The sequence below is a fragment of the Ictidomys tridecemlineatus genome, chromosome 7 (assembly GCF_052094955.1).
Source record: "Ictidomys tridecemlineatus isolate mIctTri1 chromosome 7, mIctTri1.hap1, whole genome shotgun sequence".
Taxonomy (NCBI): Eukaryota; Metazoa; Chordata; class Mammalia; order Rodentia; family Sciuridae; genus Ictidomys; species Ictidomys tridecemlineatus.
In genome coordinates, this window is record NC_135483.1 from 193,364,950 (window position 1) to 193,435,830 (window position 70,881).

The 70,881-nt window shown below is 52.4% G+C and overlaps 2 long non-coding RNA genes across 14 annotated transcripts; one reads left to right on the forward strand and one right to left on the reverse strand.

Annotated features, from left to right (window-relative positions):
* Positions 1–19,859: 19,859 nt before the first annotated feature.
* Positions 19,860–26,387, reverse strand: LOC120883723 (uncharacterized). 11 transcript variants are annotated; one of them, XR_013424417.1, is made up of 5 exons: positions 26,098–26,372; positions 25,218–25,498; positions 24,151–24,660; positions 23,334–23,664; positions 19,860–23,029 (listed from the first exon to the last, which is right to left on the reverse strand). It is a non-coding gene; the product is annotated as an uncharacterized LOC120883723 (long non-coding RNA). The 11 variants fall into 11 exon arrangements; XR_013424416.1 differs by lacking the exon at positions 19,860–23,029 and adding an exon at positions 25,754–25,991 and having other exon boundaries at positions 23,235–23,664; positions 26,098–26,387; XR_013424418.1 differs by lacking the exon at positions 19,860–23,029 and adding an exon at positions 25,754–25,895 and having other exon boundaries at positions 23,235–23,664; positions 26,098–26,384.
* A 1,933-nt stretch (positions 26,388–28,320) lies between these two features.
* LOC120892829 (uncharacterized) lies at positions 28,321–33,100 on the forward strand. 3 transcript variants are annotated; one of them, XR_013424427.1, is made up of 4 exons: positions 28,321–28,529; positions 29,289–29,407; positions 29,718–29,812; positions 30,244–33,100. It is a non-coding gene; the product is annotated as an uncharacterized LOC120892829 (long non-coding RNA). The 3 variants fall into 3 exon arrangements; XR_005737605.2 differs by having other exon boundaries at positions 28,321–29,407; XR_013424426.1 differs by lacking the exon at positions 29,718–29,812 and having other exon boundaries at positions 28,321–29,407.
* The last annotated feature ends 37,781 nt before the right edge of the window (positions 33,101–70,881 follow it).

The following is a 70,881-nucleotide window of genomic DNA, read 5'->3' on the forward strand; positions in this document are numbered from 1 at the left end:
ACATGGGGTACGCTGGCGTCATTCCTACTTGGTAATGGCTCTCAGCAGGGGGAGAGGGAGCGTGGGTGTGCAGAGAGAGCAGTGAGGACATGAGCTTCTGTCCTGGGACTCTTCTCTGACACTGCAGGGGTGGCCCTGTCACACTCCAGACTGTGGTCCCAGGAAACAGCCCTCTCCGGCCTGGTCCAGCACTGGGAAGTGCCCTGAGGAAGCGTCTTTCTGGAGCATGTGACTGTCTTTGCCTGGACACAGTCTGCAGGGCTTCTCCAGAAACCACTGGCTGATCCACAATTTGTTCAGACAAGGTTTAGCTGCCCATCAAAAGACTTCACAGGCTGGGGCTGGGGCTCAGTGGTGGAGCGCTCGCCTAGCACGTGGGAGGCACTGGGTTCAGTCCTCAGCACCACATAAAATAAACAAATAAAATAAAAGTAGTATGCCCATCTACAACTAAATACATAAAAATATATACCTTTTATTTTGTGTGTGTGTGTTTTTGAAATTGTTAGATAATGCACTTGTCCCTTTTTAGACTACATAAATACAAATGGCAAATAGATAAAAGCATCATATTCTGGCTCCAGATCTACCATCAAAGTCTGAAGGCAACTCAGGCCTCTAGTGGGGAACTGAGGAGCACGGGTGGCCTCGGTGTGCACTGAGGCAGTGGAGCTTGATCACCCAATTGAAACCACTCAGGTTGCCAGTGAGGGAGCCCGAGGGCCATGGTAAAGGTGGAAGGTGGTGATAAGGGATATTTTAATAAAGGTACCAAAGTCAACATTATAGAGAAGAGTGAGCAAGAACTATTTATGTTGAATTTTTACACTTCTATGGTTTGGAGTGGTGTGCATAAGGAACATGCTGAATAAGGGGGTATGGGGTCTCCAAAGGGTAACTGAGCTTGGGGCCCTCTCCAAAGGCAGTGGACCTTGAGGCTTCAGAGTTCCAGTGGACAGACCATTGGGCTGTTTGCATAGTGGCCAGGATCCCAGGACAGTCTGGGAGTCAAGGCACAACTGCTTGGTCCAAGGCCCAGAGAGGAAGTGCCCTGGTGAGCACTCTGCTCCTAACACAATCTGAGACCCAGCACCAGGCATGGGCCTGCTTCCCAAGGAGAAGCTACCGCAGGGCAGCGGCTGCTCCACCTGAATCCCTGAGGAGGGGGCGCTGGACTGGACGCCCCATTTCCAACTCAAGCCCAGTATTCACTTCTGCCTCTCCTGAGCCGTCCAGAACCCCTGAGTATGAGACGGGTGATCCCTTTGCTTGTTTCTGTCAAAACACGTGATGCCGATTGATCCTGAGCAGTCCTCAAGGGTGGGGCTGAGCTTACTGGTCACGGAGTCCCCAGGGCTCCACAGGGGACTCTGCCCACAGTGAAGGGTGACCAAATGACCTAGAGGCCCAGAGCCTTGCTTGGAGCTTCAGGGTGGAGGCAGAACCCTGGGGGCACTGTGTACAAGCATCCTGCTGTCCCCACAGACCCTGGTCTTCCCCGCAGCCACATGGCCCAGAAATCATGGATCCCACCAAAACCGCCATTCATCATATCGCTGGAAATAATCTGTCAGATAAAGTGCAGCACATTCTTAGGACTGTCATGTCGCCCGTGCCAGAACAAGAAATAGAGTGTGGTGGATAAAGGCACTCGTTGAATCATCCTTTGGTGGGTCCGACATCCTTTCAACTTTAAATTTCATGCAGGGCAATTTGCCTTGTGTCTGTGGGCTTTGGGGCTTATTTTGGCATTTTGTTTGGTGCAGCAGGCTTGTGGCAGAAACAGCCCCGGAGTCAGGACCCAGGGGAGGCCTGAGCCTGTATTGCATCAGCCTGGCCTGTATGGGTGGCTTGAGCCAGGTTGTCCTCCCAGCGTCCTGAAAATGCCTTCATTTCTGGAAGGTGAGGGGCAGCCCACTGACCAGCTGGCCAGAGGTCCCAGACCCCTTGGGGGTTTTCCGGAAATAAACTAGCCCTGGACGTTGTCCATGTGTCGGTGAGCCTGTTGCACTCCTGACCCTGTGCCTTCACTCACAGGGGAGCCTCCTCCTAGAAAGCATGACCCCTGTGTCTGCTTATCCACCCCCTCCCATCTGCTCCCCTAGGAAGCCAGCTCTGCCATGGAGCCCTCTCTCCTGGGCGGGAGGAGGAGTGACCCACAGAGCCCGGCTGTGGCCTGGGGTCTTCTATCATGCAGCTCAATCTTCAGCTTCTACCACACACGACTCTGTATGACAGTCAAACAGAAAACCGCCCCAGCCCACGCCACCAACAACGCCAGGGCCAGGGCGGCTGTATTCCAGGGTTCAGCAGCCCCTGCCTGTGTGATGTTCAGAAATGCAGACAGAACCACGTGGGTCCTGTCATTCACCAGGCGCTCTCCTCGCCAAACACTGACCAAAAGAAGCAGGGGTTAGCCAAGTCATCCCCTGGCTCTGGCCTCGGTGTTTGCTGTACCCACACCCTCCCTGTGCTCCAGCCGTGTGGACATGAGGGGCAACTCACCTGTGCTGTGTCACTAGGAACCGGACTCTCATGTCTTCAAACCCCTCTCTCCCTCCCTCCTTCTCCTTCCCTCTCTTCCTCCCTCCCTCCCTCCCTCCCTCCCTTTTTCCTTCCTCCCTCCCTCCCTCCCTTTTTCCTTCCTCCCTCCCTCCCTCCCTCCCTTTTTCCTTCCTCTCTCCTTCCCTTCCTTCCTTCCTTCCTCAACTTAGAATCACCCGTTGTGAGCCCATCTGGAGAAGGCCTTCCAGAGTCCCTGCCCATGGGTGGTGCAAGGCAGCACCTGATCAGACCGCAGCCACTTGAGGGCTCAGAGTGGCCCAGGTGGACGGGGCCTAGCACAGGGCTCCACACAAAAGAGCAACATGCTCTGAGGGCAGATGCTCCTCCGTAAAACCCAGGACCCCCAGGGAATTCGTGCTCGGCACCCGCAGGGTGTTCTCCAAAGACCCCCTCCCAGAGGAAAGCAGCTCACGGAGGGGACACTCGTGGCCATTCCAGGTGGAAGGTGAGGGACTGATCTGATGGGCAGGGCCAGAGGGGAATGGACAGGATAGCTTAGGCCACCCTTCTCCTCTCGCCCCCTCTCCAGGACACAGCTCGGCTCTCAGGGCTGCTGTCCCTGCAGAGGCATGTGCCACACAGGTCTGCTCCTGAGGTCCAGGGTCAGGAAGCCCGGGGGCTGCATGCCCAAGACCTGTGGAGAGCGGTGACTTGGACATGGTCTTTGACTGCCTCTGAGCTGTGGCTGCGCCTCGCTGTGGGAACTTTCTGGCAAAGGTGCAGGATGAGATTGCCCAGGAGCTAAGGCAATGCCCTGCCGAGGAAGTTCTGTGCAAAGGTGCAGACAGAACAACACTGTCTTGACCTTGAGCTCAGACACCAGCTGCCGGGGATAGAGGACTGAGCATGACAACATAAGCACAATCTCGTCCCAGCCTGCGACCTTCAAGCCTGCCTGCTTTGCAGAAACCTTCCCACAAATAACCCTGTGATGATAAAAAACCTGTATGATAAACACACTGGGCCAGACCTGGGTCCCTGCTCCTCCTTCAGAGGTTGGAGTCCCCCCTGGTCCCTGGTCCCTGCTTTTTCTTTGTAAATGGTTGTGTGTCTTTCTTAATCCTCCAGCAGCGCCATCAGCACCAGGGCTTGCACTTGATCTGCCCCAGCTCCTCCGTGGTCTCCTCCGGTGGTTCTGAACTCAGTGGAGTTCCTGGCTCCCCACCCTCCAAACACAACTAAGCACCTGCTTCCAGGGGCTGCTCTTCCCTGGTTGCCCCCCCCCAGGGCAGAGTGAGAGGGCACTTGTCAGCATGGACCTGGGAGGATCTGTGGGCTCCAGGCCCTGCTCTCCAGGTGAAGGACCTGACACAATGTGACTCACTTGTGCTCCTGCTGTGTCTCCCACAGCGGTCAATGTCCTGCCACAGGCCAGCGCAGCCGCACACTTGGAAGGGCCTGTGTCTGGTGCGGTGTGCTCTGTTTCACTGCTTGACATTCTTAATAATCCTTTGAAGACCCACATTTCCCCTCGTGATAGGCCCTGCAAACTGTGCAGCTGGTCCTGAGAGGAGAAGCAGGGCTAGAAGTCAGAGCCCTCAGCGGGTGACACTCATGTTCCACCCTCCCGCTCCGATGGCTGGATGTGGGGGCGGGACTGAGCCTACACATGAGTCATGGGTCTTGTCACTACTGTGGGACCCCCTCTCCACCAGCCAAGACCCCTAAATTCCCAGAGTGACTCAGTGATGTCAAAGCTGAGACCAGAGGCCTCAGGGTTCCTCTCCAGCCTGAACGCCCCAATGAATCATGTACCCAGACATCCCTCCTGCTGTGTCCTTTTACCTAAGCTAGAAGGCAACTCCTTCCTCAGGCAAAGTTCCAATCCTGGAGCACGTGGCTGTCCTCTCACCTGAGTTACAAACAGCTAGTGTCACCGTCACCCGAAAGTCAAGCTGGCTTCAGGGAGAGGGAGAAAGGTCACGGAGCTCAGAAACGCTTAGGAAAAGGCATCAGGCAAGCAGCACCGATAAGGGACAGCAATCCAGAGGTGTCTGCAAGCCCCAGACACAAGCCGGCAGCTCCCCACAGCGCCCTCCGATGCCTCTCAGGAAAACTACAGCAGGGTCTCTTAAGGGTGCGTCTGAGGAAGGGCCGGGGCTCCTCTCCAGCCTGGATAGGGCTCCTCAGCGGCAGCACTTAATCTGCAGCCAGGTGTGAGGAAGAGGGTGTGTTGGGAAGATCAGAGTTCGCTGTAGGATGTCTTGACTACTTCGTCTGTACCGATTCTCCAGATCCACGAGCTGTCGTTTCCTATAATAGACCTGCAAGCCTCTTATGTTATTGAGATGAGTCATGTGTCCTGCCACTACTGTGGGACCCCCTTCACCAGCCAAGATCCTAAATTCCCAGAGTGACTCGGAAAAGGAGAAGGCAAGCTGGTTGTCACAGGCCCAGGGGAGCAGGCTGACCTCTGTTCACCCCCGAGTCCTGCTGTGGGATTCTGGCTCAAGAGTGGGGTTGTCATCATGGCTCAGAAACCACAACTTTATAAAACCAGTTGTTTAGCCAATTGGAAATAAACCTATGAAAACAGGGAAAAGAGTGTATATTCACTAATTTCAGGATAAAACTTCCGGAAAAAAACAAATAAACAGTTCACTTGTTCCTATTGAGGTCGCTCCTGGGAGAGCAAGGGTTCCCTGCACTTTACACCAGGCCAGCTGCTCTCCAGACAGGGAAGCCACCGTGCTACAGGCACAGACGTGCAAGGGAAGTCCAGCCCTTCTGCGCAGCTGGCCCGCAGAGGTCAGGTGGAAAGTCAGCGATCCAGTCCCTGGACAGGTTAGGGTTCTCTCTCGGAAGAGGCTTAACCAGGTTCCTTGTTAGGGCTCAAAGGAAAAGGGAGATGTCCTCTGCTGTCTACGGACGCCTTTCCAATTCTGTTGCAGTGTTGGGATCTTATTTTCAGCTCCATTTGATCATCATTAATTCTCTCAGACAGTCAGCTACCCGAGGCCAGGTCCTCCAGGGCCTTGCAGAGGGTTCCGTTTTCTGATGACGGGTTTCCAAGGCAGCCTCCTGACATGGGAATTTCAGCCTCCTCCCTGGGACCCCAGGGCACCCACGCATGGCTGTCAGGGCTGACAGCTGGACTTCTTTGTCCATCTCTCCCTGGCTGGAGTGGGAGGAGTCCCCACTGCCCGATGGCACCCCACTAGTGGCCAGGGTGTTCCACATCCTGCAGCCTGTCTGGGCCCCTTAGCAGCCCTGCTTTCAGACTGAGACACACTGGACTGTGACAGCTGCCTGATGGCTAGATGGCATTGGGGTAGAAGGGTCAGGAAGGCGCAGTGCTGCCCAGAAGGTCTGCTCTTTATGGGGTGGCGGCCTGTCGATGTGTTCTTGAGTCGGTCACAGGGAGGAACACCTGAGATGATGGACTTATAGAGAGAAAGGGTGGCTTTAGTGCAGGATTTAGGTTTCGGTGCATCGTTGCTGCACGAGGTGGGGCACCACATCATGGCGGGGGGGGGCGCAGAGCAAAGCCACTTTTCTCAGGTCTGGGAAGCAAAAGAGCAAGAAAAGGAGGGACCAGCCTCAGACCAAACTGCAGCAGTCTGGATGGGCAAAATAACCAGGGGGTGACAAGCAACTTGTGAAGGTTGATACAGCGGGAGCCGCTTTATTGTCGGACAGTAGAGGTATATATACATTTAACTGATTATACACAGCTTGTTTCAATTAGCATCATCCAGATACAGCAATCCTCATCATCTTAATAATTGTACACACCTTAACTCAATTAACATCATCTTACTGGCTCGCTGGTGTTACTTCTCAACCACTCCTTCTGGCAAAGTGCCAGGCACCATCTTGACTTGTTTACGGACCCTAACATCTCCCCCTTTTGTTTAATTTAAATAACAAGTATGTGGCTTAGGGACCATGCCTATTTTAGGTTGTCCAATACTACATATGGTCCTTACTCATCATTGGATGGTCTGACCTCAAATCGTCAGCCTCCTCTCTTAGGTTGGTACCATTGTAATTGAATCTTACCCAACTTTGACTACTGGCCCAACACACTCAGCCATACTTGTGGATAATGACCATAGTGGTTTTTACACCAACAGCATAAATAGTCTGCTACAAGCAGAAGGGGAGGATACAAAATGCCACGACACCAAGCCATTTGATGGCTCCAAGTAAGAAGCCCTTGGAAAAATTGTACCACAGATGACACCATCAGCAAAGATACCCCGGTACTACCACAATTCGTTGCATCAACAGATAGTTCACAATGCATATAAGTAACACATAGTCAGGTAAATCACAGTACAGGTAAGTTCAAAGCTCAATAGATTAATTAAATCACAGTCCAGGTAAGTTCACAGTCCAGGTAATTAAATCACAGTCCAGGTAAGTTCACAGTCCAGGTAAGTTCTGCAGGCAGCTAGCTTGATCCGAAGTCTCCTCCAGGTCTCAGCAACACTGGAAATCCCTCCACCCTCATCCTCACCAGCACTGGGAAGAAGGCAGGACCCCCCCCCACCCCCCCCACCCCCCCACCCCCACCCCCACCCCCACATGGCTAAAGAAAATCCTGTAGCATTCCAGCAGGCACTAAGAAAACAACCTTCTGAACAATTCAGTACATTATCTCAAGGTTTTTTACATTTGAAATAGGCCTTAATGGTGCTGATTATTCATTAGCCTCCAGGTGTGGGAGAACCATTGTAGTTATTGACATTGGAAATGACTAAACTTCAGGGACACAGGGGGTGTCCTCCACCGGGGAGTGTCCCTGCTGCTGCTTCACACACCCTCCGGTAAGGAAAAGAGATCAATAGCAACCCTTTGTTGTAACTTTTTCCCTGATAGTCTTTCCTCCTCTGAACCGTCTTCCTCTTTCTGACCAGAGTTCCTGGGCTTTTATCAACTATGCCCTAACTGTTCTTGGTTCCACTGGGGTGCCTTCTTCCTTCAACAGTTTACTTAACACCCCTTCCATATTCTCCTAACAAAGACAATACAACACACCAAGACAAAAACATCCTGTATCAATCTTCTCCATTTTCTTAAAATGGCCCTCCTTCCTCTCGCCCTGTCTGCTTCTAGGGACAAGCAGATTTGCTCCCGTCCTATCTATCTTTAGGGACGGGCAGCTTTTCCTTTTCACTTACCCCCGAGCATCCCGGAGCTCCCCGTACGGGCTACCTACCATCTGCCGCAGTCTGGATGGACAAAATAACAGGGGGGGGGGGCCACACAAGCAACTTGTGAAGGTTGATACAATGGGAGCCGCTTTATTATCGGACAGTAGAGGTCTATATACACTTAACTGATTATACACAGCTTGTTTCAATTAACATCATCTTAGTGGCTCGCTGGCGTTACTTCTCAACCACTCCTTCTGGCAAGTACCAGGCGCCATCTTGACTTGTTTATGGACCCTAACACCAAACTTCCTTGCTCTAGGCCCCGCCTTTTAAAGGTTCCACCACCTCCCAGGGGACTCAGCCTTCAGCTGATGGGGCTTGGGGGACACTAATCTCAACCACAGCTCTTCTGAGCAACATATCCCAGAGCTCTGCACAGCACACTGCCTTCCGCGAGGAAATGACGATGTCGCCAGTAAATAAAGGCTCTCAGGGGATCATCAGGCTTCGCCTTTCCCGAGGGCTTATGTGACATTGCACAGGTACACATTTCTAAACAGGCAATCTCAGTGTCCAGAACGCACTGAAGTACCAAGTTCTGGAGTCCCAGCTCCATCTGACTGAGAAGGTGGCAAAAATCCTGGAGGCCCGAGTGGGAGACACCGTGGTGGGCCTCGCCAAACCAGCGAGTGGGAACCAGGCCTGATCAGTGTCAGGTCCCCCAGGCAGCTTAGAGCCTTGTCCGTTTGAGTCACATGTCCCTGTTGGGGCACCTCAGTAGGTCTGTGAAGTCCCTACGCACTTACACATTCCCCCTACACCATCTCTACCCCTGGCGGCCAGGAGGCGGCCAGGAGGCGGCCACGGAATGCAACAGCTGGTCACCGATGGAGCCCCAAATTTATTGCAAGATTTGTGAGAAACGGAAATGGATCAAGAACTTATGGGAAGAATCTCTGCCCCAGGTACATGGGAGAAAGAGAAGAGCAGGGCAGGCAGGTGTCCCCGGAGAAGTCCCTGATATTTGATCCGGGTGGAGGGTCCCACTGGGTCCAGGTGGCTTCGGGTGTCCTCCTGCCTGGAATCGTGAGGAGGCGGCCACAGCAGCTGGTCCTTGTGAGACCCCTTGTCATCTGTCTCTGGACACAGATAAGGGAAGGAGCAAGAGCCAACCGCCCCATGGCGCCCAGGTGGACCTAACTCTCGTGGCACCCTGCAAGAGTGAAAGGTGCTGATTTGACTTTTGGAAATGACACCCATCAAAGCACACATGAAACCAAAGGTGGCCAGGCCCTGCCTACCTGGCTCTGCAAGCGTCTCAGCTGTGCGCTGGCCAGGGGGCCACTCTGTCCCTGGGGGCTCTGCTTGTGCTAACCATCGTGGTGGGGAGCTGCTGGGCTGTGGGTGCTGCTGGTGGTGTGTGCCCTTCTGGCATGGAAGCCACTCTGTTTTGGTGTCCTGGGTCTGTCCTGGGGGCCCGCACACAGCAGCACAGCTTTGCCAGACAGACGGCCATCCTCCGGGCCACCCCCTCCAGCACTTGGTGGTGTCATAGTTCGGACAGGGGTGTGGGAGCTTGGTTCCAGGGCCAGGGCCTAGGAGGACTGGCTCTCGGCCTCCCACCCACTGCTGCTCGGCCAGCAGCCAGGCAGAGGGGCCACAGGGCTGGGAGCGGGGGTGCTGGCTGGCAGGCCACAAAGGTGAACGGCAGCCTGGCTCCTTGGCTGCCCTCCCCCCTGTTGGCTTTGCTCCTCAGGCGGCTGCTGCTGGCAGGCCGAGAGGGGCCAGGAGCAAGGGGCAGGCCTGCCGACACTCCTCCTTGGGCCCACAGCCAACCTGAAGGGGACAGAGGGGGATGGGCAAGGCTCCCCCTGTGGCTGTCCAGGTTTTCTGGTGGCACAGCAGGGGGTAGGTGGCCATGGCCTCATTGAACTGGCGTGTCAACACCAACATCCAGGTATCCTGCAGCCGGTAACCCAGGTCCAGCGTGGCCAGCAAGATGCAGGTGTCCAGGCGCTTGGGGAGCAACTCAGTGGGAGAACTTGGCCAGTGTCCCTCACCCTGGCTCAGCCTCCAGTGCCCCAAGATCTCCTCAAGCGTGGGCCAGTGTGCGGGCTTCATGGTCAGCTGCCGGAGACTAGACTTCAGCTGGCAGGTGGGAGGGGAGGTCACACCTGGCCTTCAGCACCTGCTCCTTGGCCTGCGCAAAGGACTGGTAAATGAGAGGCCCCCAGGAGCATGAGGAAGAGGAGGACACCCAGGGTCCGGACACGCAGACTCCAGAGGCCCACCGCAGGCCCCGTACTCCTCACCCTGTACAGCTCCAGGGCCCAGTAGGCGATGGTGGTGCAGAGCATGGCCAGCTTCTGGCCAGCCATCAGCCAGAGTCCCAGAGTTGGCACTGCCTGTGGCATCCAGCAGGACGTCGTGTGCCTTCAGGTCCCGGTGCACGATGCCCTGTGTGTGGCAGTAGCCCACGGCACTGGCCACCTGCCTGAACACCCTGCCGGCCTCCTCCTCCTGCAGGCCCACGGCCCTGAGATGTGCTCTGATTGACTGGAGTCACAAACGTGGTAGCACGTCCCGCACTTGACCACATCGGAACAAAATGCTGGGCCCCTGAGCCCCACGGACATGTTCCTGATGTCTTTGGGGCCGAGAGCAAGGGTGCCTGTCATCAGGTCCCCACAAGGTCCTGTCGCGTTGCTTTCCAGAACCCTGCCTGGAGCCCAGACGGCAGCGGTTGATGATGTCAAAGTGATGAAGGTGAACCTGTCGGCCAAGCAGCCCAAGCCCAGGTCTGAAGGTGCTTCGCTGCCTGACCCTGTGCCTCCTGAAGGCTCTCAAAACCATCCCCCGGCTTGAAGAGGGCGTGCTGTTCAGTTTAGGTTGTTGGCTCTCGGCATCAGCACCAGGGCTGAAATGCCGCGTTTTAGGAGCCCTGGAGGTATGGAGGGAGGGTCTCTGTAGAGCTAATGGGGGGGGGGGGATGAGGTCATTAGGGTGGGTCCCAGGCCAAAAAGACCAGTGTCCCTATAAGAGACAAAAGGCTTCCTTAGGAGGTGGGCGAAGGGCTGTGTGAGGGGGAGGTGGGAGAGGGGACCCCCACATTGATCCCTCTAGAGTCGGGGACACTGAAAAGCGTCCCCCTGAACTACTCGTGCCTGGTTCTCAGGCCGCAGGACGGAGTGGGCGCCTGCTCCACAGCACCATCAGGCACTTGCTCGGTTCATTTTTAATGACAATGTTTTTAATGAAAAATATCAATGTTTTCAGTGAAAGAACACGGTGTGTTTTGGGACACAATGCAGAAAGAGTTCCAAGAGTTAAGTGAGATTGAGTAAAAACCATCACCACGAAAACTTCTTATATCCCAACAATTCGCTTACGTGTGCGAGTGTAAAATTCTCAGTGCTGATAAGTATAAAATGAAATATAGAAATAGTTTTCATGCTGGATCCCAATTCATTCTGGCAGAATATTTATACGCAGACAATGAACTAGTTGAAAAACAACACAACACCCTCATTCCATTAAGATTTGAAATGTGGGTGCTGTTCCCTCTTGGGGCCTACTCCTTGTCTGTCAAGAGGTGTGACGTACCTGCCTTTCTGCCCCTTGCTTGCTGCCAGCGACAGTGATGATAATGTGACCTGAGGAAGGCCCCAGCATCTAGATTCTTGTGGCGGCGGCACATGGAGAACATGCTTCAGTTCCTGTTCGTGTACGCATTTGTTTTTGATCCAGAGACATCTAATCAATAAAATACTTTCAAGCATAAAATGCTTTACATCAGATGAAAACCTGTAGATGGAAATGTGAGTTCAAAGAGAAAAGGAGGAGGTAACATTCCAGCTGTTAATGAAGAGCTCGTTGGTGTGGTTTTGTTTCAATGGATGACAATGTGGATCAAATTGTTGTGACACTGAGCGTCCACTGGATGATGTAAAGGGATGCTGATATGCCGGGTACAGTGGCCCACACCTGTAATCTCAGCGGCTTGGGAGGCTGAGGCAGGAGCATCACGAGTTCAAAGCCAGCCTCAGCAATGGTGAGGCACTAAGCACCTCAGTGAGACCTTGTCTCTTAATAAAATGCAAAATAGGGCTGGGGATGTGGCTCAGTGGTTGAGTGCCCCTGAGTTCAATCCCCGGTACCAAAAAAAAAAAAAAAAAAAAGATGCTATTGCTATTTTTCTTTTAGAGTTGGTGGTGCAAAGCCACTGGGGGCCTGGGAGGGGGCGGGTTCCAAGACAGCAATAGCTGGGCTACATTAGCTACTGTGGGCTTCTTGGCCTCTGGCCTCCAACCAAGCTCCTGGTCTAGGGACCAGGGGCACTCAACAGAAAATGACTTTTATAAACTGACATATGTACTTCTGCACATTTTCAAATCACTGAAATTCTTTCCCTGTAAGTTGAAACTGATCCTTAAGTACAGCCCTTGGCTCAGGATGAAATACCATTGACCCATGATCCCTTGTCCCTGTCTTTCTTGTTGGCATGCACATGCAAATGGTCAGCCGTGAATTCACCACTCAGCGCAAGAGCTGGATCATCAGCTCTCCATTTCATCTAGCAGCAAGCTCCACCCACAGCCTGCCCTCTCCCAAGTTGCACCTGGAACTTCTTGACCATGTCTTTCCTGTGGGACCTTAGATAGTATATGCATCTGCTGGCTGGACCTCCAGTCCACTCCTTCCTACAGAGCCTGCTCTTGTGGACCCTACTGAATGGCTCATAGGTCTCATGACCCACCCTTCTGCACCATTTCTAGGACTAGACAGCATTCCTGACCAAAGCCCTACTCTGATCGCCTCTCCTGGGAATTTAGAATTTGTACCTTGAAGCTTTTTGTAATCTCTTCAGGGTCTTTGAACTTCAAGGTCATGAAAAGACACGTAAAAGTGGGACAGTAAGATGTCCTTTGGGAAAAGAGAAACAAAAAACATGGACACACAGAGAGAAACCAGGAAGAGGGAGCAGATGGTTCCCCAGACAGAGGTGGAGAAAAGCGTTCTCTGGGGCCCGGGGTCCTTCCTAAATCTGGTTCTAGGGCCTCTCAGGGCTGGGCTGTCTGCCCAGTGTTGAGTTCAGGAGATCTCCTGCTCTCTGCCTCAGCTGCCCTGAGAGGGTCGCTGGACCTGACCTCCAGGCCTTCAGAGAACACAGCTGGGCTTACACGGTGCCAGCCACACCCACTTCTGTACCCAAGTGCCGATTGTGGATCACTCCATGACCTTCCTGAAACCTCCGGTTGTCTTGAATTTTATGCATCTGATAAAATGACGATGAGAGGGACAGGGCAGAATGGTGAAACTAGATGCCAGCCTGCCCCTGACCAGATCTGAGCCCTTTCTGTTCTAAGGATTTATTAATTCTCTGCTTGATAAGGAAAATATAAGTTGAAAAAAGAAAGTAGTGACTCTGGACTCTCATCACTAAAACAAGATTATTATATTCAATCAGAAGGGCACTGTGTTAATCAGCTTTGTGTCACCGTCACCACAACTAAAATACCTGACAAGAGTAAGTTAGGGGGAAAGTTGTTCTGGGCCATGGCTCCAGAGGTTCCGTGGGAAAGTTGTTCTGGGCCATGGCTCCAGAGGTTCCGTCCACGGCCGACCAGCCTTACTGCTCCAGCTGAGGTGGGACAGACTTCATGGGGAAGGAGGTGGTGGAGGAAGGCTGTCAGCTCATGGCAGCTGGAGAGCAGAGGGAGAGAGGGGTCCGGGATGGATATAGGCCTGGCCACACCCCACCTGCCTACAGCTGCCACCCAGATGTCCATTCAAATATTAATCCATCAAACAGATTACCCATGGAGGAGGTCACACCTCTCACAGTCCCATCTTCTCACCTCTGAACATTGCCACATCACCTGATGCATGAGCTCTTTGGAGGACATTTTTGACCCCAAACTGAACAGGTTCTCTGGTAACCCATGCTGTGCTGCTATAGCAAATCATCACAGACTGGGCAACTTACAACAAAAAAAAGAAAGAAAGAAATTTATTCCCTGAGGTTCTGGAGGCTCGGAATTCCAAGACCAAGGGGCTGTATCTGGTGAAAACCTTTCTGCTAGGTCTGAAAATACGACAGCAAGCGAAGGCAAGAGCAGGGCAGCCAGGGAAGGCGGGGGCAAGAGCAGGCTGCTGCCACGACAGCCCGCCCTCTTAATAACCAACCCCGCCCCGTGACAGTCACTTGGTCCATTTCTGAGAGCCCTCCTTGCTGACCCAGCTCCTGCCCTCACTGCCACACAGGGGACTAAGACTCAGCACATGAATCCAGGGGACACATCTGAACCACAGCATCCTGTTCCTGCTCCCCACATTCATTTTCTTCTCACCTGCAGAGTACATTCCCTCATCAAGGTAAGCTCCAAAGTCTTACCTTGTCTTGGCACCAACCAGAAAGTCCAAAATCAGAGTGTTGCATGAAAGAGTCACTGCCGCAGCCTGGCTGGGCACACTTCACAAGCCACTTATCAAGCAGGAACGAACTTTATTTTTAGAACACACCCTTCAGGAATTCCCTCAGAGCCCAACTGCCACCACTGGCTTCCTGCAGCCCCTCAACCTCCACTCCTCCCGCTCTTGAGGCCGATTGGCTGGGTTGTGTGGCGGAGCGAAGAGAGTCCCCCAATGAGCAGCTCCGTGGTCTGAAAGGGCGGGGAAACAGCCCAATGAGCATCACTGCAGAGGAGCCAATCAGCTGGCAGCTGGAAGTTTGCTGGGGCCACGGTGAGCCAATCAGCAGGAAGTTTGCTGGGGCAGTTCGGCTGCGGCTCTCAACAATTCACGACAGGATCCGCTCAAGTGGATCCCCTACTTGGAGGAGCCTGGGAAAGCAAACTGTCAGCCACCTCCCAGGTACAATGGTGGGACTGGCTTGGGACAGACAGTTGTAGCCCAAAAGGGAGAAACGGGCACAAAGAACAGAGTCGGGGAAACAGCAGCAAGCCCTCGACCTGGCCAGCCCGGGGGTCTGGACGCCCTGCCCTGTAGCTTTGCTGGGAACGGTCCACCCGGCTCTCACGGCTCTCACGGGTGCGCCTACGGCTCTGGGCTCTCCATCCCACCGCCAGGCCCCTCCTGTGTCCCCACAGGTCTGCTGAGTGTTGCCCAGGTAGGGCTCTGCCCTGTGGCCAGCCTCTGCCGTGGCCCACAGACCCCTGGGACGTCCTGTGAAATCTGGGCCACTCCCTCGGCCCCCCTCCTACTCACCTGCAATCTGAGCAAGCAGCTGGTGCCAGTGAGGCCAGCGGCCAGCACCTCTGGAGAGCTGGGCTGTGCCCCTCCTGGGTGCCCAGGAGCGCTGTGCTGGAATTCAGGGAGCTGAAACCCCGGCTGTGCCCCGAGACCATTCTGCCCTCCCAGAGCCCAGAGCCTGGGTGGGTGGGGCAGCTGGCCTATCTCTAAAATGCCTCTGGGGACCCGGCCATTGTCCTGGTGACAGCCTCGGCTTTCCTCCATCTCTGCGGTTCTCTTTACCATGGGGCAGCCTGGCCATTCCTCCGCACACATTTTTGTTCTCACATGGCCGGCCTTCAAATTTCCCAGATTTGTCCACTCTGCCTGCTTTTTAGCTATAAGTTTGTTTTTAAATAATTGTCTTCTCTGGGGCTGGGGATGTGGCTCAAGCGGTAACGTGCTCGCATGGCATGCACAGGGCACTGGGTTCGATCCTCAGCACCACATAAAATAAAATAAAGATATTGTGTCTGCTGAGAACTAAAAAATAAATATTGAAAAATTCTCTCTCTCTCTCTTAAAAAAAAAATTTGTCTTCTCTAGCAGCTTGCTATCGGCCATTAAAAGGAGACACACGGTACCATTGGACATTTAAAGAGTCAGCTCTTCTCTCCTGAATCCTGCCTTCAGGAGACGCCCGGCTGGCACCCAGGATGGCCAGGTCTCATGCACTTTGTAACAAGCCTGGTTCTACTCCGTATCCCAATTCCCTGTGGCTCTGCCCGGGACCTTGCCACCATGCCTTGACTGCCCACATTTCTATCCACATTCTGGCCCCAACCTCTTCAGTTCTCTCTAGATCATTCTGGACTCTCCCCTGCTTCTGACCCTCACCTGACTGCTCTTGACGCTCCACGCCACCAGCACAAGCCTTTCTCACCTGCCCTGCCCTCCCCCAGCCTCCGCCGAGGCCCAGCTCCGCAGCGGTTTCCCCATTTTCAGGCACTGGCTCTAGTAACAGCCAGAGCTCAGCACCGACCTGTTTTACCGCGTGTTGGGGACACATGGTGTGTGGGCAGCTCTGAGTTAGTCCACCACGTACAGAGCAGTAGTTCTCGGCTGTCTGAGCCTCTGCTACTCCATCTTGTCAGCAGGGGTTGTCCGTAGGCTGCTCCATTCTGAGTTTCGTGCTGAGGTGAGAGGACTCTACACCTAGTTTGCACAATTAAACAGCCGCCATCTCCCTGGCACAGCTGTAAGGCGAAAACCGATAAACAAATGCGTTGTGCTAATAAGAATGCTCACCTGTGGACTTCCAGAGCTAACCAGCAGCTCACGGATGCATGGGCGTGTCATGCAATAACCAGCCAAGAGCTTATCACACACCAGACCACGTGGAGCACCCCTCCCTCGAGGGCCACAAAAGTAGGGCACCCCATGACTGGACGGGACAGCATCCTGACCAGTCACCTGGTCACTCATCATGAGCTTTGCCCAGGAAACCTGCCACAGCAGTGGACCTCGGAACCTCTGTCCTTGGGCTTTATCGGAGCGAGCTTTCTCCTGCCAGTGCCCGCCACACAAGGCCCACTCCAAGCTGACCCTGCCACACTGCCTTCAGTCAGGACCTGGGCCTAGAGTAAGCTCCCGCCTTGGACAGCTCTGTGCCCGAGCTGGTCCCTGGCTGGTCCTAACCCTACCTGCCCACCCACAGGGGCTCCCATTCCCACCTGCCTCTGCCTCCGCCCTCAGCTCAGCCCCCTGAGCCCCCAGGCTGCCTTACCCGTCCTTGGCCTTTCCGTAACCTACACACATAACTGTGTAAAGTGGTGCCGGGTGCCTTGGGGGTCATAGATATTAGATGTTAAGATTGGAACAGAGGAAGCTGTGATTGCCCACCTTGTGATGGGGGGTGACCCCCAAGTATTCAGAGAACTGCTGCCGGGTACAGTGGTGTGGCTGTGAGCTCACTGTTGTTCAATAAATTCTGACGCGGTGTAAAGACACAACGTGTTTGGTTCCTGTTAGGGACGCAGCTCACACAGTGTCTCCTTCTCCTCGACTTTCACGCCACAATCTGGGGACACCAGATGAGTAGGGATTTCTCCCCACCAGCAAGGAGGCCATCCATCTGCCTGGAGACCACCGTGGGTCCCCCAGCTGGGGCTCTGTCCCTAAGACGGCCCCTCACTTGGCAGCCAGGCCTCAGCCCAGGTGGTCTTCCTGTCTTCTCCACCTCGCGTTCCACAACCCTCCTCCCGAGTTGGGTGCACTTTCCTGAGTGGCTCAGAACTGTGGAAACACTGTGGTACATCCACACGGTGTTCCAGGAGAAGGCAGAGGTGAGGGAGGGAAGGTGTGGGCGTCCAGGCCTGGGCCACGTGGGCTCCAGGAGCTCTCAGGGCCCTGTCCTTTGGGGTTCACGGAGCCCCCCTGCACGGCACGGCACGCTGCTGATGGGCTGGGTGGGGAGACCGCAAGGCCTGTCTGCTCAGATTCCTCTGGGCCTCCCTCCGCAGCATTCCTCACCCTGCCCTCTGGAATGAGGATGCTCCTATGGCCTATTTGTTTATGGCAACCCCAAGACAGAGACAGGGGCAGATTAGAGATTCTATGAGCTGCCTTGGGGAAGGGAGATTTTAGGGTTTTTTGTTTTGTTCTGTCTCGTGGTATTTAGGATTAAACCCAGGCCTCGTGCTTGCTAGGTGAGTGTTCTACTACTGAGCTACACCACTGGCCCTTTATGAATTTTATTTTGAAACCGCGTCTTGCTAAGTTGCTGAGGCTGGCCTCAAGCTTGCCATCCTCCTGCCTCAGCCTCCCTAGTAACTGGGATTACAGGTGTGCACCACCAGGCTGCCTGAAAAATTCTTGCTTGGGGAGAAATCCCTGTCTTGGGAGGGAGTTTTGAGCCATGAAATGGGGATGAAGAACAAACAGATGTCTCATGATATCACAATCTGTTTTGTGTTGCTATAACAGAATACCAGAGACTAGGAACTTTGTAAAGAAAAACCCTTATTTCTTATAGTTCTCGAGGCTGAGCGGTCAAGAGCGTCTGGTGAGAGCCTGCGGGCTGCATCACCCTTGGCACGAGAAGGACATGCTCGTGTGTGCAGGAGAGAAGTGCAGGCTGGGTTCGCTCCATAATGACCCGTTCTCAGTGACCACAACACGAACTCTCTTGGGATCATGCTGCCCCTGTGACCCAGTCACCTCTTGGCCCTGCTTCTTTACATGGTGACAATGGCACTTAGATCCCACCATGAATTTCGAGGGCTAGTCTAACCCTAGTGGGGCTGAGTGACAAAGGCAAGACCCCATCAACCCCTGGTTGAGCAGCTGGGGCCACCACCCACCATGGGAGGCCCGGGAGCCAAGATCCTTTTTCCTGATGCGTGACCTTCTGATTACAGCCTGCAAGTCTGGCTAAGAAATTGTCAGCTTCCAGGGGAAAGGGAGACTCCAGGGCCCCTTGTTCTAAATATGGAGAAATTCAACCAAACACAGACCCCTCTGCACACAGGGAAGCCTGACCACCCTGGTCCCTCGCCCTGAAGCCGTCCATGCACCCGGGGAGGGACGCAGTGCTCTGCAAGCCCACAAGGAAGTCTCTCTCCACCCGGCAACAAAGTCTCAGCTCCTCCTGGGAGTGGCCGATCAGTGTGTGGAGTGACTGACCCGGAGCACAGGCCAGGGGCTGAGGGGGCTGGAAGGCCTGTGAAGGAAGGAGGGGTGATCACGGAGACGCCAGGCAGATGGATAAATGGGCCGGGTCTGGGTCTGGTTTTGGAAAACAGCAAGCAAGAGTGGTGTTCAGAAGTCACCCAAGATCCAGGAAGAGGTCCAACTGTTGGACTGTTGGTCTGTTTAAACCATCTCTGGGCTCACTCTGAAGCCAATGGGTCAGGACAGAACCCTGAATCTGCATTTTTAGCAAGGCTTCTGGGTGATTCTCACACCCGTACAGTCTAAGACCCCTGGTGTAGGGGCCGTGCAGTCCCTGAGCTCAGCTTTCCTGAAGTGCATTCTCCCCAGTCTGTTCAAAAGATCCGCCACAAGTGCACGGGGAGGCACACCTGCTGGAAGACAAGGAAGCATGACCCTGAGACAGGGGCCTGGGGAGTGGGGTGGGGCGACCCCTCTGGAGCCCATCGGCGGCCTCCTGCCCTCCCAGAGCCTTCTCTTGGAGGCCCAGGCTCAGCTCGCCCTCATTTTCTGCTCTGCTCTGGGAATTAGAAAACCCTTGACCTGCTCCTGAGAATATCACATGCAGTCATTGCTGACCGGGCTGTTCTGCTTCTCCTCAGCCTGTGTGGACAGGACAGCTCCCCTGTAACACCTGGGCACCTGCCGCCATGCCGTCAGGGGTGAAGGACCCAGAAGACCTGGGCTTAGACCAGCTTCAGCTCCAGGTGGCTTTTAGGTTCTGAGGAGCTTCCTTCACGTCCATAAGCTCCTTATTGGTTATTTTGAAACTTCAAAATGGGTTTAAATAAACTTATTACCAAGAGATTTGATGAGAATTACCCAAGAAATTCTGAGTGAAAAATACTTGAAAGCATTTCTCCCAACAAGTATCAGGCCTGGTCTCACGACTGTGAGGATGAGCCAAGGCCGTGATGAGTTTCTCTGGCTGCGTCTTTGGGTGCATCTCTGGCTCCAGGACCATATTACTCAATGGAAGGCACTGTAGGTGGAGCACCCTTATCCAAATGGCTGGGCCCCCAAATCTTGAATTTCCGATTTGGGAATAGGTACATATGCTTAATGAGATATCTTGGGCATGGGACCCAAGTCTGGGGACATTCATGTTTCATATACACCTTATACACAGAGGCTGAAGTTGATTTCATATAATGTTTTAAATAATTTCATGCGTGATACAAAGTTTCATGGTGTGGAAATTTCCACTTGTGGTATCATATGACGGCTCAAAAAGTGGTATCATAAGACTGCTCAAAAAGTTTTGGATTTTGAAGCGTTTTGGGTTTTAGATTTTTAGACTAGGAATGCTCCCAACTGGGGGTCAATTGTTACAAACATTTTGAAGTCCCATGATGCATATTGTCTAATTTAACTCCAACTAACTCTGCATGTGAACACTCTTTCCCACCACGCTGGCTGACATTGAGTATTACCTTGATTGTTATGTTTGCAAATTTGGTCCACAGTTCTTCCCTCGCCAGTGATGTTGACCGTGGAAAAGAACCTGTGTCCATAAGGCCTTGCACCTTCCAAAGGTTGCAGCATGCTCCATGATAAGACAGCCCTCTGGAGAGGGTGGACTGCGAAGCCCTCCAGCAACGCTGGCTGCTGCCACAGCTCCTGCTTCTTGTTTCTCATTTTCTGCTGTAGGGCCAATGTCCTCCCGATGGACTTCACTCATCAGCCTTTTGATTTTATATTAGCCAAGACACTTTAGGCTTGGGAGATGAGACAGTTTATATTGATACCAGGGTAAATGCATTCTTTATCTCATTTACAGTGTGAACGTCCCCCCCACACCCCTTCTCACAGTATCCCAGCACTGCGGCTACTGCAGGGGAGCTGCAGGCTTTTCAAGTGTTACAATACCAGATTATGGGGTGGGGGTGGGGGGGATGGCCTGGCCTCGGGCTCTGGTGTGGGGGTGATTTGTTTCCTGTGACTATTAGCTTATGTCTTTTTTCTGCTGTTGTTAACTTCATTTTGATGAAAGTTATTTCCCATTTCACAAAGGTTTTTAAATTTGAGGAACTATTCTAATTTTTAGCCTCCTGGACATGGTTTTTTTTTCCATATTTTTCTTCTAAACTACATATGTTTTCTTTCATCTTTTCATTATATTTTTGCATTGTTTATCTATTTTCATTCTCTCAAAAAGTGTTTACGGATGACCTACTAAATTCTGGACGTTTTAGGTCCTGCAGACACACTGGTGAGGCCAGGCCAGATTCCTACTGTCATGGTCAGATGGAGTTTGGGGTGTTGTTTTGCTGATTCTTCCTCAAAGACAAATTTACTTGTTGAATGTTTTCCAAAATGTAGCATTGGCCTGCACCCTCATTGTTTTCTTTCTACCCACTTCTATACTTGTTTTCTGGAAGCGGTCTCTTAGATCCTTTTCTGCACACAGTGTCCTGAATTTTTTCTTAGGTAACAATCAAGGAATTTAAGGTTATGAATTTGATTTAGAAAATAACGTCGTTTTCAAACCACAATATTCATTGTTCAAGGCTCTTCAGTTTCCCAATCACTGCCTATAAAATGGGCAAAGTGGATGGAAAAGAAAATGGGGAGGAACGCTGCCCTTGGAGGGCCTCAGCTCCTTCCAGGCCCCCTGGGAGTGCCAGGCGCCTGCCCTTGGGGTGCAGAGGCTCTGCCCTGCTCCAGGGAGCCAGGCTCAGTTCTGGAAGTTCTGGACGTTAGAGGTGGAGGTCCCAGAGGGTCATGGACTTTATTCTCTTTCTCAAGGAGATTTGCTATTGGTTGGGAAGGAGCCTTTCCCCTGTGGTGGTACCATTTCTCTTTGTAATGTGAAGGGTCCGCATTCAAGCCAGGTTGGTGTTTATTTTGATCCCTGGGGACCTACCGTAACAGGTGGCTTCCCCCTCCATCGTGTGTCGGTTGTTTTGTGAGTGGCATGCATGGAGTTTTTGTGACTTTAGTGTTTTATTATGTGCAGTAGCTGCTGGCAGGGTTTGGGACAGCCGTCTATCAATCTGCTGCACAACTCTGGTCTCGGTGCATTTTAACCCACAGGAGGCTGCCGGCCATGAGACCTAGAGGGCCCCCCCACCAGCCTTGTGGCCCAGCGCTGCTCACGATCTGACCAGTGGTCACTAACTTGTGGAGATAGCCCTGGACAGAGGAGTCTGATTGTCCAATCACAGATTTGCAATGAACAAAGAGAAGTCCTACAATAGAGAAATGCACTTCATGTAGTTTAACCTGGGCTTCTCCACACTTCTTAGCACATAAGCCCTCTAATGGCTTCACGATGACATTAGGTCTGCGAAACCCTGGGAAACGTGTCCCCTCCCCTACAGCTCATGGGAGAGCCTGGCTGCTCCCTAGTACGTGAACTGGAAGTCCCATCAAAGCTTCGTGCTGACCACTGAGGTTATTTAGGATCCTGACGGTCAGTTGCATTCTCTGGTTTCCCACATGAGTGTGTCTCTTTTCCTGGTGTGAGGTCAGCCAGTCTCTGCGTGTTGTCATTAGCCACCTGTCCTTCTTGAGTCTGCCCCCTGCTGCTCCTGGACACGTGTCCTGGGCACAGCCTGAGGCCAGTGCTTCTGCGGCCACTGTCATTTACCAGTGTGGGCCCTTTGCCTTGTCCCTTCTCAGCCCGGCACTGAGTCCGCTGAGCAGCAGAGGTGCTGGAGATGTTTTTCTGAGGAAGATGAATGGTTCGCCTTCCCTTTCGTCCTCTTCTGTCGCATCACATTTCCACCAGGTCACGAAGTACCCCAAAAGCCACAGGATGGGGGTCCAGAGCAAAGGAATGGCCCCAGAGAACGTTTTCCTGGGCTGGTGGCCAGGGACCCTGAATTTTTCCAGGTGTATCAAGGAAGCCAATCAAGGGCCTCGCCACCAGCTTCCCAGTGTGCTGGGGTCCGCGCAGACCACCCCCACCTCCTGCCGGAGCAGCTCAGGTGGGTGCTGGGCGGGTCCTGGGAATCGGCTTTTTTGGTGTGAGATTATGGGTGCCCCAGTCTGAGACTCCAGACTCGGTGTCGGGCATTAGATCCTCTCTTACTCCTTTTCCTTCCTCCCTTGGTCCCTCTTCCATTGAGTGTCCACAGCTATGACTCACTAACCCCTTCTCTCTGCCCCTGGGCAGGACACTGGTCACCTCCTCCCTCTGCTTTGAAGCACTGGGAACCAGTAAAACAAAGAAACTTGAAAGGACCTCTGGATGCTGCTGACAATAAAGACAACAGAGGGGACCGCCCTCCCCTCCGGCCCCATTCCTTACAGCCGCCCTGGCTCCTCCTGACCCCAGCCCCCAACACAGCCTCAGAGCAGAGCGCCAGGCTGCTCTCCTGCCTGGGGAAAGGTCCGCCAAGCAGAGATGCCTCCCGGAGTCTGCCCTGCACCACCTGCACCACCAGGCTGCCATTCAGTCACAAGGCAGGATCAAGACCAGAGTCAAAACACGCACCAGCCTGGATTCCAGCCTCCTAAGAGGAAATGCAGCAAGAATCACATCATTAGTTTATAAATGCAAAAATGTCTCCAGGAAAACCCATGAGCAGGACTCCTTTATGAGTAAGCTTATTGAGGGTTTTTGTTTATCTTTCTGAATGTGTTAATTTACTTATAAACACATAGAAGCAATAAGTATTTGTTGAGCACCTACTATATGCTGTATATAGTATAAGTGTGTAATGCCTACAGTAGTTGATCTTTATTAAGCACCTATTATGTGCCAGACACTGTGCAAAGCAGCTGACATGAGTTAACCTACTTAATCCTTACACTGACCAGGAAAAAAAGTCCAGAGGAGATATGAGCGTAGGAGGATCCTCATTCTGTAGTGGAGAAGGCTGAGGCTCACAGTACTTTAAAGTCACAGATGTATTAGCTTCTTAGTGGGGAAATAAAAGCCAGGCCTGTTGAAGTGCGGTTTCCATTCCCTCAACCCTGCACGTCCTCTTGCGCACCCGGCTGCCCAGCTAGTCCTTCCTCATGGAGAGCAGCAGAGCCACAGCTGAGCTGCTGGCTACCAGCTGAGGTCCAGGACTCTGTGCCCAGGGCTGAATGAGGCTGTATTTTCTGGACTCTGGAAGGGCTGCCGGCCACAGTGTCCTTCCTGCTGAAGCCAGAATCAGACAGGCAGTCAGTACAGGTGGGTAGATCCAGTCAGGCGGATCAGGGAGGCCAGTTTTGAGGGAGTCTGGGAAGTTGGAGACTGTCCCCTGTGGGACTGAAATGTGACTTCCTTCAGAGCCCTTCCTCCACCCTGACCAAGAACCTGTTGCCAAGGTGACTGTCCCAGGAATTGCCCCTCCCTACAGGGAGCCAGAGGTTGTAACCAAGGTGTCCTGGGCTGCCCCATCCCACCCTTCCCCCGTCAGCCCACCTGTGTCCCACCTTTGCCATCCCACCAGCAGTTCCTGGGCCTAGTCACCTACGCAGGAAGGAGAAAGGTAAGGGGAAGGGGGCAGGAGAACAAAGGAAGCCCAGGACAGGCAAAAAGGGCACAACACCTCGATTCTGGGGACACCAGGACACCAGCTGTGGCCCCTCCTCCCTCCTGGGAGAAGTCTATGTCACCCTTTTAAAATAAACCCTGCTTTACCTGCTGGCCTGGGCGTGCTTCTCTAAGGTCCAGACTTCAACATGGGGGAGCAGGACTCGTCACCGTAACTGATAGCCGGGTGTCTTTGCCCCCGAGTCAACAGTGGCTGCAGCCCGCGGAGGCCGGCAATTTGCCTTTTTGCACCTAAGTCCCCGATGTTGATTTTTTCTTCTCACTTCAAAGGGACTCCACAATAACCCTTGCTCCCAAGTCCAAGTGCCCCGGCCTGCTGCTGGACATGGAGCCCTGCCTCCTGGTTCCTGTCCCCTGGAGGTGGCGCAGCGAACAGGAGCCAGCACACGGAGGGCTTCTGACGCCACCTCGGGCCAGCAGCCCCAGGCTCCCCTTCTGGCCACGTGGGAGGATCCTCAGGCACCAGCCACTGGGCCAAGCATTTCTCACCGTTTGCCCCTGGGGGAGCAGAGCCCAGTGGGGGCATTTTACCTGAGGAAGAGGGTGACCCCACTCTGAGCCGCGTTGGTTCTTCCTATCCAAGTTTTGGGATCCCTCCTGTAGAACAGAGAGGAGCTGCCCCTACACACTGGGTGGTGTTAGGATGCAGGCCGCGTCCAGGGAACCTGGGGGAGGGCGGCCCCGAGGCAGGCCAGGCTCCTGGGGGCTTGGTCTCAACACCCTGGCGGGGAGCACAGGGCCCTGTAGTGCTCCTAACCCTGAAACTGAAGAAGGGTCTGGGAGCTGGGAGGGAGGTCCTGCTTCACTGTATGAGCTCCCGAAGCCAGATTTAAAGTTAGGCAGTCAGTGTAGTTAGGTAATCGGGTCTAATATCAAGTGAGATCTAAAATGGAGGCCATGCTGGGAATGAATTCCGGGAAAAGTTGAACAACTCTTGGAATGTTAATGAAGTCCTGGGAAAAGCCCTAGGCCAGAGCCCATCCCAAAGCAGTGTTAATGAACAGCCCCCAGCAAACTAGAAGATGCTGACTCAGAAGTCCTTCCTGCCCAGATTACTTCTTTGGTCCACCTGTGTCCCACCCCTCGGCCCTTCCCACCTACATTCCGTCACTGAAAGAACTATAAAAAGGGGAGACAACTTCCACGGATCCCACCTCTTGGGTCCCCTTCTTCCTCCCGGAGAAGTCTTTTCTGCTGTCCTTTAATAAACTTCTAATTTCCACTCTGACCTGGCCTTGGCATGCTTCTTTGGTGTTATTCTTCAACATTGGGGAAGCAAGGACTCGTCACTGGTCAACTACAAGCTCTTAGGGTCTTCCCCCAAACCCACAGAAGTTGGTGGCTGGGGATGGTGCAGCCCTTCGCCCTGGGGCCACATCCAGTGAGCAAAGCCCACAGGTGTCTCCTGGCAGGACTTCTCCACCTTCAACTGACACTGTCAATCACAAAGACAAAGTCACAGCAACTGGGGGTTTTCCAGGCTCCCGTCTGCAACGGCACCTTGTGGGGGAATGGGTGGTGTGGGAGTGTGTGCGTGTGCGCGTGTCTGTGTGCACATGGGGTGTGCACGGGTGTCTCTGCACTTGTGTGTGGGTCTGCATGTGGGTGTCTGTGTGGGGACATGGTCCCTGCCTGGGCATGCGTGGCACCTCCTAAACACCCCTCAGGAAGCACTACCCCAGGGACTCACCTGGGTCACTAAAGTGGCTCATCCCCCTGGAGCCACAGGCCAGCCTCTCTGGTGGCGGTTGACCTCACCTGATGCATTTGCACACCTGAAACCCAGGCAAGACTCCAGGTGCAGAAATGCCCTGTGGCGGTTTCATGGAGATCTGTAGCTTGGAGGGGTGTGCTGTTACTCCAAAGGGGCTTGGCCACTCCCGCCTCTCCCCCCTCCAAAGCACCAGCCTGCTCTGTGGGGAGAAGAGCTGGAGGCAGGTCACAGAATTTTTGATTAAGGATGGTGGCCTGTCCTTGTGCCAGGATGCCCGTGGAAATAACTAGATATTAACATGCAAATGGCTTCTTACTCACCTTTTCCCAGAACCCCCAAAATCCCTCCATTCCTTCAGAGCAGCTTAAACAGAAATGACACTTCAATCGGTTTGCAAAGAATTGACTTGCTCTTCCTGCTGGCTCTGCATTTCTACCCCCAGGACACCATGCTGCTCCACGTGACCCTAGCTGGCTTTGTTTACTTGTTTGGTGGGGAGGTCCTGCTTTGGACTGTCCCCCCTGCTGACCGTCCTAAATCACACTGCCTTTCCGACCTGTGGGAGAGGAAACTTCAAAGAGCTGGGGCTGAGCCCTACTTAGCATGTGTGAATGCCAAGCAACTAAGAAACTTGAAAGGAATCTTTGCAGCTCCCTTGAGAAATTGCCATTAATTTTGTAGCTTCTTGTAGTGCCAGAGAAGCCTTGGGAACTGTTTGCCGCTCTTCGCTTTTGTTGGGATTTTAGCAAGGATTGCAAATGGCACTAACAAGCCCTGCAATCCACAGCGTCTGGAAAATCGCCGGAGTGAATGTTTAATTTTGTTCTTCTAGCAGAAGCTTAGTTAAGAAACTTGGGCCCAGGAGTGGGAAAGCAACTCAGGAAAGATCGTTTCCTGAAAAAATACTGAGTTTGAACCCTTGCCGTTGCACGTGAGAGCGCCATTTCTTGTATTTACTAGGATGCAGGTCAGAAAATTTGAAGAGGCTTAAACTTTGCAGTCCTGGGTAAGAAATTGTTTCAGGGACAGACATGCTGCCTTGCACGGAAGGTTTTATTTGTGCAGAACTATTTTTAAACTCTGTCCCAATCTGAAAGTGGCTTTTGCCCTCACGGCTGGCCTCAGCCCTGAGGAGGCACAGCACAGAATGTCAGCCTTGCTGAGCTGAAGCCGAAGCCACGGCACAGCGGCTGGCAGCAGGACTCAGCAGTACATCTGGCACCAGGGACGCAAGGCCCGGTGACAGTGCTGTCCTCTGAAGTGCCTGTGGCTGAAATGCTGACACAGGAGCAGCTGCAGAGGATGGCACACTGGCTCTGCCTTTTGTGATAAGGCCTTGCCCTCCAGCACAGCCACACTGCTCCGCCCTGTTCCCCGGGGCTGGGAGCTGCGGGGACCGCCTGTGTTTGTTTACCTTTGGTGAGTTTGGGTGCAAATTCTCGTCTTGGTGTGAAGACAGTCTGGGATAGAGAGGCTTTGATTCTGCAGGAAAGTCAAAATTATCTTGGCAGAGTGCCTGAAGTGTGATGCAGGGAGGAAGTGGGCAGGAAGGGACCCCCAGGAAGAGAGCCCTGCAGCAGCTGGGCCGGGAGGAAGGATCTGTTCACACCAGGCCACCTCCTGGGCCTGGGGAGTCAGGGCCGCCCCTGGGGGAGAACAGAACTGCAGGCCTAGAACCCGGCCTCGTCCTCGTCCAGACCCAGCAGGCTCTCCTGCAGCAGAGCTCACTCAGGATTTTCTTCTTTTTGCTTTATCACATCACCACCCCCAAGTCTATGTGCAATTTTAAATATACAATTTTATTTTTAAAGCACTTTTATTTTTTCCAATAGTTCTTAGGAACCCTGTAGACAATCCTCCTCTCAAACAGTCCCAGTCATGAGTTTTTGTTATTTTAGTCTGTTGTGAGACTCAGCATTTTACTTATTATAAAATATACTAGAGTACAAAGCAGAAAAGAATCTCTTTTAATTCTATTCCTCTGAGATTAACACCATTAGTAATTGGTATAATATATGCCAAAATTCTTTCTGTGCATGTGAAATCTTTTCATGAAAATAATGTAGGCAAAGAGCTTTGGACTTGGCTTCAGATAGGTAACGATAACACTGGATCACACTGCGTTTTCTAATCTGCAGTTTATCTTCTTGTTAACGGTATCATAGCATTTCATTGAATGCGTGTCTCATAATTGATGTAACTAATTTGCAATGTACCTTTGGGTTGTTTCCAATTTTCTTCTTGCTTTTTCTTTTTTTCTTTTTTTTTTTTTTGTTATTAAAAACAATGATACAATGAGATTTTTCTAACCAATACCTTAGCGTATTTCTGCTTCTATTTTTGTAGTGTAAATCCTAAGGAGAAGAATTACTAGACCAAAGGATATGGGCATCTTTCCGTTCGGGTAGCTTTAAAGCCTTACTGCTCTATTGCTTTCCAAAAGGCCCCTATGCCAACCAGCACATCCAGCTCCGTTCCCCTGCTCCCTCTCCAGGGCTAAAGGTTCATTCTGGTTATCTCCTGAGGAGTGGTGATCTTCTGACTTGACGTTTTCTCCAAATTCCACTACTTCCACCTTGGTCACAAGTTACTTGGTAAGTAATTAAAGTGCAGAGGTGGATTTTTGAGGCGAGAGAAAATACTTGGGATTACACAGTAGAAAGGGGTTAGCACAGGAGCGGGAGAATTCTGCGAAGTCCTTCACGGAGAGAAGGCGCTGAAGTTGAGGAGGGAAATGAGAGCCGGAGAACAGGTGACACTGGGGACATCAGGGAGCCAGGGAAGCCCCCCCCCCTCGGGTGGCCAGGGCTGTAGGAGAGGAATCCCCTGCAGTGAGGAGGGAAGCGGTTCCACAGCTCCAGGCCTGCGGAGCCGGGCTTCAACTGACCTGGGGAGGGGTGGGAGGGGGCACGGCAGCCACCCCGCAGGGCAGGAGAGTGGCCGGCTCCCCTGCCCAGCCCGCACAGCGCAGCACCCTTCGCAGAGGCGGGGCTACTGGGCAGGTTTTTCTAGCTCAGCTATTTGTGTAAACTCCATCTCAAAGAGGACGACCTGGCAGGCCTGGGGACTCCTCGCTGGAGAATGTCACCCATCTGGCCTGCAACAAAGAGGGTCCATTTCAACCCCAGGGAGGGTCTTCTCCCTCCGGAACACTGTGTTTCTCAATCAAACAAACCAACACAAAGAAATGCACGAGCCTCAGCCACTCCATTTCTACACCCACATTTTTCAAGGAGGCATAGAAATTCCAGTTTAGGGGAAAGCAGAGCTCAGACAGTCTAAGGCTCACCACTGACCCCCCATCCGGCTTAACACTCATTTCTTTGAGCCGAGTGCCTACCATGCCCAACGCTGCCCCGTTCACTTGTCACAAGAGCCATAGAAGCAGCCCTGATAAATACCTCTGGGATCCAGCAGCAGGCTCAAGGGGTCGCATTTTTAGGGTAAGGCTTTAGCTACAGCACAACCCTCTGAAGCCTCCGCAGCTACTCACCCTAATACCTGTCAGCAGAGGTCACCCCAGGCTCCGCCCCACAGATCTCCCACAACCAGATCCTGAAGGTGCAGCAGCTCTGGGGCCGCGGAGTTCTCCTGCAAAGAGAAGGAGCGAGAAATCTTAAGTACAAAACAGTAAGTCTGCGCCCCCCCTTTTTTTTTCTTTTGGTACTAGGGATTGAACTCAGGGGCACTTGACAACTGAGCCACATCCCCAGTTCTATTTTCTATTTTATTTAGAGACAGGATCTCACTGAGTTGCTTAGCAACTCACCGTGGCTGAGGCTGGCTTTGAACTTGCCATCCTCCTGTCTCAGCCTCCCAAGCTGCTGGGATTGCAGGCCTTCTCCACTGTGCCTGGCTTACAAAGCAGTAGATCTCAGAACAGAACCGTCTCCTCGGGGAATAGGTGCATGACATCTCTTCTGCTCATATTTCATTGCAGGAGAGAGTCCTAGCCCCAGACCTCTGATGGTGGGACAGGACTGTGGCCACTGAGGAAGGGCAGCACCTCTCAGTTGTCCTGCTGTATCCATGGGGGTGAGTTCTGGAACCCCTTGGATACCAGAATCCACAGATGCTCAAGACATATATAAAATGGTGTCTAGTGTTTGCTTGTAACCTGTACTTAGCCTCTGGAATTCTCTAAACCATCTGTAGATTTCTTATAATGCATGCAATATAAATGCTATGCCATACTGTATTGTTTAGGAAATAAATAGCAAAGAAAACGCCTGTACATGTCCTTACAGATGCAGCACATTGTTGGTTGAATTCCCAGATGTGGGTGCACAGACACGGAGGACCGGCTATGAATGCTTTTAACAGGGGAGGGAAACCAGAGATGGAGAACCTTAAACAACCTGCCCTATGGTTAACTGTTGGGGGCGGTCACCCTGTCTACTGCACAGAACCCCCAGCAGCTTCTACACAGGGGATTGGGGCCCATCTGACTGGAGCTCTTGTTCCAGCTGCATCTTGTACTCCCGACCTGCGGCCACTTAGTGTCACCACTGTTGACCAGTGATGAGTCCTCGCTTCCCTGAATGCTGAAGTATGACACCAGAGAAGCCCGCGGAGGCCAGGGGAGAGTGGACGGTGGACGCTTTATTAAAGGACAGCAGAGAAGACTTCTCCCTGGAGGGAGAAGGGGACCGCAAGGCAGAATCCGTGGAAGGGGGAGGTCTTCCCTTTCTCACAGCTAAGGTCACTTTTACTCCTCCCACACTCCTGTCCTTTGTTGCCCTCTGTCCTGCAGCGATGGAATGCAGGTGGGAAGGCCCACAAGGTGGGGGCTAGGTGGGCTGGAGGAGTCCTCTGGGCAGGGAGGGCCTGGGGTGGCTTTGGATTAGCACTTCCCTCCCTGTTGGCTGGGAGCTGTTTCATTAAGAGTTCCTTAGGATGGTTCCAGCCCTGGGCACAGTAACATTTCAATTTCCCAAGTGCTGCTCTGCTTTCCTGGACTCCCTTCTCTATAATGGCCTCCATTGTATTCATCTTACTCGGTATTAGACCCGATTTATCTAGCCTCACTAACTACCTATCCTCAAATCTGGCTTCAGTAGCACTGTCAGGCTTCCACCACAAACCATGACCTCTGCCCTGTGCCTCAAAGAGCAGCATGAGACGCTGGCCGGGGGACACTGACTCAGGTTCAGTTCAAACTCAGCAGCTTTTTTGGATACATTAAGTGGAGGACTTTCATTTCCTGGCATGTGCAGCCAGATTGGTATCTCCTGCAGATCCTGGCCACCTGCCATCACCTGCTGCAAGGTACCAACATGCTGCCCAGCCAAGTGGCCAAGGTGAGAGGAAAGGGGCTCTGCCGGGGCAGGCCAGCCTTAGAGCCACTTCTTGAAGGGGCATGCGTGGGGAGGCTCTGCCCTCCACCCCCAGGTGCAGGCAGAGGCCAGCTCATTCCGGTTCCACCCTGCAGTGCTTATCCTTTCTCCATGGCCTATTAGTAAAAGCCCATTTCTAGGAGCTACAACAGAGAGGCCTATGCAAACCGATTTTCTAGGTAATGATAACCAGCCTCAGTGGTTTGCTCCGGTACAGACGTGGCTTTGTGATGGACAGAGTGCACTTCTCGCTCCTGAGTCAGGTTTGTGGGACATTTGACATGTACAAGCACAAGAAGTCTGGGGTGCTTTGGAGGGACCTGAAACTCTCACTCTTTATCTGACCCCCAAAAGGTAACGGGAGAAAAGGAACAAACAGACCAACAGGGTTACTTAACACATGAAGGGTAATTTAGATAACCCAGAATTTAAGAAAATAGAAAAGGCACACACCACTCTACCCTTTGGCTATCATAATTATTCTTGAGTTCTGCTCTAGACCCTCTCCGTAGCAGGTTAAACCGGAGTGATCATAAACCTTGACATCAGTTTTTTGACTGATACCAGCAGGTGTCTTCCGAAGGTCTGCTTTGATGACTGCGTTTTGCACTTACTGAGAGGATCACGCACATGGTCTGTAGCCTACTTAGCCAGTCCTCCGTGCTGAGTAGTGAGGTAGCTTTAATCTTTTTTTATTTTTGCAATGATGAAGAACGCTACCATGAACATGTTTAGAAGGAGGGAGAAGCAAAACACAGCAATACACACTCTATAAAAAATAGACCCCCCCCTCCCCCCGCTTTTTGAGGTACTGAGGAGGAAATCCAGGGACGTGCTCCACCACTGAGCTACACACACAGTCTTTTTAAATTTTATTTTGGGATAAGGTCTTAGAAACATTGCCTAGGCTGGCCTCCAACTTGTGATCTTGTAGCCTCAGACTCCTGAGTCGCTGAGACTGCAGGCATGCACCATGGGACTCGGCACAAAACACAGAAGAGATGGGGACGAAGCGCAGCAGAGTGCAAGGCAGGGCTTTGGGTGGTGAGATCATGGATACCAGTTGCTAGCCTTGGTGAATTGGGTTTTGTTTGTTTGTTTGTTGAACATGAACATACATTGCTTTTATAAAGCCCAAGGGAAAACCCATTAGCTTTGGAAACAGAAGAGGACATAAGCATGAAGCTCTCCAAGTGTTCACAGGAGGACACCAGTAATGGCTTTAGGAAGCTGCAGCCAGTGTTCCCACGTTCACGTGCACGGGGCCATTGAAGGATTCGCTGATGGCTGCCAGCATTTGACTTTATTTTGTCTGCAAAGCAGGAGAGTTCTTCTGTGTAGTTAATGTAGTCACATTAAACATTTATATAACATCCAGATTCAGATTCTCAGGCTGGGTTGTTGGCAGTTTTTTTTTTTTTTTTCCATGATGGGAAGTCTGGGTCCTGTGGATCCTCAGGTTCTTCTTGTAGGCGGGGAGTCAAGAAAGCAGCCTCCGGCAAGCCAGAGCTGGAGGGGCCTGCAGGCTCGAGGATGCCCTGTTTTCCTTTTCTCCCCTGCTCCCCACGCCCCGGTCCCCTTCTGCCCTCCCAGGGCATCTCCGGGGGGAGTGAAGTTCTCTTCTCCTTGGGACTGAAGCTAACAGCATCTGGAAGCTGCGGTTTCCCCAGGTTAACTTAAGAACCATCCTGGGATATTGTGATCACAATGTTTCCCATTAGCGCAACACTTTTCACCAGGCATTTCCAACACCTTTAGAGTGGTTAATTCACAGGAAATGAATTCAAAGATTTAAGAAACCATTTCCCCCAACAGTTGTGCTTTTGAATTACCATCTTTCTGAGCCTCTAGTGCGCCCTTCATGAAAATTAGCTCCGTGAAATTAAACTACCTTTTGTGTTCCTCCTTCTTAGGGTTGTCAGGTAAAATATACAGCTTCCTGTCACATGTGAGTCTCAGAACCCAGCAAATAAATTTTTTCAATATAGGTGTCTCAAATATTCCGCCTCCAGTTAGACCCACCAGTCTCCAGGAAGGGATCTCTGATGTGTGCATTTGCTGGAGTGCTTTAGATAAGGTCAGATTTGGCAGTTGGAACAAAATAGTCCATTTGATGTTTTTTCTTTAAAGATGGAGATTTTCACTGTGAAAAAAAGAAAGAAAGAAAGAAAGAAAGAAAAAAAAATTTAATGAATTTGGTTTAAAGATCCAATTGGATTTCATTAGTGGTTCATGGAACTGGCAGCACCCTGTCTCTGAAGCGGAAGGGCCTTCTGTTGAGCTGGCTGAGCAGGTGGTTTTGTAAGGCAGATTCAGCAGGAGCAAGAAGATAGTGTGGGACTAAGAAGGACTTGGTTAAGAGCAGCGGCCTCTGTGTCTTGCTGTCTAGGGGCTCAAGGAACCTCCCTTATCACACCAACTAAAAGTGGGCGGGCGAATTCGCCTGCCATCTCTCTCTCTCCTTGTTTCTTGGAAAGTCGGATATGTGACTAAATTTTGGTGTGCTGACCAGGAGCTTTAGCACAAGTGACTCCATTTTGGTTTGGTTTCTTGGGGGCCTGCTGAAGCAAAGACCTCAGTCTAAAATAACGGCCTCCCATAACTTTGCTTATGGCTGCTTGGGATCCCACAGAAGGAAGTCTTACTGGATCCCAGATGCGCTGTTATTCCATGCATGGTCCCTCTCCAGGGCGGGTGGGAGGGGCCGTAGAGCGTGGCTTCTTCCCCTTTCCCCCAGTTCTTAAAGCAGGAGTCTGGAGCAAGAGCAGAGCTAGGGAAAGAAGAGAAAGAAAGATGAGGAAAGAGCTGCAGGCTGTGACCTCCCGCTCCCCAGGCCTGCGTGAGTCACGTCCCGGTGTCTCTTTGAGAGTTAAAGGAGGCATGGAGGCCTCATGCCCAGGGCTCGAGGTGCACAGTGCTTTCTGACTGGTGAAGTGGCTGAGTTTCCCATTCATGGGTCTGAGGCCTGGGTCCACAGCAGTGACAGCAGTGGGTGGGGGGAGACTAGAAGGCCCCTCTGTTATCAGGTTGTGGCTCTAGGGTTGACATGTTGTATCCAATTGCCTCCATTCAAATCCCACGTCTACTACCAGCTTGCTGTGCAATCCTGGTGGTCAGCTTTGCATCTCTGGGCCCAAAAGACCTGACAAGAGCAACCCAGAGGAGGAAAAGTTTGTTTGGGCTGTTTCAGAGGTTTAGGCACAAGGTAGGAGTTTAGGGACATCAAGATGGCGGATGAAGGGTGTAAGAAAAATGCCGGCTGGAGCACAAGACGGAGGAGTTGTCCTGTCCCTGTTTGTGATAAGGCTGGTCACGTGACAACTCCTGCCACAGGAGCACTATTCTCATCAGGTGTCGTGAAGTAACCAACAGGTGTGCGTCCACAGAACAGGGTTCTAATTAGAATAAGGTGTAGTCCGCGCTTGTATAATCATGTCAAAATGGATTCCACTGTCACGTATAACTCAAAAGAACCCTTACAACTTTTTGAAAAGTAACCAGTGGGAGCAGTTAGGGCAAGGTCTTCAATTAGGTCCTCTGTGGGGGGAGCTCCCCCAGATCAGCCTGTAGGACAGAACCCCAGCATGGGGCCTGGAGCCTCTCTCTTCACTCAACTCCCTCCACTTTATGGAGCCTCATTTCCTCCTTCAATAAAGCTATGCTTTGCCTGTCACATCTGCGTCTTGCTCAATTCTTTGTTGGGAACGTCAAGAACCTGGGCCCCCACGGGACACCCAACTCCATTGTTCTGGGCCCAGGTGGAGGCAGGAGTCATGGTGGAAGGGCTTGGTGAAGAAGCGCTTCTCTGTTCACGGAGAGCAGGAAGCGGAGAGAGATTGAGGGAGGAGCCAGGGTGACGAGATACAGTCCCCAGGAGCATGCTCCCAGGGACCCACCTCCTCCAGTGATACCCCACTTGCCCAGAAGTACTACCTGCAGTAGTCCTTTCAAATTAGCAAGGCTGATCAGGTTATGACTCTCACATCTAATCATTCCACCTCTCACTAACCCAGGGCTTCTGGGGAACTCCTCATATCCAAAGCCTAGAGGTGATCTTCCACAAATGACCTCTGACTCGTGGATCCCACATCTTTAGAAAGAGGACATTGGCACCTCCGTCTCTTTGAGAGTTAAAGGAGGCATGGAGGTCTTATGCCCAGGGCACAGGGGTGTCTCCAGAAAGGTCGTGCTCCTTTTCTCCTAAATCCACTATTTCTGGGAGACGGGAAGAGCACACTAGGAAAAGGTGCACAACTGATCAGTTAATCACACATAGACAGGGACATGTGCCGTCCTTCCCTGCTTCCCCACGACTTTCCCCTACAGAGGAGGGGATCACAAGAGCAGGGGAAGTCATACAAGCAGACGCTGCAGTTTCCTGTACATGTGCACGTGTACACACACACATGCACACACACCGTGGGTCAGCCAACCCCAAGAGCAACTTCTATTACAATTCAGTAGTTTGAAATTACTCAAGGCAAGTCTTTACTTTTGTACATAATTAAATAATTCAGCTACTTCACCCTTCAAGGAAACAAAACAGCACAAAATGTGTTACTCTTATCAAAATGAATCTAGAAATATCAGCATGCCTGAGATAAGGGCTTCTTTCCAGTTGAGCTCCCTGCCTTATCTAGACCTGCATTAGTCACAGAAATACTGCAAATAGAAGCTCAGTCTGTGCTGTGGGTATCAGGGCTGCTCTGGGGTTTGGAGGAAGTCTGACCCAACATCAAGCCTTGATCCAAAGCAGAACAGCCAGTAACTCCAAGCCGGCGCCTTGGTGAGAGGGAAGCCACTTTCAGAACAGCCTGACAAGCGGGAACCGGGTGGCTGGCTGCCCATCTGATAGTGGTGATTGGCAATTTCCAGTGAGAAGCCCCAGCAGCACCCAGAGGCTGAGAGATGAAGAAGAATTTAGTGAGCCCCAGAAGGGACGTGCACAGGCAAAGCCCAGCTCTCCAACGAGGTGGGCGATGGCCATTGGGTTCTGTGGGCACGTGCAGGATGACCCTGACATCGTCCTCTCCCACAAATAAGAGAATGTGTCCCTCATTCTCTGCACCATCCAGGCACCTTGCAGGAATGTGTGAGGAACACCTTTGTCACTGTGTAAAGGTAGTGTGGGGGTCAAATCCAAGTCTCAGGTCTGGTGTAATTGAGTGACTTTAGCAGTGGGGTATGATCTTTTATCAATCCTAAAAACCACATTTCTGTCTATCTCCAGATAGGAGCTTTCCACCAGCACAGATTTAACCTAAAAATTAGGAATGCAGACCGCTGATTGTATCCCCAGCAGCTCCAGCCGAAACAATTATCCACTTGGCTCATTAAGACAAGTAACAAATGGCTAATTGTCTCCACAATTAGCCGAGCACTGGTTCAGTTACTTGTGCCTAGGAACCAGGGCTTTGAAGCAGGGCTGGCAAGAGTGAAGAGAAATTCAAATCCAGCCAGAGATAGGCAGGCTGTCCCTTCATTTTGTATTCTCTTCCTTCATGTGGGGTGTTTGGAGCACGGGACATCAAAAGAGGGGATTGTCCAAAGTGGCTCTGTGCTATTTTCTTTCTGCCATTCTTGGTGAAAGAAAGCACATAGAATCATATGGGATCAGCACTGGTTTAAACAGAATTCACATGATCATGAAGTCTCCAGGTGGGGGAGAGGGAAGATCTGCCTTCCCACAACTCCTGGACGTGGCCTGGGGCCAGCCAGGAGACCCAGGGCCAGCCATCACCCAGTCTTGCTAGGTAGGACGGAACAGAGGGTAGTGAGAGAGACTGCACTCACGCCTGCTATCTCAGTCCTTTTGGGTGGCTAAAACAAAATATTTTAGATTACATAATTCATAGGCCACAGGAATTAATTTCCTACAGTGCTGGCATCTGAGAGGTCGAAGACCAAGCCATCAACAGAGTCAGTGTCTGGTGAGGGCCAACTCCCTCTGTTTCAAAATGGCCTCTCCTAGGTATCCTCACTCGGGGGGAGGGACAGACAGACTCCCTGAGCCCACCAGTCCCCCTTCTGAGAGCAGAGCCCTCACGACCCAGTCACCTCCTAAAGGCCCTGACCCTCAATACCATTGCTTGGGGATTAAGCTTAACAAGAATTTCAGAAACACAGGCTTCCCTCCTCCTTCCGAGACTACTCCTGTTCTTCTTTTCCTTTCTCTGTTCCCTAGATCTTCTGAGGACCCACTGCATCCATAAATTTCCTGTGCTGAGGCCCTAGAGAACTGTGTGTAGGGAGAGTGCGTGTCCACTGCAGAGGACACAGGCGGCTCCTGCCCCAGCTTCTTCGCCCCCTGCATGTTTGAGATTGGTCACCACGTATTCCAATCTGCACACAAGATAGCAATGTGACTTGGCCAACATCTCTCCGCAGCACTTGCCCCTCTCTCCCCTCCCCGAACCCCTTGGTCCCTTTCTGGTACTCCACTGATGTCCCTTTGGTTTTCATGAGATCCACGCAAGCCTGCTCTTTTCTTTTTCCTCTCTAGCTTCCTTAGATGAAAGAAAACCATATGACCTTGACCTTCTGCGTCTGGCTTAATTTAATGGTCTCTAGTTCATTTTCCTGCAAGATGACAACATTTCATTTTCTTTAGGGTCGATATCCACTCCACTGTGGATATATACCATATTTTCTTTATCCATTCATCTGTTGATGGACACCTAGGCTGGTTCCATAATTTGACATTGTGAATCGTGATGCTATAAACATGGGTGTGCATTATCACTATGGTGGGGTGACTTGTCAGGGAGACCTTGTAGCTGGGTGGTCCCATGCCTCGTTTTCTGAGGAGCCTCCATATTCATTTCCACAGTGGCTGTACTTTACAATCTCACCAACAGTTTAAAAGTGCTCCTTTTCCTCCACATCCTCTCTAGTAGTTATTATTATTTGTATTCTTGATGACTGCCAGTCTGACTGGGGTGAGATGAAATCTCAGTGTAGTTTTGATTTGCATTTCCCTAATTGCTCAGGATGTTGAATATTTTTTCATATATTTATCGGTCATTTGTATTTCTTCTTTTGAGAGGCATCTGTTTAGTTCATTTGCCCAATTTCATTTAGGTTCTTTGTTTTGTTTTTAGTTCTTTATATATTCTGTGTATTGATCCTCTGTCAGAAGAGTAACTAGCAAGGATTTTCTCCCATTATGTGGGTTCTCTCCTCACAGTCCTAATTGTTTCCTTTGCTGTGCAGAAGTTTTTAGTTAATTATTTTTTTTTTAGTTTTAGGTGAACACAATGACTTTATTTTATTTATTTATTTTTATGTGGTGCTGAGGATTGAACCCAGGGCCTCACACATGCCAGGCAAGCACTGTGCCACTGAGCCACAGCCCCAGCCCCATAAAAGCTTTTTAATTTGATGCCCTCCCCCCATTTATTAACTCTTGCCAGCCCGGGCTTTCAAATGGATGCACTTGAGAGCAAGCAAGAGAAATAGAAGGGATGCTAATAAAAAGAAGTATGAAACAATAAGTTTTAAAAAATTCAAAAGGAAGAAAACAGAAAAGAAAGAGAGGAAAGGAAGGGGAGGGAGATGATGCCCTGCCCTTGTTGTCTTGCACCGGGTGTCGCCTCCCCAGATCTGAGGGGTGGGTGATTCTACAACTGATGAAGGTCGACTAGTAATCTGCCCCAATCATTCATGTGATAAAAGTGGCCACTCGAGAACCATCCTGGGCATCCCTGCTTCCTGGGCATCTTGTGGGCACTTCAGATGAGCCCGTCCTTGCCAGTGTCTCAGCCTCAATGTCTGTGAGTGAAGAAAACAGCAACACAGCAGAACAGCTGAACTTGGGCACTGGCCTCATCACCAACTTCACGTTTCATGTTGTCTCTCATACTCAGGAAGTATGGAGCCAGATGCGTGATGAGGACCGGTTTGATCTGATGTCTTTGTAGAGATTTCTGTGGGCAAATTGCTGCCACTTGCAGTACTTGGAGGAATCCAGCTCTCCCTGCTGTCATCTAAATTCTTCCAACTCCTCTGGCAACTTGGAAACTCATCGGGATTGTCCAGACGTTCCCTTCTTTTATCAGAGGGCTTGGAACAACCCTCTTTTTTTTTTTTTTTTAAAGAGAGAGTGAGAGAGAGAGGGGGACAGAGAGAGAGAGAGAGAATTTTAATATTTATTTTATTTTTTTCTTAGTTCTCGGCGGACACAACATCTTTGCTGGTATGTGGTGCTGCTGAGGATCGAACCCGGGCCGCACGCATGCTAGGCGAGCGCGCTACCGCTTGAGCCACATCCCCAGCCCCTGGAACAACCCTCTTGAACTCTGGGAAAGACGGATGGTCCAGTGTTGAAGTGCTGGAGTGTCTGCCATTATGAAAAGAAATGGCAAGAGATTCACAGGCCCAGGGATGGGAAGGTGCGCAGTGGGTCAGACAAGTGTGTGATCCCGTGTGGGCGGGTCTGGTCTCAGGAGGGTGACTGTGTTCCTGAGTGAGTAGCTCTGCAGGCAACCTCCACCACAGCTTTAATCCAAGGCTTTACTCCAAGGCTCCACAGCATGAGCCTCGCCCAGAAGGCCCTCCCAGCCCAGGCTGTTCTGCCGCTTCAGAGGGACCTCCTTAGGGTGCTGCCTGGGAAGACAGCAGGGGTGACAGCCGCAACCAGTGTTTTCCAGTCTCTCGTGGAGAGGAGCAGCGGGGGCGGTAAGCTTTGATGGGCAGGACAAGGATGGAGCCATTCTAACATCATTCCTGGCAGTGGACACTGTCCTTGCCCGCTGCGTGGGATCTCACAACGCTGCCCCCTCATTCCTGCAGGGAGGTCAGCCTCCCTCCTAGGTCACGCAGAAGGGAGGAATCGCCCTATTGTCCTGGGGGAACTTCTAAGACCAAGAGCCAAGTCACCACTCACTAGTGGCATGCTCTGGGACCTCAGGAGCTTCTGCTTTTTTTGGCCAACTGCAGTGGCTCTCATCATGCATGGCCCAATGCCACGTGCTGGGATATGTCCTGGGCCTCAAAGAGCAGGTAGACCAGGATGTGCCTAAGGGCAGTAGACTTTCCTCCTATCTGATGCAATCCACAGAAAAGTTGATGAGGAAACAAAAACTTTAAGAAATGACAGAAAGAGAGCATTGTACTTTAATTCATGGGATAAAAATAGACAGGTGCAGTGGCACAGGCCTGTAATCCGAGCTACCCAGGAGGCAGAAGCAGGAGGATGGTTAGTTGGAGGCCAGCCTTTGCAACTTTAGCCAGACCCTGTCTCAATTTTTTTTTTTTTAAAGCGGTTGGGATATAGGTCAGTGGTAGAGCACCCAGCATAGGAAAAAACAAGCAAAAATTAATAAGGATACAAAGATACAAAGGATCTTTCAATGTAGACAAAAGATCCTAAAAGATACAAAGATCTTTAAAAATACTAGGATACAAATAGATAAAAATAAAACAAAAAGATACAAATGCCAGGATTTGTCAGAGGTGGAACCACTCCTTCTGCCTGGGAGCTCCTCAGTGAGCCCTGTCCCACCTCCTCTGCAGACCACCTTTTTATTGCATCTCCTAGATTTTCTTTTACTTTTGTTGTGGGGCTGGGGATTGAACCCAGAGCCTTGTGCATGGTAGGCCAGTGCTCTCCCCCAGAGCTATACCGCCACCCCTCACCCAAACTTTTAGATTTTATTTCCTTAACATGGACCAAAATCTTAGAAATACCTACTAAGCAATACGTACCTAAAATATTTCTCAGCTTTTGCAATCCCTATCTCACCCCAATATTTTTATTATTTTGGTTGCAATTAAAAAGAAACATTTTAAAGAGATGCAGCTTTCAACCCCTGGCACAAAACAAAAGGGGGCAGGAGGGGCTAAGTCTTTTCAGAACATTCATCTTAGTGTTTCTAGAGATAATAGTTGGCTTTGCTTTGGCTTTCATACACCATTGAATCCTGTAGTATTTATTAATCACATAATCTAATGTAAAAGATTTTAGAATCAAAAGGGAGTTGCTTGGGCCGAATCTTAACAAATAAATAAAACCTGAAGGTTATCATGTCTGATCACAAGATCCACCATGAGTCTTCCAGAAGCACAGCCTTGCACAGAGGCCACGGGGACCTTACATAGGACACCTCCTGCAAGGACATCTGCCAGCCACGCTGCCCATCCAGCCTTGGATGAATGCCACCCACATCACTTATCCTGCAGCTGAGGGTTATTGCTTGAAGAAATGCATCCAGTCCTTTCCATGTTCCCTTTAAAAACCTCTCCTTGTTCTGGCTCTTTGGATGCATACACAGTTTACCACGGTGCATGAGACCCCATTGCACTGCTGTTTTCAAATAAATTCACAATCTTTGGAGAATCTTTGATTTAGTTGCTGGTAACAACCAGTACAGCTAGCATATATCAGCTTTGGAACCAGCTGAGTCCGGAAGGATTTATCAGAGAGCAAGTCACTAACCTCAGCTGGTGGGGGCCATGTTGAGTCTGTTTGCAGACAGCATGAAGAGTGTTGGCCAAGACGGTGGGTCAAAAAAGCTTCTGTAGCACAGCCCAACGGCAGGCCCCCGCTCCTCGCTCCCTCCCTGAGTGGGCTGTGAACTTCCCAGAGCTCACCAGCCTGCCACTCGGGTGGGTACCATGATATTAACACTGCAGTGCCCTGGCCCTGGGCTTCACCTTGACCTGATCTTCTCCTACTGCCCCCTAGTAATTGCGGGGGAGGTTCCATGGTGCCTCGGAACATCCTGGGCCTCTCCCGCCGCTTTGCCCTATTCCTTCCCAGAGCTCTGGGTGTCAGAGCAGCACTCATCCTGAGCATGCACGTGGACGGCTCACCTGGGCCCTCCTCTCTCCTCCTCTGTCTCTTCTTTTCCTTAAAATGAAAACGTTTTGGAATCAGATTTTCTCATTTAAAAGGATGTGATAGTCAATTTACCATTGTGTTAAATATTCTTTTCGCCATCGTTTTAAGTGATTGCCGAGAAACCCACTGAAGGGGATATACAGATGAATTGATAATTCCTCTGTCATTCTTTTACTTTGCACTTTTTTTTTCTGTATCAATAATATTCATCACTATTATTCAACACTCCTCTGAAAGTTCCAGCCATTTCAGTGAGATACAATTACTGGAAAGAAGCAGAAATTATCTTTAGTCATTGTTATAATGCAGCTGAAGTCATCTACTAGACTTAATAAGGTGAGTGGCGAATAGAAATCTAAAGTGCACATCTGTTTCCACGGGTACGCACATTGGTGTGTTAGTTTGTGATACATACATGGTTTTCCTATGTGACAAAACTCACCACCTAAAGTAAAACAAGCAATAAAATGACAACCACATGAGGTCACATACGACCTTGAAACGTCACTGAGGGACATGGGGAGGTTTGTGCTCTGCTGTAAACATGTTACAGTTTTAATGTAAAATTGTGCTCTGTGTGTGTAGTATGAACTGTAATGCCTTCTGCTGTCACATATAACAAATTAGAATAATAATAAAAAAAAAGAGTGCTATAGTTTTAGTATGACTACATTCGAGTTCTCCATGGGATTCTCTTTGGGAATTTTGAACATGACTTCAAAATTCATCTGGAAAAGTGGGAGATGCCAACTTTGAAATCCAGGCCGCTACTCGGTGGAAGAAGGTGCCCGGTAGCCCAGCCCAGAGAACCAGGTGGTGAGACAGTCCCCAGGGATGTGGGGCAGCGTGGCATTTCGTGAAGATGGATCCCAGAACTAAGGGACATTGCAAGTAAACTCTGGCCATGTCAGTTTGGGTTCGGTTGGCTCAGCCTCCATTTCCCTGTTTCTGCTGAGATTTTTCACTGGTTTTGACCAGAGAACTCCCTGCAACTCTCACTCCATGTTTTCGGCGCGGCCTGTGATAAAGGCCTTCAACTCTGAAGCCCAGACTCCTCGGTTTTAATACTCGGGTTGCCAATTACAAGACCTTGGACCTCTTATTCAGGCCCCCTGTTTCCTTATGTTTATCACACAACGTTGCAGTAGCTTCTAACACACATTACTAAGTCCAGATTCACAAATTGCATGAGAATTTAGAAACTAATGGTTGTGAAATGCTTAGAACAGTCCTTGGAACCCAGTAAGGACTCCCCAAGAGTTAAGGGTTGTTTTCATGTTGCGGTTTTTCTTAAAAGGAAAAACAAAAGTATAGACCTCACTGAATGAATTATGGGTTGTGAATGAATTATGGGTTTGTTTGAGGCATCTCAAGGCAGGGGCGTGGCTCTTCTGAGAACTTGCAGTGAAATCCCACAGAATTTGCTGACACCCTGCCCATCCGCTCACACGGTCCTAGGTTCAAACACAGCAGCCACCCCCACCCCACCCTCACCCCGCCTGCCGCCCCGCAGTAGAGGAGGTGGGCGTGACCACTAAGCCCCAACCAAGTTGCTTGCCTTCCCCATCCTGTTTTCCTCAGGAAGTCCTTGCCCTGAGCCCCTGGTGTTCTGACACCTGTAAACCCAGCTCACAGGCCCCCTCGGATGGAGCTGGCCCATCCCACTGTGCCCCTGCTTTCTGCTTGTTTCCCCGTCTTTATTTCTTCAATTTCTCAGACCTTTAATATTTCTGATCTGACCCACTGCCCTTGTTCAGCAAAACTGCTAAACGTCCTGCGGTCATGCACACACATTCCTGCGGCAGAACCGCAGTGCGCTGGAGTGGAGCATCTCTGGTGGTGGCAGGTGCCACCTCTTTCCTTGGGCACATTCTCAATCACATTGGAGACACAAGTTAGCTCAGGGTCAGTTTGGGTCACTTTATTTTAGTATTAGTGCCAATAAAAGAGAAGGAATTAAAAAGAGCATAAATAGGAAAGAAAGGAAGAAGTCAGATTATCACTGTTTGCAGATAATATGGTACTATGCCTAGAAAACCCAAAACGTTCCACCAGAGGACTGTTAGAGCTAATAAACACGTCGGGCAAAGTAGCGGGTTACAAAATCAACATACAGAAACCAATAGCTTCCCTCTATGCCAACAAGAGACCAGCTGTCAAAGAAATCAGGATAACAAACTCCTGAAAGGGAAAAAACAAATAAACACACCTATGAATAAATCTAACCAAGAAGGTTAAAGACCTCTACACAGAAAACCATAGCACAATCAAGAAAGAAATTGAAGAAGACACAAGAAGATAAGACCCCCACCACCACCCCCCCACCACCCCCCAAAGAGCAAAGCTGGAGCATCACAATACCTGACTTCTAATTATACAGAGCTATAGTAACAGAAACTGCATAGCACTGGAATACAAACAGACCCAGAGGCCAAGGGCAAACAATAGAAGACACAGAGACAACCCCACACAGACACAGTCATCTGATTTTTGACAAAGCTGCCCAAAACATACATTGGATAAAGGCAGCTTCTTTAACAAATGGTGCTGGGACAACTTGTTATTCATATGTAGGAGAATGACACTGGACCCTGGTCTCTCACACTGCACAAAAGTCAACTCAAAATGGAACGAAGACCTAGGAATTAGGACAAGCCACACAACTCCTAGAAGAAAATGTAGGGCCAACACTCCAACTCTTAGGAACAGGCAACAACCTTTTCAATAGGACCCCGAAAGCTCAGGACATAGTGCCAGAGTTAATAAATGGGAGGCGACAAATTAAAGAGTCCTGCACAGCAATGAAAACAATTAGGAATGTGAGGAAAAAACCACAGAATAAGAGAAACTCTTTGCTAGCTCCTCTTCTCATGGAGGATTAATAGCTAGAATATATAAAGAGCTCAAAAAACTCTGCCCCAAAATCCACAAATAAATTAATAAATGGGCAAATAAATTAGACAGATGCTTCTCAAAAGAAAAAAAATATCAACACCAACAAATAAATGGGAAAATGTTCAACATCATTAGCAGTTAGACAAATGCAAATCAAAATAACACTGAGATTTCATCTCACACCAGACAGAACAGCAGTCATCAAGAATGTAAATAAAGGGGGGTGGGAATAAGACATAATAGAATGAATCAGACATAACTTTCCTATGTTGTTATATGAATACACAATCAGGGTCACTCCACATCATGTACAACCAAAAGAATGGGAAGTTATCCTCCATGTATGTATGACATGCAAAATGTATTCTACTACCATTATAATTAAAAAGAACAAATGAAAAAATTTTAAAACTACAAATAATAATAAATAATGGAGAGCATATGGAGAAAACTTTTATACTGTTGGTGGGACTGTAAATTAGTACAAGCATTATGAAAATCAGCATGCAGGTTCCTCAAAGACTAGGTATGAACCACCCTATGACCCAGCGTTACCACTCCCCGGTATTTATCCTGAAGAATTAAAGTCATCTCACTACCGTGATAATGCATACCCATGATTATAGTAGCACGATTCACAGCAGCCAAACTGTGGAACCAGCCTTGGTGTCCCTCAACCGATAAATGGATAAAGAAAATATGGTGTATATATACAAAGTGCCACTTTATTCAGCCATAAGGAAAAATGAAATGATGGCATTTGCAGGAAAATGGATGAAACTGGAGACCATTATGTTAAGCAAAGTAAGTCAAACTCAGAGGGTCAAGGGTCATATGTTTTATCTCATATGCAGGAGGTATGAGAGGAAAAATGAAGAGAAAGGTGGGGGTCTCCTAAGCATCAAAGAGGATCAATAGAGGAGAGGAAAGGGACAGAGGGCGGAGGAGGCTGGGGAGCTCTGGGAACATAGTCGGACAGCAGCAGAAACTTAGGAGTAATGCAACCCAGTCCACATAGTCCTATTGTGTGCATGCATGAATATGTAACGACAATTTCACCGTTGTGTGCCACTCTAATGCACCAATAAAAACAGTGGAGGAAAAATTACTGCCATATTTCTAAATATGTCCATTTCTTCACAAATTTATTCTAAAAATGTAGCAATCTTGTGTAATTGAGAGGTAGGTTCACAGCAAAATGCCAGCGGTCATCATCTCTGGGTGGTTATGTGGGATTTCCTAACGTCTTCTTTGCCTTTCGTTTTCCTGTCGTCTTCAGTGTGGACGTGGGTACATCCGGGCTTCCACCGCGGTCCTCATCAGCCGGGTGTCCCTGGGGCTGAAGGCGTTTCACCTGCCGGCTCAGACCACCAGGGAGCCCTTGCTGTCCCACTATAACAAAGATGCCCAAGGATTGACTCTGAGGTTCACCCTTAGACAGCAAGAGGCAGGTGACAACAGGCTGCCCTAAGGGGACATCAGCACTCCCCCTCTGCATCGCCTGCCTGAGGCTCAGAATGGGAGGCCGCACAGTCCTTTAAGGCAGGGCTGGGGCTGGGACGGCTCATGCTATTTTATTTACTTATATATTGTGGCGCTGGGGCTGAACCAGGGCTTCACGCATGCTGGGCGCGGGCTCCACCACCAAGCTGCCTCGCTGCTGGTGTGGCCTGGCAGACTTCTTGAGAAGTTCTCACTCTGGTCCAGCGCATTCCCATCCAGAGCTTCAGGACTGCCCTGCTCCCGACTTTCCGAGAGAATCCTCTCCTGGGAAAGCCTTCTGTCCCCCAGGACTGGCCGTGCACACTGCCGTCCACGGTCACCCTCTTCCCTGCCTCAGCTCTCCTGACCCATGTGCAGCAAGTGTTGAGGAGACAGCCAAGTGCCAGGGAACCAGACAGACACAGGGAACTGGCCGTCACTGGCCGGGACCGAGGTCTCTCCAGGTTACCTTGGGACAAGGGGGCTGGTATCTAACGAGGTACTTGCTGGAAGCAGGGCAGCCTCAGGGCCAAGTGCTGCTCCCTGGCACAGCCCCAGAGGCAGCGTTTCTGCTCTTCCTGGGAGATTCGCACTCGCTGCAGCTCAGGCTTCCTGCAAAGCAAAGGCCGAGACTGACTTAGATGCCTGTGTTAGTTCTTGAGGGCTGCGTCACAGGGACCACACCCTGGGCTGTCTAAATAACAGGGATCGGTGGCCCCCAGTTCTGGAGACTGGAGGTCCTACATCAAGATGGCTGGGGGTTGGTTCCTTCTGAGGGCCGTGAGGGACAAGCTGCCCAGGCCTCTCTCCTACACTCAGCATCAGGACCCTCTTGGTTTGTAGATGACACGCCACCCAAGACTGCCCACGATCTTTCCTGTGGAAGTTCTCTTTCTGTGTCTGTGTTTCCCCTTCTTATTAGGACACCAGTCACGTTGGACTAGAGCCCACCCTAAAGACCTCATCTGCAAACGCCCCAATTCTAAAGAAGGTGACCTTCAGCCCTGGGCACTGGACTTTGTTTTAGTCAGGATTTTGAAGAGAAACAGAACCAATGGCACACAACATGCACATACATGCACAGAGGCACACACACACTCACACACACACACACACACACCTGCATATACATATGCAGAGGCACACACATGCACACACACGGGCATGCATGCACAGAGGTGCACACACATACACACACACCTGTGCATACATACGTAGACATACACATACACACACACACATGCACAGAGCACACACACACATACACATGCGCACACACACAGGCACACACATGGGCATGCATGCACAGAGGTGCACACACATACACACACACCTGCGTATACATACGTAGACATACACATACACACACATGCACATACATAAAAGACACACACACACCTGCACATACATGCACAGAGGCACACACACAGGCATACACATACATCATGTGATTCTTTTGGATGTAAAAATAGATACAAAGGTCAAAAAGAGAAACAAAACAAAAACCCTCAGAAGAATGCTTACTGCAGCTTAAACAGAAATTAAAATGACTATTATTTACTCATATCAAGGACTTACGGAAAAGCATGTAACATACAGCCTTGGTTAAAACTGTAAAAACCCAGAAACGATCCAGAATGTCCAATGAGAAGGAAAAGTTAATAAACTTTTCTACTTGTATAAGGTCGTATGCTGAATTACAAAGGCCTGCTTCTAGGAACCTTTAGTGACATGCTAAGATGATCATAATGCACTGCAAATACAAAGGAGGCAGTCGGGGGGAAAGGGGTGCTGATAAATGGCCCTCACATCAAAGAAGAGTGAAAATGCAACTTGCCATGCGCACTTGCCCATTTCATGGGTGAACCCACTCACAGGAGGACCCCAGTGCTGGTGTGATGGCATCGGAAGCCACTGCCTGCAGGGACAGCAGAGCCTCCGAAGAGTGATTTGGGACTAGGGGTCGAGAGCCTGGGAACTGTTCACCACCTTTCACGGCTGGGAACCTGGAGAAGTGTCCTGAAATTCAAATGCAGTTTATGCACCACAGTGCAGACCACATCGTCATGGACAGCAGCAGAAGCTTAGGAGTAATGCAACAGAGTCCAAAACCGTCCACCGATGTTAGCCATTGTCAGAGTTGTGTTCACATTCAGCTCTGTGGCGGGGGATGCTCTGGAACCTGGTTAGTTGGATAGGATGGCAGATGTGGCCAAGTTCAAGGGGTTCATCCCCAGAGCCTGTGACTCCCAATGGTCTGAAGTGGGTGGCGAAGACAGGGACGCCTCTGGACACTAGCAGTGGGCACCCTGGGTGTCCCTGGGTGTCAGAATCTCAGGCTCTTCACCCCCTCTCTGTGGCTGTAGTCAGTGTAACCTGAAATTCCTACAATAAACTGTATCATTTTATAATCAGAGAAGAAAAATCTCCAGCTCCCCCTAAAACCTGTGCTTCAAACAAATAACCGCTGCTTTGGTTTTGTTTTTCCTTCTGAATTTTTCAGATGTGCAGAAAAGTACAGAGAAAAACCTAACTGTCACCCACTTACAGCCATCTTTAAAAGTCTCTCATCTTTGCCAAAGTAGTTTAAAGTCAGGCCTCATATTTTACACCTAATCCTTTCACGTGCATCTTGCAGAGATGCAGCAATGTCTTATACTCCCATTATCTCCTCTAATGAGATCAACAGTATGTTATGTGCACTTAACAGTCAAATTATTCTGACTGCATTTCTGTGATTTCAGGTGTGTTTAACCATCACAACCTGATATCATATGGATTTTCTTTTTTTGCTTTTCTTTAATTTTGCAGGCACCAGATAGAAGCGAGATGGAAGATGGGAGGGGATTTCTTTCTGCTGAGGCTCAGTGTGTGCCAGCTCTTCCATTCCATCTAAATTCTAGCAGTTTGCGAGACACTGAGTCTGAAGGTCACACCTCTGTGGTTGTACCATGTTGGAACCTAGGCACCCTGCTGCTGGGTGCTTGGGTGCCTTCACCTCCACATATAAATACATTTATGTCACATTTTGTGACTTGAAGACTAAGGGGAATGTATTTATTCTTTTTCCATTGCTTTAACAAAATACTCAAGGCCAGGTACTTTGTAAAGTAAAGAGGTTTATCTAGCTCACAGTTCTGGAGGTCTAAGAGTTTGCCATGAACATCTGCTTGGCTCCGGTGAGGGCCCTGGTGGCTACACTTCATCGTGGTGAATGGTGTCATGGCAGGAGCATGTGCGGGACGGAGAGACCATGGGGAGAGACAGGAAGCCAGACAGCACAGAGGGCCAGCCTTGGTCTAGTCATCGCAGGTCCTTCTCCCGACCAGCACCGAGCCCTCCTGAGGACTGCACCCCCGACCACCCCAACCTCCCCTGGGCCTCGCCTCCTGAAGGTTCCATCACCCCCTGATCCTGCCACTAGGGACAGAGCTTCCAGCATGTGAGCCCCGGGGGACACAGCAGAGCAGGCAGGAATGGGTCCAGGTGACGGGCAGAGTGTCCCTTAGGAGGAGGGCAGGGCTCCTGTTCTGGGTCACGTGCTGACCTCTTGCCAGCGGGGCCCAGGTCTTCCTGTGGAGTAAATCTGTGCTCAGCAGCAGCAGCGGGAAGTAGGGACGCCTGTGACAATACTCTCCGCCCACCAGGACGCGGGAGGAGAGGGGTGGGGGGGCGGCCTTAGGGTCCCAGTGACGGTGAGAGCCGCGTGGCCTCCCTTGCTCCTCTGGAGTGGGGCCAGCAGCCTCCTACTCGCATCTTCTTTCTCTTTCAGCCCCTCCTCCAAAGAACTCTCCAGAAAGACTCCTGAAGAGTGAAGACCAGGAACCACGGTCCCTGTGTCCACAGGGACAGCTGGTCACCACGGCAGGTGTCCAGGTGGGGCCCGTTGGCTTTCCCTGGGATGGCATCTGTCCCCTGAGCTGGCATTTGTCCCCTGGTCTACCCAGGTGGATGCTGACCTCCCCTAGACAGAGCCGTCCTGAAATGGACTCTGACAGCCCTGGATGCTAACTCGCTGGACTTGAGGGCACTTCCTGCACTGGACACAGTGAGTCTCGCCTGCGTTGGGGGTCTGGAGAGACCGTCCTGTTTTATGGGGTGTGGAGACAGTGCCCTGGTCCCAGAGAAAGGAAAGAGGTCACCCAGGGCTCCGGCAGCACCATCAAGGGGAGTGCTGGGGCTGCTGCGGGGGTTCAGAAAGTGACCCGCACTCAGTGTGTACCTGTGGCGGCACTGAGGAGTCCAGCTGGCCCCAGCCAGGTGACCAGAGCAGCTCTGCCGTGACAGCAGGTGGGGCTGCACAGCGGCACCACCCGAGTTTCCAGGGGACTGAGGCGATCCTGGGCCATTTCCCACCTGAAATCCACAGAGGAGAAGGCTGCCGGCTGTGGGCAGGCTGTGCCTGGCCCCGGACCACCCACCCAGGGCCAGGTCAGACCCCGACCCACATGAACCTGACAGCTGGAGGGGTGGCTGGACCCCGTCCTGAAGGAGTGAGGATGGCTCCTGGGGAGAGAGGATCCTGCCATCTCCAGAGCCTCCTGGTGCCACAGCTGCTGAGACCCCTGAGTCTGATCCGGTGTGGGAGACCCCCAAGGCTGTGACGCTGCCCCTGCCACCCACCCCGCAGCTCTGCCCTCTAGGTGAGGCAGACAGTGGTGTCACTAAGTGTACGGCTCCAGAGCCGAAGCTCAGGCCCAACGCCAGTCCCTACAGCCCGGTACACGCTTTAGGAGGCTCCCGTCCTAGCCATCGGTGGGTACAGACCAACACGCCTCCTTGTTGGAAAATTCACATTCTACCAGAGTTGGTCGGAAGTCCCTGAAGTGCAGTGGAGGGCCGGACCACAGTGAGACACGGGGATCTGCTGGGTTTGTCTCACAGAGTCAAAGAATGAGATCCAGGGACACAGAGGGTGAGAGCAAAGTGACAGGACAACAGCAGAGCTCCCGCAGGGACACGGGTCCCAGGGAGGGCTGCTGCCAGGTGCCTGCGGTCAGGGGTCTATATGATAAGAGGAGAGGGGAGCAGGGCGGCCTCCAAGACCACAGGCTACAGACTGTGAAGAAGCTGTTCGGGATCTTGATCCTGTGCCACTCCATCCCAGGGACTGGCTCAGGGCTCCAGTGGAGTCACGGGTCACCACCGTCTAACCCACTTGTAATCTCCTGAGAGGGTCCTTAGCCCTCTCTGCCCACCTAACACACTCTGTCCGCTGCCCCCAACAGCACTGGTTGTAAAACGCTCTTTGCCTTTCACACACACACACACACACACACACACACACACACACACCCCTACTCACTGCTGCAGCTTGTCAACCCTTGCTTTCCCCCTCCTCTGAGTGCCCGTGGGCTGCCTGTGTGCCCCTTCCTGTGAGCACCAGCTCCTCGACAGCTGACACTCACACCCTCATGGACCCTCATCACTAGGTTACCCCACAAGAGGGCACCAGCCGTGTCGGTGGCCAGGTCGGCCAATGCGTTGGGTTGGACTTAAATAGTACTAATGTTCTCCATTATAATTCACTGGGTGTCCCTGTAGCCAAAATACCCAACAAGAGCGCCGTGGAGGAAGAAAAGCTGATCGTGGCTCACGGTTCCAGAGCTTCAGTCCCTGGTGGGCCCACTCCACTGCTCTGAGCCGAGTGAAGCAGAGGGCACAGAGGAAGGGCGTGGTGGAGGAGAGCCACCTAGCCCCTGGCAGCAGACAGAGAAGGGGCTGCAAGGAAGATGCCCCTCCTAGCCACGACCCCAGTGACCACCTCCTCCAGCCACGCCCCCTGCCTACAGTCACCACCCAGTTGATCCATTCAAACTAGGATCCATCGATTAGGTCCCATAGGTCTCAGCTCTCATGATCCCGCATTTCACCCCTGCACATCTGTGCGTTCAGACCCTGAGGTCAAGAGCTTTCCTAGATGCCCCAGAGAGTCCCCACTGGCTGACCCTCTGCCCAAGGAAAGCCTGTGCTAAGGATTTTCTGGGAAGGACCTGGTCTCCACCGTGGGAGCAGTGAGCCTGGGACGGGAAGCCCGGTGTCCCCGACTCAGATCCAGTTGTGAGCAGGTGCAGGCGGGGGGCGCTGAGCCAAGGGCTGGTGTTCTTTTGCGTCCATGAACCTGGACGTCCCGGAAGCGCTGCCTAGCCTCCTCTCACTGGGATGCGAAGCGCACAATGCTCAAGGTAGGTGGCAGGGCCTGTCTGATGTGTTAGTCAGTGAGGGAAGGGCCTCCCGGGGAGCCAGGGCCCCTGGACTTTGTTGTTTAAGGACACACACTGCTGTGGTCATCCAGAACACGCCAAGAGGATTTCCGGTTTCTCGGGAATCCACGTTAGAGGACCTGGGTCTTTTCCATTAAGTCAGGGAGGACTCTTTCCCCTAAATAGATGACAGAGGTTTCGGGGCGCTTTCATATTTCACTGTGGTCTGGCATCTCAGTCTCTGAGAACTGACTGGTTTGCGCGAGGACAGGCACCGTAGGAACTCAGCCATTCCCAGGGAGAGGGGCACGTTTGTCCTTCACTCAATCCTGCCATCTCTGTGCTCCTGGTTGTCCCGACTCTGGCTGAGGCTGCTCCAGCCCACCTCTGTGCTGGTCACCCCGTGTCCCCCCTCTCCCCATCCTCAACGCTGGGTGCTCTGCCCCTTCCGTGGGGTGCAGGGAGGCTGCGGCACATGGGAATTGCTCAGCAGATTCTCTGGGTCAGCAGCTGGGAACCTCCTTGACGGCCCACAGACTGAGAAGCCAGGAGGCCGGCCCCGTGACCACAGTGGGCCTCACCCTCAGGAGGTCTGGGTGCCCCACCCTGTGTCCCTCAAAGCCCAACCTCAAGTATAATTAGTAGGTGGCTCCCAGCGGGAAACCCTGGAAGCCTGCCTCTGGAGGCCCCTCCGCAGCAGGCGGGGAGGGGTTCTCTCTGCTGCAGAGCTGCCCACGGTGTGGCATGAGGTCAGGACGCGTGGCCTCCACCGAGGACCAACGCCAGCCCAACAGCCCAGCTGGAATGCGTCATTTCTAGCGCCACTTCCCTTCCCATGCCATGTGCTACAGCCAACCCGTGACCTCCTAAAGTCAGAGTGTCATGTTGGGTCCAGAGAGTTCTGGTCACAAAATCGCTGAGGCTGGGTTAAAATGCTGCATTGGCCAGTCGCCCTGGGAACCTGATCACAAATGTGTGCCCGGGTCAGAGGGACCCAGGATGACTGTGAGTGTGTCAGACAATGTCCTTCTTGTGTGGTCACTTGTACAGGAGCAGCACCCGGCTTAGCTTGAGCCGCTCTCTGAGCCAGGCCCTGGGGGCCGTGGTCACCTTTAATCCTCTCGATGGCCCCACATTGGCGGTCCTGGCACCAGCCCCACTTCCAGAGGAGGGTTCAGAAGAGCCCATCGCTCTCAGGACCAGACGCCGGCGAGGTGTGGAGCAGGACAGATGGTGACCTGACTCTGGGGCCCTCCCAGGCTGTCTTCCTGGTGGGCTCTCTGGGCACAGGACTTTGAGGGGCTCCCACTTCCTGCCTAGGGTTGGACGGAGGGTCCTGTGCTCTCCCAGGGTGTCACAGTTACTCCGCTTCATTTCTCATTGACCCCAAACTAAAAGGCACGCACGCTCTCCCGAGCTCTGACCCAGGGGTGGGTCATCACCAGGGTGCGCTCTAGTCTCCACCCAAGTTCACCAGGCCTCAGGGGACTGCGGACCACCAGAGAGGCGGGGCAGTCCTGCCGGTGAGTCCCAGGCCGGGGCTCCACAGCAGGCGTCCGTGCCAAGGACAGTGGTCGGATCAGCGCTGGCTGCCTCGGGATCTCTCTGGGAGGCTTCACCTCCTGGTGGACAGGAGTTAGGGACCAGGAACCGAGTAGAGGTCAGGGGCCCAGGCTGTAAGGTCAGCTCCAACCCAGGTCCACTTCATGGCTCCATGGCTGTGTGGATCTGGGCTGAGGGAAGGGTGGTAATAAAAATTCAACGATTCCACTGGGGGGAGCTGTACTTGGTGTCACGTCGCCCAGTGCCAGCCTCAGGGCGAGCACTCCCGAATCTTGCCCTTTGGTTGGAGGCAGAGTTCAGAGAACCGGGAAAAAGCAACTGCAGTGTAAGATTTCTTAGAATGAGCTCATAAACAGTGTCTCCAACAGAAACTAGAAACATCTGCAGCACGGTCCCCACAGGCAGTCCTGGAACATGCCCGCCAGGCCACCCGGCCACAGAGGAGGGACGCCGGTGCTCAGATGCGATGGTGGCTCAGGGAGGCCGAAGTGAAGCATCAGGTGGAGGCTGAGGGAGCCTCTCCTCTGGGTACGTTGCTGGGCATCCACCGGGAATGTGCCCAGGAGACGGCACGTTCACACGTGAAACAATTCACACCTGAAGGCAAACGTTTGGGGGCTGTTTCCTTGTTCCAAAAACCACCGTGGTGACTGGTTCCATGACGACAGAATCGCACGTTTATGATTTTAAAATGCAAACAACCCATGGAGACCAGAGCGCGAGCAGGGTTTTCCTGCCATCGTGAATTGTTCTCTCATTTGTCGTTAACACTCACTGTTTCCGCCTCGGATCTGAGTCCACGTGGAGCTCGCAGTTAGCTCCCACCTGGGGAAACAAGAATTCCATGGAATGTGCGGTGTTGTTGGGAAGGCAGGACATGAACAAGGCTCTCCACGTCACCTAGAGGGCAGAACGGGAGGCGCTCCTCAGGACGGTAACCACAGGCAAGAGGGGACCACGATAGTCCCAGACTTCCCTCGTGGTCATGGACCGCCGGGCACTCTCCCTGACTCATCTTCTCCTTGAGTGAGATCTCTGGGTGTGGCGAGGGCAGGGGCAGGGATTGTGTGGCCAAGGAGGCACAGGGGCCACAGGTGCAGCCCGAGGACTTGTTGCCCTCCCCAGGGATCCTCAGTATGTTACTCAGAGCACAAGCCTGTTACTTCCCCATGTCCACAGAAATGAGAAACAATTGCATGACTGCCCCCCCTGCCCCCCCCCGCCCCGTCTCTCCTCTGTCACTTCCATCTCCTTCATGTCCGCTATTTCTCTGGAGTTTCAGATTCTCTGACTTGCCCAGCTTCTTTGAGCCGCAGGGCCTTTGCATCTCTTTGGGACAAGCCTGCCTCTGAGTTTTCCATCACAGTAGACTTTAGCTCAGAATGGCAAGTCCCCAAATGTACCAGTGCTGTCACATCCTTTGCACGGGCTTCAGAGTGTCAGCGGCCAAGCAGAGACCTCAAAGCTGGGTGGGACCGAGGTCAGCTCAGCTCACTGCTAGCCCCATGACTCAGTCCACACAGCAGCTCACAGGCCTGTGACACCAGTTGTCCCACCTGGCTGTCCCTCCTCCAGAAGCCTATTCCTTGTTTTCGTTTCCTGTCACCTCCCTGAGTGGCCTTTCCACAGAAGGACTCCTGCTCCCTCAGGACCATCTGACCTGGTCTGCTTGTCTTATCACCTGTCACTCCACACCTCTCCGCGTCTGAAGCCATTTTCACGAAGCCAGTGTGCATAAGGGGCGGGCGCCAGCTGGCTTAGGAGTGTCCTGCTCGCTCACCACGGGCTCAGGGCAAACAGCTCAACCACTGGACAGTCCCCTCCAGTACCAAGCAGCACTGATCCCTGGAGCTCCTAGTTTGGGGTCATTGTGAGGATTCATGGGATGAGACAGGACGGCAGCAGTCAGGAGGTGAACACTGAAGAAAGAGCAGCTGCTGCCCCCCCGCCCCTGTCTGGGGGTCCTGGAGAGCGTCTGGGGGTCCTGGAGAGCGCTGCTCCCTCCCTCCCGCCCGCCCTCATGCTGGGCGCACATAGATTTCTCTCCTTCTCTGTTCCCTTCTTTCTCTTTGTGCGGTGATGTGGGTTGTGGATTAGAAAGAGCACCCTGGGTCCTAGTCACTGGGTACTTCGTCCTGTCTGAACCTCAGTGTCCACAGCTCTATGCCAGGAATGTCAGGTGGTTCAGAGAAGAGAGCGAGTGACTTGTGTCTTGGGTCCTACCGTGGCTCCTCCTACTTCCACCTTCTGACACGTCCAGCCACCACCTTGGTTGGTTTGGTAAAGCTGAGCTATCAGTTAAGTTGCTCAAGAAAAAAGAAAGCCCCACCTTCAAAGGGAAATTAGGTATAATCGTAGATTCCTATAAACCTTAAAGCACTAAGGGTCCCATTTCATCTCTCCATAAAAGTCTGCTTGCGTTCCATTGCCCTCTGCCGCTGCAGTGTGTCTGTGTCTCATCCCACTGGGGTGGATTTTTAAATTGCATTGTTACTAGTGATGACATCAAACTGCTTACTACATTTTTCATAAAAATGGCCTATTATTTGACATGATAAACACTTCTGTGAACCTACGTTTCTTTGGAGAAAATGCCTCTGGCTTCCAGATGAATTGGTTTTAAAAATACACCTTCTGAAAATTTCCCAGGAAAGGAACTCTGATTAAATGCATTCCCTGAACCCCTGGGCATCTTTTTAACCACCTGTGCCGGCTCCAGGTGATTTCTCAATGACCAGCGACCCTCTCCCTGAATGCCAAGGTCGATTGCCCAGGGCGGGCAGGATGGTGGCACTGCTGTGCCTTAGAGGGATCTCTGTGAGGCTCCAGGGCTCTGCCCTGATGGGGCAGGGAAATTCTGTGATATTTATGCTGAACATTTAAACAGTAACGGACACAGAGAAAAATTAAGCACTTAACCGGAAATAGGGGAATCCCTACACAAAAGGAGGAAGTCTGAACACAATACGAAACGAAATGCAGTTTCAGGGAGAGGAAACGGGGCCTACGCTGCATTGACAGCCAAGAAAAGAAACTGCGTGGATTTACCCCCACGGAGGAGAGAGCCTGCAGCCTCCAGCCGGCGGAGGGTGTGGAGAGCTTATGCCTCACTTCTGGGGAGGCTGGGTGGGGCCATGGCCAAAGCTTGGTGGCCCCAAGCCACGTGTGTCTCCGCAGCAGGGCAGGTGCCGGGCAGGTCCGAGCCCAGAGCCCAGCTCCCGTGACTCAGGCATGCACGGAATGGGTGACTCTCCTCCCAGCCATCCTGGGCCTCCAGTCACCACTTCTTAGCTGTCTCCTGGACCAAGGACCCCCCTCAAACTCCAGCTACTTCCATCGCAGGTGGGATACTGGAAGTGCCCACTCCACATGAAGCCCATGCGTCACGTGGACGCATGGTGGGCGTGATTGTGGCCGTCCTCCTGGTCCATGTGGTGGTCTGCAGAGGACCAGGGAAGATGGGAGACAACGTAAGGACCTTGCCCACAGTCTGCCCAACCTCAGCCACCTCCTGTGATCGAGTGACGGGGGTGGGGGTGGGGGTGGGGGTGGTTCCACCCGCATGGAGACACTAAGAGGGGGGCCAGGGGCCTCCTTGTTCACAGGTGAAGACAACAGGAGGAACAGGTAGAGGACTCACCTGATGGCAAAGGAGGCTCTCCAGAGCACCTGGGAAAGGGTCATCTTTACCACGAGTCACCCAGGACGATGGGACGTTCGTGTCAGGCCAGGTGTGAACCCAAGGCGTCATGCAGAGCGTGACAGGTGTTTGGGGCCACGAAGAACCTGAGGTCACTCTACTTATGACCTCCCAGAGCTGTTCCACCCTCTGGAACCTACCCAAGCAGATGCTTGCTCAAGACTTGCAAGAGATGGACGCAGGCCCTTCCATGGTCAGTGTCAGCTGTGTTCCTGACTGTCCCCTGGTGGCAGCACAACCATCCATGGACCACATGACGGAGGGACGTACCTAGGTGGGTCCACGCGGGGAAAGCAGCCAGCACGGCTCTGTGGCTAAGGCTCCGTGAGGGGGCCCCCCGGGACCTGGAGTCTCCAACTCTGTTTTCCTCCAAGATGGACTTAGTCATTCTTGGCCCTTCAATCTCCATAGGAGTTTTAGCATCTGCTTGTCAATTTCCAAAAGAGCTGAGTGAACGACATGAACAAATCATCCTGGGTGTCTGCGTTTACATAAAGACCTTCCAAACAAGAAAAAATAAACTGTGGTGGTCAGGGACGCGGGCCCAGAGAAGCCCCTGTAGGGAGAGGCCAGGGGCCCTTGCCTTGAGACCACTGCAGCCTCTTCGCAGTCACCCTTGGGAGGAGGGACAAGGCAGTGATGGGGGCCAGGGTCCTTTTCCTAACACAGTGGTGGCTGACCTGCATTCACTTGGTGATAACCTGCTGAAATATAAATAAATATATATATATATATGTGTGTATGTGTGTGTGTGTGTGTGTGTAATATATAGTATATAGTACATTTTTGTTTTGTATATTTCCCTCTAAAAGTGTTTCATTTAAAAATGATGTTTTTAATATATGAACATAGAATTTAAAATTTTATTCCACAGGTGGTACCATAAGGCAAGGCAAGATATTTGTAAAGCACAACTGATTGATGCTTATCGTGCAGAATAAATAAATGTCTATAAATCCATCAGTGAAATACACACACACACACACACACACGCACACACATATACACATCAATACACCTACATGCATGGCCATAGGTGGATATGAGTACCCATGTCAGCGTATGTACACATATATGCATACACATATATGCACTTAGACAGATATGTGCCAACTGGATAAAATGAAGGCAAAAGATTACAGAAGGCGAAAGCATTGTTGGTTGTTGGTAAATAAATACGTGAAGATGTGCACGCTATGAAGAGCTGGACAAGTACAGACCGCAGTCCCAGTGACAGGCCGCTTTGCCCTCCCTAGGTTGGAGAAATGTCCAAGTCTGGAGGTCAGGAAGCAAGAGCGGCTTGCAGGAGTGGCTGGCCCAGGCAGGGGCAGTCCATGAGCTGGGCGCATGTCATGCCGAGACACAGGAGGTTACTGAAGGCTGGAGTCCAGCCTCGGTGGCCTGAGCAACTCCACCTGCCCAGACACCGCCACCTCTGCCGTGGACTCATGAAACACACTCCATCCTGTGTGTGGCCCAAAGCCAAGGGTCCCATAACAGTGTAGTGGAGAGCAGGAGACGGGAACATGTTAGGCAGGCAGGATCCCCCTTCCTCTCCACCAGCGATTCCATCAGAGCCTGAGGGTCAGCCTGGAGCCCTGAGCCAGTCCAGAGGCGCAGCGGTGCGTGATCGACATCCTGACCGGACAGGGGTTGCGTGGACAGCAGCTCTGTGGCGTGACTGGACTCGGAGACCCACTTCCCTAAAACCTCCAGCTGTGGTCCTCCTGCCCTCTGACGGCAGCCTGTCACCCCAGACAACAGCCACCTGGCGGCAGCGCTCCTTGGGACCCCTCCCCCCGGAGTCCGCTTTCTTTGTTTCTATGACTTTAATAAACCTGCCACTTTGTTCTCACTCTTCCTGTCTGTGGAGCTCACCTTTCAAATTCACAGGACAAGGAACCGACAGATCCTCCTGCCCCATGGTGACCGCTAGGTAAGAATCCAGGTAAGTAACATCTGTGGGATTGATGGGGTGGGAGGCGTGGCGGCAGGGGGGAGAGGCAGCAGCCTGCCTGGGAACAGGGTGGCCGGAGGGAGCCTGGGGTCAAATTCCTCCTGAGAGGGGGGTTGGAGGCATGGGCCCTGGGCAGGGGGCTCAAGTGTCAGAGGCCCTGTGTGGGGCTGTCACCGTCCAATTCTCTGGAATGCAGGGCGTTCAGGGGAATCTGCCGGGCAGCAGTGTGAGGTGGTGTGTCCAGGGAGTCTACGGGACCCTCCGCTGCAGAGGTGACCGAGGGGCAATGAGGCTGCCCGGCTGGTCCTTCACCAACACTTAGAGAGGCCGCTCCCACCCACCTGGCCCTCCACCACAGTGCCCACTCGCCTGGCCCTCCACCACAGTGCCCACTCGCCTGGCCCTCCGCCACAGTGCCCACCTGCCTGACTCTCCCCCACAGTGCCCACCCGCCTGGCCCTCCCCCACAGTGCCCACCCACCTGGCCCTCCGCCACAGTGCTCACCCGCCTGGCCCTCCCCCACAGTGCCCACCCACCTGGCCTTCCCCCACAGTGCCCACCTGACTGACTCTCCCCCACAGTGCCCACCCGCCTGGTCCTCCCCCACAGTGCCCACCCGCCTGGTCCTCCTCCACAGTGCCCACCCGCCTGGTCCTCCACCACAGTGCCCACCCGCCTGGTCCTCCCCCACAGTGCCCACCTGCCTGGTCCTCCCCCACAGTGCCCACCCGCCTGGTCCTCCACCACAGTGCCCACCTGCCTGACTCTCCCCCACAGTGCCCACCCGCCTGGTCCTCCCCCACAGTGCCCACCCGCCTGGTCCTCCCCCACAGTGCCCACCCGCCTGGTCCTCCCCCACAGTGCCCACCCGCCTGGTCCTCCCCCACAGTGCCCACCCGCCTGACTCTCCCCCACAGTGCCCACCCACCTGGCCTTCCCCCACAGTGCCCACCCGCCTGGCCCTCCCCCACAGTGCCCACCCGCCTGGCCCTCCCCCACAGTGCCCACCCGCCTGGCCCTCCCCCACAGTGCCCACCCGCCTGGCCCTCCCCCACAGTGCCCACCCGCCTGGCCCTCTGCCACAGTGCCCACCCGCCTGGCGCTTCGCCACAGTGCCCACCCGCCTGGCCCTCCCCCACAGTGCCCACCCGCCTGGCCCTCCCCCACAGTGCCCACCCGCCTGGTCCTGCCCCACAGTGCCCACCCGCCTGGTCCTCCCCCACAGTGCCCACCCGCCTGGCCCTCCCCCACAGTGCCCACCCGTCTGACTCTCCCCCACAGTGCCCACCCGCCTGGTCCTCCCCCACAGTGCCCACCCGCCTGGTCCTCCTCCACAGTGCCCACCCGCCTGGTCCTCCACCACAGTGCCCACCCGCCTGGTCCTCCCCCACAGTGCCCACCTGCCTGGTCCTCCCCCACAGTGCCCACCCGCCTGGTCCTCCACCACAGTGCCCACCTGCCTGACTCTCCCCCACAGTGCCCACCCGCCTGGTCCTCCCCCACAGTGCCCACCCGCCTGGTCCTCCCCCACAGTGCCCACCCGCCTGGTCCTCCCCCACAGTGCCCACCCGCCTGGTCCTCCCCCACAGTGCCCACCCGCCTGACTCTCCCCCACAGTGCCCACCCACCTGGCCTTCCCCCACAGTGCCCACCCGCCTGGCCCTCCCCCACAGTGCCCACCCGCCTGGCCCTCCCCCACAGTGCCCACCCGCCTGGCCCTCCCCCACAGTGCCCACCCGCCTGGCCCTCCCCCACAGTGCCCACCCGCCTGGCCCTCTGCCACAGTGCCCACCCGCCTGGCGCTTCGCCACAGTGCCCACCCGCCTGGCCCTCCCCCACAGTGCCCACCCGCCTGGCCCTCCCCCACAGTGCCCACCCGCCTGGTCCTGCCCCACAGTGCCCACCCGCCTGGTCCTCCCCCACAGTGCCCACCCGCCTGGCCCTCCCCCACAGTGCCCACCCGTCTGACTCTCCCCCACAGTGCCCACCCGCCTGGTCCTCCCCCACAGTGCCCACCCGCCTGGTCCTCCCCCACAGTGCCCACCCGCCTGGTCCTCCCCCACAGTGCCCACTCACCTGGCCTTCCCCACAGTGCCCACCCGCCTGGCCCTCCACCACAGTGCCCACCCGCCTGGCCCTCCACCACAGTGCCCACCCACCTGGCCTTCCCCCACAGTGCCCACCCGCCTGGTCCTCCCCCACAGTGCCCACCCGCCTGGTCCTCCCCCACAGTGCCCACCCACCTGGTCCTCCCCCACAGTGCCCACCCGCCTGGCCCTCCCCCACAGTGCCCACCCGCCTGGCCCTCCCCCACAGTGCCCACCCGCCTGGTCCTCCCCCACAGTGCCCACCCGCCTGACTCTCCGCCACAGTGCCCACCCGCCTGGTCCTCCCCCACAGTGCCCACCCACCTGGCCTTCCCCCACAGTGCCCACCCACCTGGTCCTCCCCCACAGTGCCCACCCACCTGGCCCTCCACCACAGTGCCCACCCGCCTGGCCCTCCCCCACAGTGCCCACCTGCCTGACTCTCCCCCACAGTGCCCACCCACCTGGCCCTCCACCACAGTGCCCACCTACCTGGCCCTCTGCCACAGTGCTCACCCGCCTGGCGCTTCGCCACAGTGCCCACCCACCTGGTCCTCCCCCACAGTGCCCACCCGCCTGGCCCTCCCCAACAGTGCTCACCCTAACTGACCAGGAAAACGGGGCCCTGCGTTAATTCCCTGGGGAGACTCTGGCAACAGCTCCTCTGAGGGCCCCTCGATTGCCTTAAGACCTCAGCAGGAAGCGATGAAGCCCCCTCCAGGCACACTTGGGGACGTGGGGAAAGTCAGGCAGCCAGGGCGGGCCCTGCTCAGCCACCCACAGGGCCATCCACTCCACCTCTGGGCAGGTCCCCCCCTCCTCCACTTCTTAGGAGTGTGAACCCCGGGGGCAGAGGACAGAGGACATGCCTTGCCAGGACAGTCCTACCCGAGAGGCCCCCAGCTTCGGGGCAGCTGTCACTGGGCCCTGGCCTCGCTCCCGTTCAGCTTCCCTGGTCTCCATCTCGCCTGCCTTCTGCTTTCAGGACTGGATTCCAGGGATGTCTCCTCCTGCCCCTCAGGTCAGGGCCAAGGGGCCAGCACATTCCTCACCTGCTTGTCCGCCTGCTCACATTCCTCCTCCAAGAACCTGCTCTGGAGGCAGCATAAATCATCAGCCCGTGGGAGAGCCCAGAGCCGGATCCTTGAAAATCTGACTCCAAGTAACTTAACTGTGGCTGAGGAGTCAATATAACAAAGAAAGAAAAGAAACACAAATATAAATACCTTCTCCATTATTATTATTACTTTTTACTTTCCATCTAAGACTGACGATCCCTCTCATGCTTGTGTCAACACTTGTATTTGCATGTTCTCTGTGTGGCTCATGCTGACTCCATGACGAGTTCACAAGTTAATTTAAACGATGTCAGAAACCCACTCATGAATCATGCTGAAAAATCATTTTCTCAGAAAATCAAAATGGGGGTTGAGGTTGTAGCTCAGTGAGAGAGCACCGGCCTAGCACGTGTGAGGCCCTGGCTTCCACCCTCGGCACCACATAAATACATAACATCAGGGTATTGGGTCCATCTACAACCAAAAATATTTTTTAAAAACTCAAAATGCATTTGAAAAACGATAAAGCATCAACAGCTTTCACACAGTCGATTCAGTCTCCCGGTATAACAAGACAGAGTCACACTGTCCCTCCTATTTAAACGGCTTTCCAGCCAGCCTGGCAGCATTCAACAAGTGTCCAGTGTGTGCTGAGGGTCCCTCCAGTATTACGGGTTTGTCGAGTCTTTTCTTCCCTAAGACTCTGTGTTATATTTCAAATAGACACAACTGCCCGCCACTCAGTCCTCAGTCAGGCTCCAAAGCTCTGGGACCAAGATGGACCTGTACATATCAAGTCGTCATTTATGGGGACAGTGAGGGAACAGGTTTAAATACCACCCAGGACTTTCAGGGACCCAAGGAAGTCTTCCCGGGGAGCTCCATCTTCACAGAGCAGACGACTCTGCCCCTCAAAATGCAGTCATTAGAAAAGGTGAGCTGTGGTGGCACGGGTTTTCCTGAGAGGTGATAGCAATGTCCCTATGTCCCTGGAGTGAGCGCCCAGACCTGACTGAGCACAGCCATTGGCCAGCCGTGGGGTCCTGGCTTCCATTCGCCCTAACAACCCTGAACTAGCTAAGGTCGAAGCTCTGGCTTCAGACGCCACACTCTGGGGTCCCCCCAGGTGCTGATGACCCATGCTCAGGGCTCCCAGAGACGTCAGGTGTCCGCTGCCCGGGGCCTCAGGGCTTGGAGTGAGGCTCCCAGGTGCTGTGGCTCAGGGAGTTAGGAGGCAGAGGCTTGGGGCATGATCCTTCTGCAGTGGACCACCGGACCATTCATCCTGAACCCACCGTGACTCCGAGAGGATGTTTGGGCTCAACTGAAGTCAAGGAGAAGTCTCTGTTCAACGGGGTGGGGTGGGCACCTGCCAGGCACCTGCGGAAGTGGACCATCTCCTGACAGCCTGGTGGGAGACATCCTGTCCCAGAGGGCAGGGGCAGTCCTCACTGCTGGACACTGGCCTGAGGAGGGCGGTTGCTGGGTGTGAACACGGCCTAGATGACTGTCTTCCTGCGTACAGTCAGGTCTCGTGCCAAGTCCAAGGGTGACCCCCTGCCCGATTGCCTGCCGCCTTGCGCAGATGTGACCAGTTGGGAGAGAGAAGCACGGGATGAGGTCGCGGCAGGTAACATGGAACCACAGAGGGCCACCCCAATCAGTCCACGGGAAGCCAGAGGCCAAAAGGGGCATGAGCAGGAGCAGACAGGAAGGGTACTAGTGCCAGCAAAGGAGGCAGATGGGCAGTGGTCAGTGTCCTCCTCAGATTAATTAGCACTGCACCTTGGACGCCAGTCAAATAGCAGGCTGCAGAAACGCCACGGCAATATTGTGCTGCTAATGCGATAAATGATCCGGACGTGGTGCCAAGCGTGGCCACGTGGAGACCGCGGCCAGTGTGTTCTGTGCCTTTCCACTCTCCCCTGGAGGGGTCTAGTGTGGGATCAGAATAAAATCTGAGGAAGAAGCACAGGAAAGTGTCACAAAGCTCTGGGCTTCACCAGAATGGTAAATTCTAAGTCAGGAGAGGATCTGACTTTAGCAGGGGACTCCTGCAAACTCCTGTCCTCTGCTGGTGAAACAATCTCAGGTGACAAGGACTCAAATAAGGTGCCTGTGGATAATGTATCATCACAGATGACTCAAAAATAAGGACAAGAGGCTGGCAGAGATGCAGTCAGAGAAGGACTGTGTTTACACCAGGTGAACACGAACAGTTGTACTAGGGAATGTCTGTGTCATAGATTGTTTTTGTTATTCTAAAAAAAATCATAAACAAGAAAAAGGCGATTTTAAAGAACAGGCTAGCATCCCAGATCCCATGAACAGGGTGAAGGTGGCATTTTACTTCTTAGAACAACTTGGGAAGGTTGTTTCCTGCTGACAGAACGTAACAGGTGTGTCAATTTCTATGTAACCTTAACTGGAATGAAAACAGCGTGTATAGCGACAGCAGAGACAGGAATCTTAAAACAGAGGAACAGACCCACGGACCCACACCGGTACATGTCAAGCCCCCAACAATGCAAGCCCTGATGCCTTGTAGCTCAGAAGTGTGAAAGTTAGGATGTGTTGTAAGCTGGGCGTGGTGGCCCTTGCCTATAATCCTGGCTACTCAGGAGGCCCAGGCAAGAAGATCACAAGTTGGAGCCCAGATTGGATAATTTGGGTAATTTAGTGAGATTCTGTTTCAAAATAAAATTAAAATGGCTTTGGGTGTAGTTAAGTGGTAGAGCACTTGCTTAGCACGGGAGGCCCTGGGTTCTATCCTGTAACACACACACACACACACACACACACACACACACACACACACACAGGAGTTGTGAACCAGGGTAGATCAGTGCTCACTCCGTGATAAGATCTCTGCCTTTGGGGTGCCTCCCGCATGCATGCTGACTGCCCACACCCTGGCCTGCCTTATCTCTGTTGGGCTCACAAGAAGCTGAGACACTGCTGTTGGCAGTCTCACCCATGGGTGTGACATGAGGGAAGAAGCCACAGGCAGCACGTGGTGTGGACACTCCGTCAGCAGAGAAACCACACACACTCACCCAGTCACCCCTCTCGTCCCTGCTGCTGTCTGAGCATCGACTTCGGGTTCCAGGAAAGAACAGGCCACCAAACACTGACAAGGCCACTGAGGGAGGAGGGCTGCAGGGTGACGGCTGTGAGGTGCCCATCGGGCGCTGCCCAGCTGGGCGGTGGGCAGACAGCCCCACAGAGGGCAGAATTCTCCAAACCAGTGCCTGCCAGATAAAAGTGCAGGAGCGCTCCAGAGAGGGAAGGGCTTGCTCACATCCCTGGGAGGCCAGAGAGGACACAGTGAGAGCCGCAGAGGGGGACGGAAGGAGCCCCAGGGGAAGCCACTGCTGGGTCAGGGGAAGCCACTTCCCCCAGGGGAAGCCACTGCCTGGGCACCAGGGTGGGCCTGGGGCTCGTGACTGTGTTCTTCGAACTCTTTACACAGAGGACTGCCATGATCTCACTCTGGTGTCCTGGACCTGCTAGAATGTGAGCCCACACTCAGAGGACAGGGGAGGGGGACAGAGACGCAGAGGCCGGTGGGAAGAGGTCTGCTCCAGACCTGAGTGTGCCACGGAGGTGCAGATGGAGGTAGCTGGGGCATGTTTGGGAGGAGCCCTGCTGAGGACACGGTGTGGGGAGGGAGATGAGGAGAGATCAAACGGAGGGGAGGGAGCAGGCTCCTGGGGTGGGAGCAGGAGCTGATTGGTCACGCTGAGCTCCAGACGGCCAGGGATCCCCATGGGAATGGCAAGCACAGAGTCACGTGGGCTGGGCGGTGGCAGGGGTCAGGGCTGAAGATAAGGGAAATCGTGGCCGCCATCATTGGCTGGTGGATGATTTTCAAAAGGCCACCTAGGAGAAGGATGTAGATAGGAGGGGGACTGTAGGGGTGGCCCAGGGTGGAAAGCAGCAGTCAGGGACAGGGACAAACAGAGGCCAGGACAGGGAGCACTTCCAGGAGCTGCGGGACTGACCTGGGCTGCTCGGGGCCTGGTCATGACCCAGGTAAAAGTCACATCTTTGCCACTCTCACTAGGAAGTAGACCCTGGGAAGTCTCCTCTTTGTCATTTAACCACAGCGCGGGGTAGATCTGCACTAGTCCCCTTATGGGTTTTATTTCTAAAGTGGGGATTAAAAAACAAAACCAAACAGGAAGTGCTCCAAATAGGGGGCGGGGGGGGGGCCCCTTTGGAAAGTTCACTTTGAATTGTAGGAAAAGCCTCATTTCTTCCCATAATTAACCCACATGCTCACACAGGCTTGCAGACACACACGCACACACAAGACCTCTCAGTAGCAGTACTATTGTAAGTACTTCACATCCTGATAGAAGTCTACATCATGTCCCTTACCTGCAAGCACATTTGGAAAGAGTATTTTTAAAAACCCATGCAGATGCCTAAGGCCAGGTCCCCATGTGACACATGTGGACATTGTTCCTCACTGTGGCTCTGGGTTGCCTGCAGGAGTGACCCCAGAACTGTGTACCCCAAGCAGGGCACTCTGGGGTCCGCCCTCCTAGGCGCTCAGGGTTTCGCTCTGAGTATTCTTCTGCCAACCTGGTCTGCTGTCCACTCGACACCTGGTAAGCCCAGGGGGCATTTCTCTGCTTTCCACACCACCCACCAGCACTCATGCGTGAGGCCTAAAGAAGATCAGTGCATGCACTCCCCGTCTCCGGCGGGGGGACAACCCTTGGCCTCGTCTCCTTTGTCCCTTCTAGTTCCCTATAACCATCATCCTCCCCCCAGCACCACCATGAAAACGAACCCCAGCCCAGCATTGAGTTCATTTATGTATATGGGATGTACCCAAAAGACAAGTTTGTTTATTCAGATGCAAATGTTATAAGGATTTCTCCTTTCAAGAGAAACGAGTCATGAAGGTGACGACAGCTATAAGCCAACTTCAGGCATTCTTCTGTGGACAACGTTGACTTTTGCAAGTGTGTTTTCTGTGCTAGAGCCTTTCACATAGTAACTAAGCTCCTAGTCATGCAGAACTCGCTCCTAGCGGCCTTTCTGTGGACCTGTGCACACGGCTCAGGAAACAAGACTCAGGGTCTAAACGTGGAGCAGGCCAGGCTTTGAGGGTGTGTGACCACAAATCTCATCAGGCACAGAAACACATTCTCAGAATGTTACCAAATAGCATTAAGATCGACCACATTGAAGTTAATACAAATAGAAAAACTTTGCCTACCAGAAGGCCATGGTGATGTCATTTGTAACAACAAAAGACAGAGAAGACGAAAGAATCAAAACAAACAAACGGACACACAGATCATGTCACAACCATGTACTGGGACTCTATGCACACAAAGGATCTGTCAACTATTTTAAGTTATGGAGAAATGCTCCTTATATAATTTTATATATATATATTTTACTTTTTAAAAAAATCTTATTTGTTATTTTTAGTTATACATGATAGAGTATTTTGACATATTTATATAAACATGAAGTATGTCTAATATACTCATTTTTTAAATAGAATAAAACTACAACTGAACTTTAAGAAGTCAGTTTTACAGACGTTATTTCAAAGGTCAGAGACCTTCCACTGTATTAATTATTGCTGTGACATTATATGCATGACCCGTGTAACTCCCCATCATGTTCAACCACAAGAATGGGGTCGAAATTGTAATAGGCTGCACCTCATGTTTGTATAATATGTCAAAATACACCCTACTGTCATGGATATCTAAAAATAAAATCAACAAATAAAAAGAAGAAAAAACAATACATTGTTAAAAAACATTGATAAGATTTTATTTATTTATTTATTTATTTGTTTGTTTGTTTATTTATTTATTTTAAAAGCAGATAGAGATCAGGGGCTGGGCTGTGGCTCAGTGCACAGCACTTGCCTAGCACATGTGAGGCACTGGTTTCCATCCTCAGCACCTCATAGAAATAAACAAATAAAAATAAAGGCAGGCTGTCCATTCACAACTACAAGAAAAAAAAATTAAAAGGCAGGATGATGCTTTTTCTTTATTCTTTTCTGATTTTCCTCAGATTTCAATGACGAATGTGTAAATCAGATACTGTGACCCTAGGGTGGCCTCCGTGCCAGGCAGCGGGCAGGGAGCACTCCCAGCTGACAGGTGTCCGGGCCCCTCGGGCCTGCACCTCTCTCCTCTGTTCTGCTCGCTTCCCACTGGACCCTCCGGCCGCCTTCCAGTTTCCCCACCGAGGCACACTGGGTACCAAAGAGGCCCCACGCGGTCTCTTCTCTGCTGGACCAGTGACGTGAGCACCGCCCGCCCCTTTGGCTTCCTGGACCCTTGGAACCCTAGGTTCCTTGGCGCACCCTTTCTGCACACCTAAGCCCAACACACTGCTCTGCGGCTGCAGCCCGCGGCCCGGGTCTAAGTGCACCTGCACTGCGTGCGTCCTGGTTCAGTTTCTTGCTGACTGTAAGGTCCCGGAGAGCAGGCCCTTGGTCATTGTTGTCCCCACCGTTCTCACATGTGACTCCGCAGCTGGCCATACATAGAGCAAACCGCGTGTGTGAAAAGTAGAGAAATAAATGTGTTGTAAAACAAGCTTTCTTTGTGTGGCACCGGGGTCTCCCACATGCTAGGCAAGTGCTCTACCGCTGAGCCACATCTCCAGCCCTACACAGCATTTTATTTTAGAATATTTCAGATTTATAGAAAACGTGCAAAGATAGTATAGAGAGCTCTCGTACCCCACTCCCGATTTTCTCTACTGAGGTCAACATTTTACTTTACTATGATTGATCTATCACAGCTGATGAGCCAATATCAGTACATTGTGGTTAAGGAAAGAGCGTACTGATTCAGATTTCCTTACTTTTTACCTGACGCCCTTTCTGTTCCAGAATCCCATCCAGGGCCACATCTCCCTAGGCTCCTCTCAGCTGGACGGTGGCTCTGGTTTTCCGAGGCCTTGACGGTTTTGAGGAGTGTTGGCAGGAGTTGAACTGAACGTCTCTCTCTTGTCCTCTGTCCCTTGATTTTCTCAAGGTCAGACTGGGCTTAATATAATACTAAGGAGGAAAATGACCTTCGGGAGAATGTTAGAGTTCTCCAGAGAAACCGAAGCACTAGGATATCTTTCTGCTTCTGTCTGTATTTATCGATGCGTCTGTCCACCAGTAGATCAGCCCACTGCTCTTTATTTCTAGGGATGGAATCACCATCATGGGGACTGGCATGTCGACACTCCTCAGGGCAGCTGGCAGGAAGAATGGAGGGGACAGGTCCTGTCGGACAGTGTCCTGGAGGCACATGTGCTCTCCTGGGGGATCTCAGTCTTCTCCTCATCTGGCCTGGATGAATTGGATAAGGCCCACCACGTTATGGAAAGACACCTGATGTAAATGTTGGTCACATCATAGCAACACCAGAGACTTTGACGCCTAAGAAACAGCAACGATAGAAATCATCAACGGAGCCAGGCACTGTGGCACACGCCTGTAATCCCAGTGGCTTGGGAGGGTAAGAGGGGGGGATTGCAAGTTCAAGCCAGCCTTAGCACCTTAGAGAGACCCTGTCTCTAAGTAAAATATAAAAAAGAGCTGAGGATGTGGCTCAGTGGTTAAGCATGCCTGGGTTCAATTCTGGGTACCAAAAAAAAAAAAAAAAAAGAAGAAGAAGAAATCATTAGAGGGCAGGGCTGCCGAACCAGGGCCTCAAACAAGAGAGAAAGAAAGTGAGTGGGGTCCTGGGCCTGAAGGGAGGTCCACTCAGACCCACATGCTCATCTCCTCTGGAAACACCTTCAGAGACACACCTGACACAATGCTTTAGCCTGTTTCTAGGTATTCCTTAATCCAGTCAAGCTGACTGCTGCAGTGAACACACACAGGTTACAAGAGCCAATTTCAAGCCACGTGTCATTCAGCATACCCAAGGTCTGACGGATTGGCACGGGGCAGGGGACATTTACACTGTTTCCTTTTAAGACGCACAAGCTGA